The sequence below is a fragment of the Barbatula barbatula genome (genome assembly GCF_947034865.1).
Source record: "Barbatula barbatula genome assembly, chromosome: 3".
In the NCBI taxonomy this organism is placed as follows: Eukaryota; Metazoa; Chordata; class Actinopteri; order Cypriniformes; family Nemacheilidae; genus Barbatula; species Barbatula barbatula.
In genome coordinates this window covers 14,989,263-15,050,210 of record NC_136764.1, presented here as the reverse complement: position 1 = coordinate 15,050,210, position 60,948 = coordinate 14,989,263, and the positions used below count along the sequence as shown (strand labels likewise).

Sequence of the window (60,948 nt, the reverse complement as noted above, 5' to 3'; positions counted from 1 at the left end):
AATTAAAAAGTAAAATACTTTATAAAAATATTGTCCTCATATATAAATATCTTAACATGATGTCAATAATCGAGAAGTCTACATGAAAATAAATTCGTCTTTTAAAAAGCCGCACGCTACTGAAACAAGCGGTTGGACTCATATCGCTTTAAATCCTGACGTGACGTCAATTTACGCCACGAGAACTGTTTGGATCCTCAACAGTAATCCCACCTCCGTCGGCTCCAGCTCTGATTGATAATAATGGCGACGCGTTCATCTTCAGTCGCAACCCAATGAAATGTCCAACCAGAGCGCTTTTCAGCTATTTTGACATTTTTGCACATGCTTTAAGGTCACCAGTCAAGCTTTATCACGTAACGCTAGGCGACGAAGACATTTCGAGTCCTGTTTGTGGAATTTTTGGAAAAGCACTAACAAAGGTCTTCCGTGGATATGTGGCTGTTGTTTACCGACGCGTGTGTGTAACGTTATTTGTTTCAGCCGTGAGGTAATGCGATTAATTTGACATACATGGATTTATTCAAGGATTTTCTGTAATTAAAGTCGAGACGCTGCACTGGGAGATTTTGCAGAAGCTTGTAACGGAGAGCGGCTCGCGCAGTCATTATCGCGTCACGCGAAGTTGGACCATCTGTTGAGCTTCTCGAGCTATTCTGCAAAGTTACAATATTTTTGTTGCAATTTCTTAATAAACACGAGGGATGTTTCCTTGGAGAAAATAGAAGGGTTTTCGTTAACGTCTTCTGAATACTCACAACTTTAAGGAGGTTAGCTATAACGTTAGCCCAAATTAGCTAACTAGCCTCCGCTAATAGACAGGCCGTTAGAGACCGAAATGTAACGTTTAGCATGATATAATGACACTTAACAAGTTAATTCTGCTAACTTGGGTTTGTAAACGACACGTTACGAGACGTTTTACTTGATAACGTATGCAACCAACCAACTCGCTTGTTGTTGTGGCTCGACCAGGTCTTGCATTGTTTTTAATTGTTCTCTGTTAAAAGACTGTCGTGAGGCGATTCAATCCGTTAAAACGGGCCCCCTTTTTTAAGACACTATCGATATGTTATTCTTTCCTCGTCGGTCACTGACCCAGATGTAAGAAGAGGCGAGTTCATCGATTTCAAATACTTTATTAGCAGAGCTGGCTAGAGGGCTAGCTAAATTCTTTTCTTTCGCGATACTTGCTCGTAAATGACCACCGGTAGGAATAACCGAGTCATGATGGAAGGAGTCGGCGCTCGAGTTATCCGCGGGCCAGACTGGAAGTGGGGTAAACAGGACGGAGGAGAGGGGCACGTCGGCACCGTAAGGAGTTTTGAGAGCCCGGAGGAGGTGGTTGTTGTGTGGGATAACGGCACGGCTGCCAATTACCGCTGCTCCGGAGCGTATGATGTGAGGATCTTAGACAGTGCACCCACAGGTGAGACTTGCACGATACGCCACCAAATTACCAAACGTGTGTGTGTGTACACAGTATCGTCTATTCGGATTCTTCAGTCAGCCAGACATTTTACACGTATTTGTCTTAAAACGATTGCATAAGCGAATGTTGCTTGTCTGTTGGAACTGGTCACAATTTCTCAAATGTTTTAAAATGTTTTTGTAACCTTCACCAGTTTAAATTTTAAAAATGGCTCTGCTGTGTGAAAGTAGTTTCTAAAAATAAAAATGTTCTGTGTAATTATTGAAACTAGGTCTGAACACAGCATGCACAATAATGCTTTTTAATACTGTAGGGCATGGCAACTTTTCAAAACTGTTTGATGTGCCTTTTTGTGTATATTTGAATGAACACATCTTATATAAAGACCATGCTTTAATAGATATAGGAACAATGTGGTGTATAGATGGCCATTCTTGATGAAATAAGTGAAGGAAGCTGCTCATTTACAACGTTACAGGAATCAAGCATGATGGCACCATGTGTGACACCTGTCGGCAGCAGCCCATCATCGGGATCCGATGGAAATGTGCTGAGTGCACCAACTATGACCTCTGCACTACCTGTTACCATGGTGACAAGCACCACTTGCGCCACAGGTTCTATCGCATCACCACCCCTGGTAGTGAGAGGTGAGTAGGGCTGTGTATTGCCCACAACTTCACAATACGATAAGCATCCCATTAAACGGCGATGGTGCGATACATATCCTGATACAGGTGCATTTTTTTATTATATTTCTTATATGACTGATATGAAGCAGAAACTATTTCCTTTTGTTCAGATCCTTTACACCACTAATAAATGTTACACAACATTCTTTGCATAATAATTGGCTAATTTCCAAAGTGCTGCAGAATTGATACGGAGGCTGATGTATCGTTGCACGCATCGTCAGGAACTCATGACGATGTATTGCCATATCGATATTTTCAACAGCCCTAGAAGTGAGTATGTGGGCTTGAGGTAGCTTCTTTGGGAAGTTTTAGTTATTTAGGCATGCGGCATTTCCTTCATTTATGTTCTATTGTTGCTAGGAAACAGCCACTCCTTCGCTGGCTGGAGTTTAGAGAGAATACAGAATATAGTATAATGTTGCATCACCAGTCAGTGTGTGGATCGACGTGTGAGACTTGTGTTAGCACAACTCCTTTTGAGGGAAGTAAATAAAGAAATGTGGATGCTTGGGCAGGTCTGTGTTGGACTGAACTTGAGATTAAAATGTGATATTCAAGCTAGCTCACAGATCTTTATTTGGTTGCTGGTCTTTGGGAACGATGTACCCTGTTCGTCATCTACCAAGTGTCTTTTATGGACCATATGACCTATCTTAACTTTGGAGACCAGAGTTTAGAAACATATCTGAAATGGTCATAAAATGTAGGTCAGAGTTGCAAATGTAAAATTGCTTTGAGGACCAAAAAATAATGTGTTAATATTAATAATGTTATTATCTGATTAAATGATTTTGGGGGGTATAATTATAGTATTTACACTTTACAATGCCTGCAGGATAGATGTTGGCTATTTATAAAAAGAAGAATTGCCTTTAATACTAGCCTTATTTATAAAAAGAAGAATTGCCTTTAATACTAGCCTTATGCTAGCCTAGTACACACACATATATATATATATATAATATATATACACACACACATTTTTATATGAAATACCAAGCTGCTATTTTGTGTCTAGAGTTGCCATCTATTCCCTTTACCGGTTTCAGTAATATCTTTCATTGTCTCCATATGGTTAGGCTATTAAGAAGTCTCGCAGTTGTTAAGACGTCTCTCGTGGCAGCCATCCATAACTGCCCTCAACATGAGCTGAAAGAAACAATAGGTCAGCTCAACAGCTGGTCCCCTTTTAAATAAGTGTGACTCTTTCTCTGGTGAGCATGATTCCTGCGGTACAGATGACAAAGACAGTGAAGAAGTCAGGCTTTGCTTTGATGCTGCTGGGTGTTTTCTTTGGCATCTGCCGTTTTATGTTTTGGTTTCCAGTTGCTTATTCTGTCCTTTCAAACCCAAAGGTAGTACATCTGTCAGCTTTTAATGGACTCGGAGAACTGTTGTTTGTTGTCCCCCATTGAATGGATCACTAGGCTGATGGTCTAGAAAGTCTTGCATGTGAGACATGTAGTGTTTATATGTTGGCAACCTTGGTTGGCTCTTGATTCAGAGTTTGGGGCTTTTTGGTCTCAAAGCCGTTTGTGAGATGTAGCATTGCAGGAAGTTGTTCTCTGATAACTGTTTTATCCACCTCAAACTTAATTAATTAGGTCATTGTTTGTCTAATACTACTTTCAGTTCCAAAGCAGCCATTTCTCTGCTTCTGATCGCTTGATCTATTTTTAATTTTGTCTGTAGTAATGTGCTTGTATGTGTGTACACAGAGTTCTTCTGGAATCTCGTCGAAAGTCTAAGAAGATCACAGCCCGAGGCATCTTTGCAGGTGGACGGGTAGTTCGTGGAGTGGATTGGCAGTGGGAGGATCAGGATGGTGGGAATGGCAGAAGAGGGAAGGTAATTCCTCAACATGTTCAGCTTTGCTATTTTCTCATCACATGAACTGTGTTTCTCCAAAACGCTGCAGTGTCTATTGCTCTAGCATGTCCACTGGAGCAAAATGTGCAAATGCAATTCGGTTTTACTAAGATCATTTTCACACACAAATCCTTCCCCATAAGTGCTTGCTGTATTAATATAAAAATACCTTTTATTGGCTGAATGTTACTCTTCATTAATTTCTAACTTCTGAGAGAAGGTGAGTCAGTCAGAACAAATTTTGGGTATAAAACTGTTTCTAAAATTCTATTCCAATAGTAAGACTTTTTTTCATGAACTGTCCCTGATTTAAAATGTTAAAGGGATTTTCCACCCAAAATTGTTCCAAATCTGTATGAATGTATTTGTTCTGAGCATACAATGATATTTGGATAGAATGCTTGTAATCAAACAGATCTGGAGTGAGTAAATGTTTGGGTGAATTATCCCTTTAATTGCAACTTTTAACGAAGGCACATGTCTAGTTCCACAATCCATAGTCTTTAATAAGATGTTTGCGGTCCTTTGCTTGCTGAATGATCCTGAGTGTAGTTGTTACTGGAGTGTGGGATGTTCAATAACCATTGCAATTTCAAAGAGTAACAGCCTTCTGCAATTCTCACACGTGCTTTATCTTCTCTGCATCCTTTTCTCTTGCTCGTCTTTAACATCATTCTCTCTTTCAGGTGACAGAGATCCAGGACTGGAGTGCTACCAGCCCCCACAGTGCAGCCTACGTCCTCTGGGACAACGGGGCCAAGAACCTTTACAGAGTGGGATTTGAGGGCATGGTGAGCCACCCCGACCTCTACGCACACAAAAGACTGCAGTTTGTTTGGCCTTTTGTGTAGCCATCCACCCCCTCAAAACACCACACACACAGACTTTCTGTCCCGTGAAACAGACTTCTTTACAAGGAACCATGTGCAGGGCAGTCATTGTTAGGGGCAGCTGGATGAGCTATCTACATGATAAAAGACGTCTGTTCCCTCTCTGTGTCTTAACAAGAGGAGAATCATCATATAGACCAAAGGCAAAGCGATCAGGGGGTACGGCAGGCAGAAAGTGTGCCTCGGTCATTGAAGTCATGGGCTGTTCGTTCATTGGCTGAGAGACTTTCTGCAATGTCTGAATCAGCCAATCGTTATGTGGTTGGGTGGCTTTTGTCTGTTATTGCAATACATCCTGAGGGTGTGCGCAGCCATCTGCCACTGGAATTATAATTTGATCTGAAAAAAGAGGATGAAATGCAGATAACTGGATCACAGAGAGGGCTGTTTATGCTGTGTATGCTGTTTAGTTTTAGACTAACAAGATGCATTACATTTTGTTGTTATGCGGTCAAAGCGTTTGTGAACAAATGTCTCATAAATAACTGTCTTTTTCTTCTTTAGTCCGATCTAAAATGTGTGCAAGATGCCAAAGGAGGCACGTTTTACAGGGACCACTGTCCAGTGTTGGGTAAGCAATGACATTGTAATAGATTGTCAAAATGTATCAACTCCGTAGCTTCACAGTATGTTTCAGAGAGATATCAAAGTCGTATGGGTCAAGGTGAAATCCTCAATTCCACCCTCATTCAGTGAATTCTATGAAATGCGTCCACTAGATGTCAGCACTAGATGGTGTGGAGAGACAGGTTTTCAAACTTCAGTAGCATTCCTTTTTGAAAGCTCTTTTGAATCTGGTCCATAATTGACTTTTTGTAATCCCTGCCAATAACACAAGGCTTAATACAAGAATGCCAAACTTAAATGTCATCTCAAAACTCAAGATGTAATGCAAAGTTGCATTTCCTTACATATACTTTTTTAGTTGTTCTGTTAAAGAAATTCTGTTTTGATCATCTCAACTTTGCCTCTACTGTGATTTTTCTAAAGGTGAGCAAAATGGCAACAGGAACCCAGGAGGTCTGCAGATTGGAGACTTAGTCAACATTGATCTGGATCTGGAGATCGTTCAGTCACTGCAGCATGGGCACGGAGGCTGGACAGATGGCATGTTTGAAACACTCACCACCACAGGCACAGTTTGTGGCATCGATGAAGATCATGACATTGTCGTGCAGTACCCTAGTGGAAACAGGTCAGCCAGGCAGCACCTTAGCAAAGACAAATGACACGATATATCATTGGACAGTTATATTATCACCTCATTAGTTTTTTTTAGTGGAATTATTAAAAATAATAGCCATGTGAATATCTTATAGATGAAGTTTAAAGAGTACATATTACGAGATTATGCAAATTACTTTTCACGCAGTGTGTAATCTTGCCATGTGGGAATGTACGCATTAACTGTACGTAAATTTCGAAGTGGGTCAGCTGTGGCCTGGTGGTTAGAGAGTTGGGCTTGTGATCAGAAGGTTGCCGGTTTGAATCTCAGTGCCAGCAGGTCATGACTGAAGTGCCCTTGAGCAAGGCACCTTATCTGCAGTAATGCACTGTAAAAAAAAAGCGCCAGTCCACTCTGAATCACGCAAAGTGCTGTGCCCTAGTCCTATTTGCGAACTGCTACGGATTTACGTCACTACATATAGTCAACGCCTACAATTTGCTAGGACGGCCCACGAAAACATCACTCTTCTCCCCCAAACAATGAAGCTCGTGAGCCCAATTCGCGGTAGACCAATCAAAGCAGACTAGACCATCTGACCAATCAGATCTGAGTAGGCTGTCGAAAAGGAGGGGGATTCGCCGAACTGATCATTACAGTCAGTCAAGAGTATAAAAAAAACGTCTATTATAACAAATTAAGTGTTTTTATACCTTGTATGTACGTAAACTTGTTGTTGGACAGTACATAAACCAAAATAGGACCATAAAAATCGAGGAATATTTACTTTTTAAAACGCTATAGTAGATACTTCAGAAATCAAATGACCCCTCACTATGAGACATGCATGGATCTTGAAATAATTTCCTCAGTGCAAAGTGACATGTTACTTAATATTCTTTATCCTAACATAAAAATGATTAATCAGAATTACCATAAATATTCATATAAATAGATGACATAAGGCTTTAATCTTATTTATTTCTCTTTTAATCTGTCATTATCTGTTTTTTGGTCAGTCTCCATTTGTCCTGTTATATTATTATTGTTATTCATTGTCAATGTTAACCTCTCAGGAAACAGCTGAACTTGTCACCCAATGATTTTACGTTTGTCATCTATTTGACCCTCGTGTATGCCCTAGGTGGACATTTAACCCGGCGGTACTCACCAAGGCAAACGTGGTGCGCAGTGGAGAGGTGGCTGCCGGTGCTGAGGGGGGTAGCTCTCAGTTCATGGTGGGAGATCTGGTCCAGATCTGCTTTGACATTGAGCGTATCAAACTGCTCCAGAGAGGACATGGAGAGTGGGCAGAAGCTATGCTGCCTGTAAGCATCACCTGCTTTATCTGTAGTCATTACAGAGTGTTTATATTTTTACCCCTTGCAGAGTCTTTTAGATGCTTTGTATTTTCTTTTGGTAAGGCAGATAAATTCTAAACAAATCAGATCTTATGAAACAAGACTTGTCACTTGAATGAGCACCATAGCACAGTGTTAAAGCACTAGATGCTAGGATGCAAGTGATAATTTCGTTTAAAAAAAAATTTGTATTAAGAAATTTGACCCCAGTTTGAACTGAAAATGATATGCTAAATAACATCCTTTTTCAATTACATAATACACTGGAGCCCACTCCAGTGGTCATTATTCAGTAAAAGGACATTTACTCCTCCCAGACGTGTTAAATGTCTCTGTTTTGCCCACAAATAAAATGGCCAGTAAAAGCAAGCATTGATGAGAGCACATAATAATCTATAAAGACCCAGTGTGACTGGGTTTTAAAGGGTGATGAGCATTAAACTGCAGCCATTGGCAACCCTCTACCAATTGGACATTTGTTTTATTCTATCTACGGCTGTTTCAAGCAGCTCTGCCTTCAAAAGCACTGGAAAGCTACAACTGGCTTTGGCCCTGTATGTTGTTTATATTTCTTGGAACACCTCCCTTTTGTTTTCCTCGATGGACAAAGCTTAACAGAATTCCAATAGCTTCAGTTATAAGCAGTAGAGATGAGAAATAGTCCTGCAAGCATGGGAGCCTTTGGGTATTCTCTTTAAATGAGCCAATTTTCTCAATTTTTTTTCTTCTCAATCTCAATTTTAAAAACCAGACCTTACGCTTATTGATTTTCTCCCTGACTTCCACTTCCCTCTCTCTTCTTCTGTGGTGCTTAGGATGGTGCTGTCAGAGGAACGTTGTACCTGTGCACCAGCACACAAACATTCTTGTACACAAACCAGTTGTTGCATGATGAACTTTGAGAGAAACAACATAATAAATTCAAGCCAGTATCTGCATTTGTTTTAGTTGTTGTGGCTTCCTTTAATTGCAGCTAAAGTGTGCTTTTTTACTATAAACCGACTAAGAACTGCCCATGTAAGCTAATCCTTGTTCGGGAAACCACCACATAGTGTATAGTGTGATATTACTGAAAACATACTGCAAAAATAGATTAGTGTCAAAAATCTTACACTAACAGCAGGATGTACATTGTAAAATGAGTCCCCATTTGAAGCTTGTCTATAATTGGACTACTGTTAAGTTATCTGTATTTTTTGTGCAGACCCTTGGAAAGGTGGGTAGAGTGCAGCAGATCTACTCGGACAGTGACCTGAAAGTCGAAGTGTGTGGGACATCCTGGACGTACAATCCAGCTGCTGTCACTAAAGTGGCACCTTCTGGCTCTGCTGTTACCAATGCATCTGGAGGTATTACACTTGCACAAGCATGTTAACATGCATGCCAGTGGGTTGAAACAAGTCAAATTTAGGGATGCACCGGAATAAATTCTTGGCCGAAGCCGAATAAAAATTGAAACACTTTGCCGAATACTGAACACCAAACCTGGCTTTTCGTATTCTATTTATTTAGCCAATTATTCCACTATTGCATAAACTGAATGTATATTATGATTATATTTTGTCTTGCTTTTCAATATAATAGAATATGGCCTGGTTTCACAGACAAGGCTTAAAGGGCCGTTCACATTATAATGATAACTGTAACTATAACTATATTTGCGTCCACACCAGCGAACTATAACAATAACCGTATGTTTATTTTAAGTCTGCGCGCTGCAGTGTTCTCGGTCACTAAAATTAATGTAGATGACCTGCTGATGCTTTCGTTTTAATTTCCATACGTCTTTTCTCCAAAATGACAGCAAAGGCTGGATGCTCTCTGACGGCTGATGGTGCGCTCATGTCCGGCACGCAAAGCATATGTTTTGCCAGCATGATTTCTGACACAAAAGCTGCGTTGCGATCACCAGTAGTCACACATTATCTTCAAGAAACTGTCTTAACTGAATATAACTTGCCCTGAAATATCTTAAAAGTAACTGAACTAAGGCATCGTCCTGGCTTAAAGCGGCACTACGTAGGATTGTCTCAGTTTGTAATTGCTACTGCAGGTGATGTGCAGAGGTATTTTCTTCACGTGAGTTGTGAGTCGGCACTGCTCAACTGTGCGGATTAGTCTGATGTATTTTTAGTTGTGGCCTGTGACAGTGCACCGGTGAGAATCTTCACTGTACATCAGCGCATAATAAACACAGATAACATGGCAGATGATATAAAACATAAATAGAACCAAATAGCACAAATGGAGGCTGTGTTGGAATGTTTTGGTATTATTTTAGGTGCTGGGTCATTTCTATACCTGCCGTTTTGGCCGGGAGTCTCCAGTTTTGTTCTCTATTGAAACCTACCATAATGCGAACCGGACAGAAGATCCCGAACACAGGTCTTGAATGCTGACAAGTACGGTCATTGTGCATCATACAACTATATATACTATATGCAAAGCCTTGCCATAAGGCATAACGGTTTTTGAGTTATATATTGAAATGTCGTGCCTGCATCCGTTTTTAATCCTTTCAGAGTTCACGCCACCTTTGAAATGTCTTGCCAATATTAATTCTTTTTTTCGCACGAGTCCAATCACATTCACTTTTTCTCTGAAAACTGTTGTCATTTCGTATGTTTGTTTTTCACAACTGATGAATCCCCAGATGTCAACGCTGCTTGCCGTTTAAAAGTAAAAGTACTTAACGCCGCCATAAATAATACTAAAAGTTGTATAAAATCCTACCCAACAGTTGTGAGTATATGCTACAAATCACTCGTCACTCGTGCAGCCACACGCTAGCTAGCAGCTGGATCCTTGTCATTTTGTGTGACGAAATGACGCATAGACTAAAGACACCAAATAAGGATCTCCGGGAAAGTTCTGATCCAGTCTGAAGTACACAAGTTAGTAAAGACACTATCATTCAGAAATTTACTCTCGTGCGGCAAGTCCCGTGCCGTGTCTTTCTCTGACACTTTAAAATGCTCCACACACTGCTGACATGTTTGCTGCATTAATATAGCGTCCACGTCTCTCTCGCGTGGTGGTTGCAGCTTGATCATATCACATATCACATGTCATTTTCGTTTTTTTTTTTAATTTCTGACTAATATGTTCGGTTGCCAAGCATTCGGTGCATCCCTAGTCAAAATAGCATATTAAAGTCAACCAAACAGTCTATATCTGTGAGTATTGCTGCATTGTGCCTGACATGAGTCCTTCTGTGCCCACAGAGCGCCTGTCTCAACTCCTCAAAAAGCTCTTTGAGACTCAGGAGTCGGGAGACATCAATGAAGAGTTGGTGAAGGCTGCTGCTAATGGTGACCTGGCTAAAGTGGAGGACATTCTGAAGAGAGCCGATGTAGATGTAAGAGCTCTTGTTGTATTTCTTGCCAATGCCTTTAGTTACATCAAACCGATTTTAACAGTTCAAATTCCAATCTTGGAAAATAGTCAACACATAATATTGTGACTAATTTGATACTGCTTTCAGCTACCAATCATACCCAAAATAATACGTTACCATGTTTAAATCAACTAAGAGTTTTTCCCCCCATTAATGCACATTTTCATGTCGGCCTTGAAAAGTCCTTGTTTAACCAGATCAATTTAGAAAGAACTAGTTAATTGAGAATTAAGAAACATATGTAGCCATCAGGACTTTGGTTTTACTGTCATGCAGCCTGAAAGCGTTCAGACCCCAGAACTGCTTCTAATTTGTAACAAGTTTCCTTTGAACTGTAGCAGCTTTTTTGCTGGAGTCTATCATATCAGATCAAACGCACAATCAAAGAATGATGGCTGCTCTTATGTGTATGAGATTTCCCTTGCTCTGTGTGAAACTGAACAGTTTGAGAAAGGTAGTGCTACCTTAGTCTTGAGTGTGCCAGCAGCTGGGGCTCGGGTCACTTACATTCTCAAAGTATTGCTCAGATGCACGAAGGAACAAGGCAGCATCAGTTTACCTGGAACCTACTGTTTCTCAAAGTAACACTGTCTTATTAGCAAATATTGATGTGATTATTTGAAGTTAATTTCATCAGTCATTGTGTTATGTAATTTAATGAATTTAATAGATTCACAGTTCTAATTTGTATTTACATGTATACCGTATGCAATTTCTGCCAAATGAATAAGTTCCTTCCAGTTTATTTCCCCTGAGGGTCAGATTCATAATCTTGGGATCTGTAGTATCTTGCTCTACTGTTTGAGCTCTATAAATAATAAATAAATGCCCTTATAAATAACTCATGTAATAATCACTTTGTAAAGTTCACAAAAATGAAACTGTCATAATTCACTTCGCCTCATGGTTTACAAAACCATTTGACATTTTGTGTGAAAGACAAAAAGATTTGGACAAAAAGTATTTAATAGAAGGAAATCCCAAAGCTTAGGATTTCTTTTTGATGCTTTCAAAGTGCTTTTTATAAGTCTTTGCCTCTCCAGTGTTGGTGCCAGGGCTGGCCCTGTGCCCTGACACCCCTCACTGAAGTAATTGCTTAAAGCAGAGAGAGAGGAAGCGTAGTCAGATTGGCATGGATGACCAGCCAAATGATTTGCTCGGCACGACAAGACATGTCCTGCAAATACTCCAGGGACTTCAGCATTAATATTCATGTCCTTGCACACTGGTGAACTTACCGCAATGCTGCAAATCATACACAGACGCTCATGCATACTTGTGCATTCCTGATCACACACGCTTTTAAAAATGACACCATTGCAAAAGCACAATCAGAGAGACAGATGCAGTGAACCATGTATTTTGTTTCCAGGTGAACGGGCAGTGTGCAGGACACACTGCCATGCAGGCTGCCAGCCAGAATGGCCATGTGGATGTCCTCAGACTGCTGCTGAAACATAATGTAGACCTGGAGGCTGAGGTATGTACTGCATCAAATTCATCTCCTTTCACCTCAGATCAATATTGTCTGCTTCTTTTTAAGTTTATTGCACATAGAGCCAGGGAACTTATAATATTCTGTCAGTTGTCTCCGGCTGAAGTTTTTGTTATATTATATGTAAACCTTGTGAAGCTGGTTTACCAGCATGAACGAAGTTCAGTTCTGCGGCTGCCGACAAGGTAACAAAGTGGCTGTAACTCAGACAGTTTCTGCATATGTTAGTCTTGAGTATTTATAGATAAGTATCGTATCCTTCAAATATCTGTAGGGTCTTTAGTTTGTTCACATTTATAAAAGACAGATACAGCTGTATGATCATTTCCGAAAAACATATGACACATGCTGTAGCTCAGTGTTAAAGCATGGGGCTAGCAACGCCAAGGTCATGGATTCAATGCCAGGGTTTTCACATACTCAAATACAAAGTATCATGCAATGTATGTCTCTTCGGATAAGTGTCTACCAAATGTGTAAATGTAACTAAAGCACATGCAGACCCATTCCCAACAAAACACAGACCAGTGCGTAGCACTGGATTTTAAAAGACTGTGGCGCTGATGACGTCACGCACTAATCAGCATATGTGTGATGTCGTCATGTCCTGACTCGTGTTTGTGTTTGGCCTAGTTTTGCCACCTGAAATCGGTTTTGCTTTTACACTCTAATAACATTATATAGTATTTTAGCACAGCTGAATGCTATTTTCACATATTATCTGTTCTGTTGTCAGACATAAAAGTATAAAATATTGATTAAACACGACTCGATAACATCTCATGTTTAATCCAACCAGCTGTTTAACTGCCGCTAAAATCCTGATTTATAAACATGACATCGTCTGACATAATCCCCATACATTTACATTGAAGAGCTGATATGTGGGGTGATTTTGGCTATATTTGCCTACTTGTTTGTCTCATGCAGCACACAGCCTTCACTGCCTTTGTAGTGTGTTGTTGTGTTATGAGCGCTTTTCTGATTTGAATAGTTTTAATGTAGATTGCGTATAGCACAGACAATTCAGAAATATGAGAGAATACACTGTTGCTGTAACACAGTGTTAAAACTACAGCGCGCACACTGCAGTGTGTAGGCGGGCCCCCAGTCTAATTAATTAATGGGAAACGCTGCAGAAATATGACTCGGTTTCAGTTAACTTGTGCGGTTCATATCCGGCATCTTTTAGAGCTGAGACCGCTCCATCTATCAGTTTCAAACGATCTCCAAATCCAGCGTTATATCCTCATCGAAATGCTGTGAACAAACAAACACAGCGGATCTTCGTGAACGCATTGCTCTCTCGCTCTTGCTCCAGCTGGTTGACGTGTATGCAAGCCCCTTCTCCCACTCTCCTTGGTTGACAGGTGGGCGTGCTCTTCTCGCTCTGGCGGGTTGACGTGTTGGTGTGCTTTTCTGGGAGAATTGTTACGAAACCAATTTTCACGTTCTTAAAAAACTTTCCAAAACCTATAGGAATGTTGGGGGAGTGTTTCGAGCACGGTAATACTACGTCATACTTCCATGTCAAGCAAGAGAAGACGGCATGTTTAAGCTAGTTTAAAGAAGTCAGAATGCATGAAACACCATTGCACTTCCCCTTAAAGTATAATCTTTGATGTGCACATGTATTTTTAAAAAGATCGACTATTAGAAATGGTTAGTTCAATGACATTATCAAACAAACTTTACATCTACAGCACATTTTCAATACTGATCGGGCACACTGTTGAAGTAAAACACTTTTTCATGTGAGTAGCCCCTTTCCCTACAGCTCTGTGTATATCCATGTTAGTATTGTTTGGGGAGGTTTTAGGCTTGAATTACTGTAGAGAGAATAATAAACGGAACAGTTCTTTTAATGTTTGTACATCAGAGGCGTATTGACATAAAGGAGTTAGCTGAACTCCCAATTCCCGTATTATGAGGATAAAGTTAGCCTGCAGTCAGCGCCGCTACTGTTTACTTATGTACACAGAGAGGGGAAAAACAGGGATACTAGGAACACAGGCATTGTTATTCCAGCCACGTCAAGGGTTCTCTGCTCACAATCAAGCAGGAATATTTATGTCCTGTCGTCTGATGGAAGATCATACATGCTGTTGTGAATGCTGTTAGCTTTGATTGCAGCCCGTCACATATCACTTTTTCCTTTTTATTGCTTTTGCTTGGTTGTCTGTTACGAATTGTGTGTAACAGCAAAATAATTGTTAATCGCAGAGAACCGTGAAGGTGAAAAATGGTCAGGTGCGTACCATGGATGAAAATCAAATATGAAATGTTCTGATTTTAAATCTGCAAAATGTCAGAAATGTCAGTCTTTTGGAACAGAACTAGTTTATGATTGTTTTTTTTCACTCTTAATGTCAACAGTTCTGTTACAGTTTTTCTGAATTTCGGATTGGTCATGTGTATAAACTTTGCTTAATTGCGGTTGACACAGCTACTTGCCAATTTCTTTAGATTCCATGAAGTTCTTCAGCCAGAGGACAGATTACATTATGCAGTCTAATTTATGGAAGCAAATCTCTTTTAACCTCTGATTAATAAGGCAGAAGATTTCTAGCATTATAAGGCAGTTGCTTGAGTAATGGCTTTGTCCATAAACATTACTCAGCATTTAACTTTTCTAGGCCTGTTGGACTTATAAAAGCATTCAAGCTAGACACTGGAGTCAAACTGTGATTTGAATGGAGATGCTTACATTGATTGACATGTGGCTCCTGCAGGATAAAGACGGAGACAGAGCTGTCCATCACGCAGCCTTTGGGGATGAGGGTTCCGTCATCGAGGTGTTGCATCGAGGCGGGGCTGACCTGAATGCCAGAAACAAGCGCAGACAGACGCCCCTTCACATTGCTGTCAACAAGGGCCACCTACAGGTGGTGAAGACGTTGCTTGACTTTGGCTGCCACCCCAGTCTGCAGGTGAACTGTCTTAGAGTGTTTTTTTATCGATGACGTTTCGGTACTCTTAAAACACATAAAATGTGAAAAAAAGGACAGAAGTGAGAAGAGGCAAAAGTCAAATTAAAATGGGGAAGCAAAAGTTGCTTGACATATATAAAGTTGTTTGTATACCTTTATGGAGAATAATTGTGTTTTTAATAAGAGTGTTTTTATTTCTGCAGCCCTTTACTAAAATTGAATCAAATTAGTCAAACTACTGATTTGTGGCATTTTGCAATTTCTGAAACATGCAGTCCTAGAGCTAAATAAACTGCTGTAGATTAAACATCACCATGGATCTCTAGAATTTATTATCATACTTGTTGATCATTTAAATATTTCAGCATATTTCTGTCAATTCTATGATTCCAGTACATCACTTGCTCCGAAAGGAGAAACAAGAGTGACAATGAACATGCCATTTTTGGCCTTTATCATTCTGAAGTTCAGCTTCAAAATGCTGCTATGCATTTATCAACATTTCATGCTTGATAAAGGAGTGTATCATTTATTGCTGCCCCCTGCAGGACTCCGAGGGAGACACACCCCTGCATGATGCCATCAGCAAGAAGAGGGATGACATGCTCTCTGTACTGCTGGAAGCTGGTGCTGATGTCACAATTACCAACAACAACGGTTTCAACGCGCTTCACCATGCTGCTCTGCGAGGGAACCCCAGGTACGGAAAAGTTTACTTAACTGTTTTTTCGGAACAAAAAACATCTTGTCGTACGTGTCATAACTTAAGCTTCTGGGCCCATGTGTTCAGTGAGAATTTATATGTCTCTGAATTCTAAATATAAAATACATTTCACCTTCTATTTGAGGGGTTACAATTGTAGTTAGACACTGCAAGTGAGTCATTTCATCTTTACTGCTTTGTTTAACACTGTGACTTCATAAATGCTGCTGAGCAAATATCCATTATCAAAACTGAAATCTAGTGAGTTTTTGTTTTATTCTTTAGCTGGTAATTGTAGATTGCTGACCTTTGGGGATACTTCGATGCTGGTATAATATTCATTATCTCGTGACAAGGCAACACTTTTTTTATTTGTATAGTTTAGTGAGAGGACAGGAAGCAAAGTGGGTGAGCGAAATTAGATCAGGAAAGGATGGGAATCTAACCGTAGTCACCTCATGCGCAACAGCGCCACGTGTTAGAACCGATAGCCTCGTGGGCAGTGCTCCGAGGAAACAGTTCTTTAGATTATCTCAGACAATCATTTCCATAAACAGTTACATTAATAATAAAATTGATATAATGTTTTATTAGGTAATGTTCCTGTCATGCAGGCTTGCATTTATATGACTGTAATTTTAGTGCATAGTTCATCTCCAAATTTAAAATGATCAATCTTTACTTTAATCTTTCAGTGGCAACGTTAGGATCCTCTTTATTGACTTTATAGATGAAGAACTGCGCTCAGTCAGAATTTATAGCTGACTTGTACAGGAAAGCCTTGCTTTGGAGCAGAACGTTTCCCTTTACCATCAAAAAATCTTAGAGATATATCGCTCTCCTCCAGCTCACCATTTACTTGCATTTCTTGCATGAGCTCCCACTGCTTCAGTCTTCTGAACAGCACACTGGTCTGAGCCAAAGCCACCTTTAGTCCCAACACTTTAAGATAAACTAGCTCTTTGTAGTGACTTGATAGGTTTCAAGGCTTGTTCTGAGCTTTTCTCTTGTCTTTTGCTGTATAAAAACTGATTTATAATCCAGTGACGATTTGCACCTGATGCTTGGAGGTGAGCCCTGATCGGTTGCAAACCACATCTATCCGTCACTTAGTGGGGTTAGTAAAGATGTGGTCTGAGGTGTAAAGGTTTATAAGCCAGTTTATATTTTAAAACTGCTGGTTCTATTTTCTATTTGTTATATTGGTAGTTGATATGGGAGATTATCTGTAAAAACGTTTTATTAATTTTAACGTTTTTAAATTAATCATTTAATTTCTTAGAAGATTAGTAAAATAATCTGGAAGTGTTGTAGGATTTTAGAATGATTTGGATTGTAGTGTATATCACTTCAGCTACGTTTATTTATTTTATATTCATTTAAATTATTAACATAAATGTTCTCACATTTGTAGACATTTGTATTTTTATTTAGAATAGTGATTCAATTAATTTTAAGGATTTGTACCTGGCATGCAAATAAAAATCAGCACAACAAATATCTTTAATTCTTTTGACTGGGTAACTCATTAAAGTTGTAGGAACCCTTAAACCACAATGTTGTTCTTTTTTTGTGCTACAATTCAGAATTATTTCCTATGTAATCATATTTATGTACATGTCTTAATATCCCTGTAAATATTAGAAGTAGGCTTTATTTATCTCCTCGGATAATGTTCTACAGCTTGTTCAAATGGTGCAAGAAAATAGTTTTTCTATTCTCATCCCTACATGTCCTCCTAACATTCTTAACATCGTGATCTACATCTGTATTCACTGTCCCAACTGTTGCATCCCTGGTGGGCTTCAGTGCCGGCCGGGTGAAAAGTTAAACGTTAAACAGGAATTTCAAACAGTCAGACAAATCTATAGACTCACTTGGCTTTCAGCGATCTGCAGTACTCTGTTATGGTATGTGTATGCGCTCCATTCTTCACATTTTCACCACTAAGCTGGTTGTCAAAACTCACAGAAACATATTTTAAACTCAAATACACATTGACCATTTGTCTGGAGGTAAAAGTGGAACAAACTTCTTTAATCTCACATGAATGTAGCCAATTATTTTATTGATATTCTTTTACCTGTCTATATATTACGAGTTTGAATCCTCGGGATGTTGGCAGTGTTTGTCTCTTCTTGTGTGTTTATGACCGTCCCAGGCTGAGAGCAGGACTGGTTCCTCTCAGTGGCTCTCTGGATGGCTGCTGGAAGGCGGTTGTGCTCCAGAACTGTAAACAGTACGATTAATAGCCCATGACTCATAACACACTTCACAAACAGGCCCTGCAGAGGCTTCCACTGCACAGGCCCTATTACTACAGTACAAACGGGCCAACCTGTTTCTTAATCGCCTTATGGCGTCCCACCTTAAGAGTTGCTACTGTGTGCCACCACAAAACTATTATGGCTGCTGAGATGAAAGCTTAGCGAATCGGAACATCTACAGTGCATCAAAGGCAGGTACGATCGGAACGGAGATAGATTTTAATGAAAACAATTGGTTAATAAGGTGTTTTATGTGTCCGTTGAGAAATTTGAAAGGAAATTAACTGTGCAGATTATTATGAGCTGTTTGTGCCTCAGTTGATGCCAGATTGTTAGGTGCATTCATTATTTTTTGTAATTGGTGGAATGAAGTCAGAATACGTACCGACTTTTTTTGCTAATGTGTAAATCTCTCTTGATTGTGAGGACCTTGGTGTGGGTAGCTGGCATGGAACTTTAAACGATTGTCTTTACTTTATAACAGCATGAAAGCTATGTGAGGATTAAAACATAGTGGAAAAACAGCGAAGCGTTCATGGAAATGTTTATTTAATGTCAACTACCCCTGAATATAAACTGCTGTGTGATGTGGATATAGGTGCAGCATGTATTTTTCTGAGAAATTATGATGCAGCGGTGCAATCCGATAGACTGAGAGAAGGATGCTGCTGTGATGCAGAGGAGAGGGTGGTTCACAGCACATCCCTGCGCTGCGTCAGGGGGCCATAATTGGTGGAATCTCTCGGTGTGTGATTTGTGTGTACAACCCCCCCACTCTCTTATGGATCTGGCCTTCATCTATACTCCCCTGTACACCTGCAAAGGAGGGTTAACGTAAAGCAGCCGGGCTACCGATCCCACATGTGTCGCAGTGAGCTCATGCTGCAACCCCTCTCCTTCACTCTTTCTGACTTTATTGTGCGCTCTCTTTTTTCCTATAGCCAGATATGTAGATGTCAGTCCACTGTCTTTTCCCCACAGACAGTCCACTGTCTTTACACCCCCACTACATTACCACATGTTCGTTTTAGCGCTCTGTCTCCTTGCCTGCTTTCTGATGGTCGCTGCTGATATTGGTATAATACCCTGGGAATTTAACACATCTTTTCTTGCAGAAAAGTAACAATCAATGGTCCGTATTTAATCAGAATAGTTTTTTGTTACTTATAAAATTTTATTTCTAAATACAGAAAATACTTTTCAGTTAATCTTTCTATGCTTGTAAAAAAAGGCAGTCACAATGCTTTATATCAAGGTTTATTGAAAACAGCTTTGTCAAAGTGTCATGAATTACAATTTCCTGCAGAAGCAAATGAGACAAGGTTGACTAATGACTATTCATGTTGTCATCAAAGCATAGCTACAGCTGGTTGAAGGGGACCAAATCCATTGAAGAGGTGATTTGGTTCCATTTTACCAGCTTTAGCAAAGCATTGTGGTTCACCGGTAATGACACCAAGATGTAACAGCTTCTGTGACCCTGTGTCGTGACCTTTGTGAGGCATACATCATTTCATCAGATGAAATTTCCCGGTATGGCTTATAAACTACATTACATGTCAGGGTTATGAAACCTTTTGATTTCTCATTCCCTTGTTGGTCCTATCAAACAATAATAATACTGTTTCTTAAACTTCAGAAGACGTTTCCTGTTTGGTATTTCATGCTAGGGATAAAGATATTATGAAATGCTGCTTTTTGTAGATTTCACTTTTTAAGAGATTTCCTTATATTCCGCTACATTGCCGAGCTTTGCTAATTTGCATGATTTATTCCATAACATAGTGTTTTGGACAGCAGAGCTCCTCTGAGACCGCTTCTGTTGTGCTGTAGAAATAGCAAATGCAGATATGTGACAGCCTCTGATTTTGACAGTCACAATTGGAGACTTTTAGCAAGCTTTTTAGTGACGCACATTTAGCGAAACAAGCCAAGCCTTGTTTCGCAAGGTGCTGTCTGTTGGTCAGCAGAGACCCATCCAGAATGCCCTTTTAGCTCTATAGCAGGTGGCCGGCTGAGAGTTTAAGCAAAGGGGTCACTGCTGCTCAATATGGCACTCATTAAACATGGTTCAGTAAAGTGCTATTTACACCACCGATCCCCCTCCCTGCGTTTCACAGGCACTCACACAGAGAAGTCTGGACAAAGTTCGGCCCCCAAATACACTGGCCATAAGAGGGCAAAAGCCATGGACAGCAGCTGAACATTTGATAATGTCAGCATCTGCTGTGTGTGTCACTCAGGCTGGGGATGAGGACGAGAAAGAGGGAACACTATTGACAGTGGAGAACCATAGAGCAAGCAGTGCACAAAAATGGAAAGAGCACAGCCCTTCAGAGGACAAACTGGAGTGTCTGACATTCAGGAAAATGGGCCACAACCTCTCCCAGCCTCCATTCCTGACCAAAAACCTTTCTTCCCTCAAAATATGTCCTTTGCATCAGTCATCGTTTTTAAAGCAGGAGAGTGAGATATTATAAAACAGCAGTATTATGCTGCTTTAAAAAATGTATTTGATAACTCTGACCTTAGTTCACTGGTTAAATATGACTTCAACAGAGAGATTTTTGGGGTAGGTTTAAAACTGTAATTATAAATCTGTCCTTCCTTTCTCTGTCACTCTAACTGTATCACCTGTTGAACTGTTAAAAATTAAGCATAACAAATATTGACTAGTAGTATTTGTCATGTCTATAGCATTTAACGTCAAGTTGTTGTGACCTGGTGTACGTAAATAGAACAAAAGGGAACATGCTTAGATGTCCTCACCCCAAGGCCTCGTTCACCTTTTGTAGGGAACAGTTGGAATCAGCTGACAGGCAAAGCCAGTTCTGATCCTGCATTGTCACTTTTCCATGCCCTAATGTGAGTCCACTGTGGGCCACCAAAGCATTTGGCAAGCCTAGCAAACATGAACAATGGCGACAGGAATGGGTGGCAGGGTGAAACAGACAGCCATGCTATCTCGCAGTGAATCAATTGTTATTGGTTATTTTTTACATAATGGTGATTGAAGTCATCCTGTCGCCAAAAAGTGGGCCCAAACCGGCATTTTAGACCTCCATGCTCTACTATTGAGATTTCTTTCAGAATTTTAAATGTATGCTTGTTACCTGCAGCAAAGAACGATCCAGCATGCAAATTTCTGGATTAAGGGAGGGGCAGTGTGGACTGCTGGTGAAGTCACTAAAAGAGCAGCAACTTCCCTCAGAATCCACTGCTGCAGTAAGTTTCTGCACCCCGGTTACAAAATCATTATGCTGTTTCCATGTAGTTTTCAGTGACCTTGTTATTGTACAGACTATATACTGACGATTAGTACCTGACCAAGAATACATACTTCTTTACATTCCATAGCTGTCATATGTTCATATGGGCACATAAAGAAGTATGTACACCAAGTAGGCAGCCCTAGGCACAGGCGAGTATCCTTACCTTCTTCGATCTGATGACTTTTGGTTAAGCGCAGCCGTTATATAAACCAAACCGTGTGTTTAATCATCATCTGTAGATCCACTGCACCGTTTCTTTTTTTAACATCTTCCTTCAGAATGCACTGGATTAGCATTAAAAAACGTGTAATCTGTTCTCTGCAAGTCACTTGTGTATGTCCCAGAGCTAGCCGTTGTCCCAGTACGCATTGCATGAATTCAGGTTCACGCAGTGTTGTGCTTCTTGTTGACCTTGGTTGTCCTTGCTAGAGTGATCCATAGGGAAGGAAAAAAAGTGCAGTTTTTTTTCTTAATTTGGTAAAAATATATTTTCAAGAGTTAGCATAGGAGTTCAAATGAGGGTTTTCCTCAAAAAAGTTGTCCTTGCTGTTGCTTGTGGTCTGAGTTTCTTGTCTACAAAAAAGTTAAAAAATCTGCTAGTGTCCTGGCTAAAAAAATCTAATTTTCCTCCCGTTTTAACTTTGCCTTGATTTCTTTCCAGTTATCTGTTGTTTAACCGCATGCCCAGTTGTATCTCAGAGCGGTTGTTCGAATCTGAAAATGAGGTTGATCCAAGTGGAACAGGAAACTATTGTGAGCAGGATTTGTGCTTTAGCCACGCAGACCAGGCCAGAGGTCACATGCAAGAGCTAATGCCCACTCAGCTATAGTGATTTGGAAAAAGTGTGCTGATTCTCCTTTGGGTGAAAAAGAAAAGAAAAAACATTCTTCTCTCTCTCTCTCTGAGCTGAGCTGAGCTGACCTGGGTGTGTTTATTCTAGTAGCTGCTCTAGAGCTCTGATGCTATGCGCTGGAGATCAATAACTGCTTGCATGGCAGCATGAAATGTTCAGTGGCGCTCTAATGAATCTTTGCTCCAGCTCCACACATTCCACAAGTTAACACCGCCCCAGTCTCATCCCTCTCTGGTTAGGAGCCTATCCAATACCAAGCCAAAAGGAGAGGGGCAGGGGTGGAAACATAACAGAAGGACACTTACACAGGCTATTCTTGGCAGGGGTGGAAATCCTGCATGAGTTTGTGGTGCTTGACAGAGTTTGATATGATGGTGAAGTTTGACAGGAACGAGCTATGAAGGGTCTCGTGGCGCCACCAAGATCTAAGGATGAGCGTGTGAGGGGGGATGGCACTGCAGCATTATGGCCCTGCTCCTGCCTAGTGATTGGAAAGCATGCAGAGAGACATAAAGAAAGCAGGTTACTAACACGGGTGTTGTGGGTTCAGTGATACACATACCCTCCACCTACTAAACTGCCCTTCCTAGAGAATTTATATGCTACCACATCTGTTTTTCCTTCCATCAGCAGCTAGCGTACACCTGTCCCCCTACCGTGATAGAACCAGTCCTGAAACACCAAACATGGTTCCAGTAATTTGAGCTGAACATCGGAGAAATAAGTGTTGGCATTTGCAAAAGATGGGGCAACACAAGGTGTGGATCCATCCCAATAGAGTTGTATTCCTTTTGAAAGTGAAACGATCCAAGTCAAAAGAAAAAACTTGAATGCAAAAGCCCCACACAGTTCAGGGGTAGTGAGTATCTGTGATCGAGTCCATCTTTGGATATCTTCAGCACTGCAGCCACAAAGAGGTAATGAACCAGAGAGTACTGTGCTGCACCAGCCTGTTCCCTGACCAGCGCTGGAAAATCAAGGCACGGCAAGAAAGTCAGGCAGAAAAGAGAAAGATGTGTAGACATAGTTAGCTAACAGACAAGCAAATCCATGTGGATGACAGCAACTTTCCACCTTAACCTGCCCGTTCGTCTGTTTCCCCTGCGAGGCGCAATTAGGAAGGGGGACCTCTTACATTTCCCAAGGTGTTCCCACAGAAGTAGTTTTTCCTCATTATGCCGCTGCAGAGCTGTAAATTCCACTCCCTCTTCCCGACCACAGCGCACACCGCAGCTGACCGGCCACGCGCCTGACACCCCTGCCCATCCTGAAAAGAGAGAGGAGAGCGCAAGAGAAAAAAAAGCAGAGACGTCAGTGCAGAGCAGCCAGCATGGGGTGAACTCCCGTCCAGAGGTGGAGAGGCACAGGGAGCATATATTACCTGTCAGCTCAGTTTCCCCGGCTCTCTGCTCGTCCCTCTGTCTTTTCTGTGTGTGAAGAGCCATAATGACCTCCGGAGTTCTTCAGCTGCTGCAGCCAGCGCATGCCCGACTCGCTGATTCAGCTTCTCTGTCGAGGGGGGTTGGGGGGGGGGTTTAGCGAACGAGTGTTGTGGAGAAGGAATAAGATTGGTGAGGCGGGAGGGGTGGAGCTGGGCGTAGAAAGCGCACACTCGCAGCTTACGTTTAGGCACGGATAGACATCATGCTGACACGAGGAGCTGTCGCTGCTGCTCTAAAAACAGGCAGAAAAAACTGCAGCACTTTCACCCCTCCTCCTTTCCTCCCATTTCTAGAATGTACATTCTCTGGGAATTCTGTGAAGATGTGTACGACTACTGGAATTCACTATAGTTCTCGAGATTGCTCAGGAGTTTATTGCTGTGTCTTTCAGTTTTCCGACATTTTGAACAGACAGTTTTACCTCGCTCTACTCTGGTCTGTGCAAATCGATAATGTCATTTTAAGGTTTCCCTTAATCAGCAAATTTAGAAGAGAAATTAAATTAGGATTTGTAAAATGAAATCAAACGTGTTGCATATTAATCGCACTTTTAAGTTTAGTGTTGCTACTTTCTATAATGCAGTAAACCTTTTCTAATAAACCTTTTGCATGGTCATCTCTTAGAAATCCTGCGTAGGCAGTGAGTTTTTAATCTAATCTGAATGTGTTGAGAATTTCCTCCATAAGGTTTTGTCTCCTGGTTGAAAAGGTGAACAAAGACTAACTAACTACAGGCATAGCCAGCGGTTGCACTCTGCGCTTGCACCTCAAAAAGCTTAATCATTCACATTTAAAGAAAGCTTTTAAAAAAAACCCGCTCCTCTTCAGTATCTCCCTCACCTTCTTGTGACCATATTTAGTAAACCAGTGCAAAAAATAACCCCCTCCCCCCTGCACCGAGGCAGCTGTCCCCCTACGAGCTCTGGGAAGCTTCCTATCCAAAGATCCACCTATCGATTGTGCATCCAGCAAGCCAAGTAACTTGCCTGGGTTAGTGCAGCACAGGCTTGCCGGTCTGTTATTTTTAGCACCGCCAAATAAAGTGGTCTCTCTTGGTTCCACTTCTGTTTCCCCTCCTCTACTTTTCTAACACCCGTCCTCTCTATCTGAACACCCCCTTCATACTCTCGGTTCTCTTTTAAATACTGCAGGAACACACTGAATATGGTAGACCTTGCTTTCGCTAAACACTATACTTAGTAACGTACGCAGTTAGGTGTGAGAGAAGGGGGTACACTGGAAGGTTTCTTAAAAAAATCTGTAGAGTACTAGAGATTTGGAATTTGGATCAAACCTGTTACGTTGCTTGAAAGGATCTTAGTTAAAGTATTCATTACTGTCGAACTTGCATCGAGTCTGTTTTATCTCAGTTCTAGGGCACACAAGGATCTCCCCGGGGTTCAAGTTTTTTTCCTCCCACTTGAGCTTTTCATTAATTTCGAGAGCCATGTTCAGGCTTTCTGAGGCACAGCAACGGAAATGTTTAATAAGGAGGTCCCGTCGTTCACTGTGGCTGCTGATTTTAGCCAGCAATGTCCTCTGTCATCATAATGCTTTGTCCTCCACTGCTGCACCTCTCTACCTGCAGTAACAATGCAACCTCTGCAGTCCGCCCACCCCCACACAAAGATAATTACAGCGCCGAAGGCACATTCTAATCTTTCAAAGTGATGTTTTCACACCATTTAGTGTAATGTCTCTGTTAAATAACGCAAATCTCTAGTTGGAAATTGTCCTGAGGCTTCTTCTCTTCCACCTTCTTAAGCCTGCAGCAGTCCTGGGCAAACTTTTGAGGATGAAATAAATACAAAAAAGCATCGGTGGAATAATGCATTGCAAAAGCTTGCAAAACCTTTCTTTAATCAAGTCCTGTTTAAATTGTGACGTACAATTCAATTAATGCATTCTCAGTTTAATGTATTGGCAGACAAATGCTCCATATTTATGGGTCTTGCGGAAATTGAACATTTGCCAGGTGCAATGCACTCGGCTAAGTAATGCATCTGCTTGAGGCCCAAACCGCCATACAGAATGGCTGAAAGAGCTACATCATGTTACATTTTAGTGCGGATCCATAGGCATTTTAGCGACTTAGAAAACCACCCCACCACCCAAATAAAAACAATCTTTAGGCAACACTAATTTTTAACATCCATTAAAATTGTGAGAGGCTGGCAAGCTTAACAATCACAGAAATCATTTTGATGTAAAGTGAAGGGAGATGCTCATCAACTATCAAACGGCTCATTACTGAGGTGATCTATTGGTCTGGTCAGCTGTTTTTCATGTCAATACTCTCCTGAGTGAAATTCCTCTTACTATAGGATGCATGCCTTGCACAAATCCTACTAAGGTTCACCATCGAATGCCTTGCCTTTCATTAATAAATTGTTGAATGTTTAATTAAGAAGTGAAAGAAAAGCCACTAATTGATGACTTTATATTATGTCTCCTGCAGTTATTTGGCAAGCTGTTTTGAATTATACACAATAGAAAATTCTCACCTTGCTCAAGTATGGTAATGTTATCACCATATGTTTTTAAAACATCAGCTTGCTTTAGATTGTTACATACATATGTTGTATTGATTACATTTTAATAGAGGAATTAGAGAGAGTATTTGGGTCACATCCACATGAAGCCAGAGCTTTCCCTATCCAATCTATTTTTGTTCCTTTTCACGGCATCGTTTAAAGCAATATTTGCGAACACATGAACCTGCTAAACAGACTCAAAACTATGTAGTATACTACAAAATAACTATGTGGCGCTGTAATTCTGCCACAGAGATCCACTACAAATGGAGAAGGAAGATTTTGAGAATGCATACAAACGCTGGGCTGACTACATCATAGTTTCAAAATATATACGAACGGGCTGTACACTCTGGGACCCGGTTTAAAAAAATAGCGGTTTCAGTCTCCCAAAACGCCTGATCCGTGTAAATGCCGATACAATACAAAATCTTTACGGATTTAGATAAATGTGTCTCAATGTGGATGGCACCATAGTTGATTTAATTAGCTTTCTGCAAAATACGCACTGGTCAGTGGTCTTCTTGATCGCTGTATAAATTACATCTTTTAATACTACTTTCCCCAAATTGTTTGGTAAAATTTTCATTTTGATCAGTTAAATCACTTACTTTTAATGGTCACTGTGGTTATAAATTCTAATGGGTTAAATACTGAAAAACTTTAGGAATATTTAGTAACTTAAATGCATGTATAAAAGGATTGGTAAAACATACATCAGGATGATCTGAAATTTATGTCTTGCTGCTTTGATATTGTGTTGTTGTAAAAACGTGTTAATCTATAAAACTGCAGTCTGCAACTTTTGCCTCTGTATTACCATCTTTTGTTTGAAACACAGATTTGCAGGTCACTTTACATCCCTATTTATATACGGGTTGAAGTCAACTGAGATTTCCTGTGAAATTGTACCTGACATCTCACATTATAATCATTATCATAGGTTTACAGTTGCGAGTCAGGGAGAGTGAGTGGTACCATTTTGAGCATTGGTTTTTAAAGTACTTAACTAATAACTGGTATTGACCAAAATAATGATTATTTTTTATTATTAAAATCAAATGGGTAAAATCATACTTTCACATGCCCTTAAATTTGCTACCGTTCAATGCAGATGTTACACAGCTGACATTTCCACCCACGACCTGAGAAGTAGGGTACAGCTTCCTTCACACTGACAATCACCGATTTGCCTGGGTGCACCCCCCGTGGGTAATTCTCTGTAGTTTTGAAATGCTTCCTTCCAGCAAGTGCTGAGTTCAGGTACAAGAGATCTCATCAATCACATCAACACCTGACTGGAGAGGGTACAAATGGCCAAATAGTGATAAGTATTGAGTTTTAAGCAGGGCTTTTAATTACTATGTGCCTCAGGGTCTGTGGAAAAAGACAAATTACTTTTTTAATGTTATTTGTCTCCAATTAATTTTGGCACAGCTCGTAAGTCCAGGTACGATTGATTGTAAACAACAGACCTGTCTGGGGAGCAAGATTTGACTTCTTATTTTACGTGGTAAAGCAACAAGAAAGAATAGTGCTCTCAGGTTGCATTTTTCCTGTCCAGGATTACGTCTTGCGTTAATGTTAGGTTCAGCCTAAGCAAACATCATATGTGCTCTGAGTGTTAGGTTAGAAGCTTCTTCCATCCTGTTTTTGTTGCGGTTTCCCTCTTACTTATTCCCCAGTCCTTTAAGCATTCCATCACGAAGAAGGTAAAGCTGCTGAACGGCAGATGGCATAAAGGTGATTTATGGATGGGCCGTCCTGAGTGCTATCGGGGGAAGCCTTTGGCAGCCGGTCTCTCAGCTCTTGGTCATTGTTCCACTCAGCCCTGCTGCGACTGTAGCAGCGCTCCGCTCTGATCTCTAGCCCCAGCTCCCAATCCCCTTGCACACGTTCTGTAATCCCCAACAGTAGAACGACCCCTCAATGCTTTTGTAGCAGCAATTGGATCTGTTTATTTTATATGTAATTTAGTCACGCATGCAAGAGACAGATTGTTTCTCTAATAACCAAGTTGTATTGCTTCATAACTGCGTTAAAAGCAATCTTCAAATGGTGTGAAATTTTAGGTATATATATACACATACACATACACATACACATACACATACACATACACATACACATACACATACACATACACATACACATACACATACACATACACATACACATACACATACACACATATACTAGTTAATGAAGTCATTCGATTTTCTAGACTAAAACATAAAAGAATACAAACCTGTGACTGTGTACACATAAATATGAAGACTAGACTAGAGTGGTGACTCGCTGAGCTGTAGTAATAACTTAAAATATACATGTGGGTTTCCAAACATTTGAAATCTTGCTATTCCATGCTACTGCAAATCACCTACCAATGTCATTGCAGCCAAAAATGGAAAATAATTTGAACAATGCGCATTAAAGCCCTTTCTCCACATGCGTTTGTCCACCTCCACTAGGGTAAAGGACTGTAATCAATCAAACCAGTCTGTCCAAGGACAAACTGACACAGGCCAAACTCCTTTTTGCCCAATCACTGAGCTTTTACTTGTTCTAGGGGTTGGCCAAGTCACAGGTCTGAGCCAATAGTTGTTGTAGTTCGTGTCATTATGGCGAAAGACATGGCTGACCAATTCTTAAAGTAGCAGAAAGGGAAAGTTAGTGAATACTTATTTAGTCTGATTGTAAATTAGTTTGCTTGATTCACGCGTATCAAATACAAGCGTTAAAACATACAGCAGTTAAATTTGAATTCGTTTTCCTCATTATTATTTGCTTTTCATCTCATTAAATCATCTAATAGATTTTTTCCATTACTGCCATATAGTACTCTTTACAGTTCCGTTTATATTTTTTAAATGACTGTTCTGTGTATGTATATATCTGCAGAAACATGAAGGACTTACCAGAGTTCACAGAAGCTTCCAAAATCCCTCATTAGTGAATCAGCATTTAATTGAGCAGAAATTCAATACTTCACCCAAACTGTGAATCAGTTACATGTACGGTTGACATACATGATGTCCAGCTGTTGCATAATTCATTCACGGTTACCAGGGAAACTCATATGGTCATTTGGAGGTCGATGTTTCTGCCTAACACAGACTGGCAGTATGACGAAGACCGAGTGTGATGGAAAGGTTGAACTGTGATGGCCTAGTGATTTAGCTAGCATCTGCACTTCTACAAGGATCTCTTAATGCTATTTTTTTATGTTCTCGCAAATAGTTTGCCTGTACCTCATAATTCTTTTGTTAGACGTATCCATGAGGGATGTATAAACATGATTCACAATTGCATCATGATTTTTTATTATGGATTAACAAAATTAGAAGTTTAAAGGATGAGTTGTGTTTAGCGCAAATGCATAACAGGGACAACATTTACATACAGTTAAATGCCATGAGGTATGTCGCACAGCAAAATAGTGTTTGCTTTACTGGCACATCACGGTTGCGGTTTTTACACAACATTTTAAAACTGCACAGAGCCAACTTATTCCTACAGGTTAGCAATACGACCCTGTTGGTGAAAAACTTGATTCATTGAGGCTTTGGGAATCGATTTGTATTTCCCTGAAAGCCGAAAAGGTTGCCACCACTCATTCCAGGGCACTAATGCATGTTTTTGCATTTATTTTAGTTTTATTTATTCCATTTCCTTTGCAGGATGCAAACATGCATTATAAATGCACTTCACCAATCATTAAATCAAATTGTCAGCAATGAATTGTACCGCTATTAATGAGCTGTCTTCAAGTACAGTCAACCGTGTCTGTAATACACACTTATTAGAGTAGCTTTTACAGGAGTGAGCACCATTCCACCCATCTGTCTGCTGGCTTGTTTGTCTAGGTTTCCTTTTCTAGTTGTGTCTGGCGGGCATGAACATCAGCAGAGCTACTTTGGTGGATTGAATTTGCCCACCTCAGGTAAACAGTTTGGAGTGATTTAAAGGCTCAGATTTACAGCAGTGATATATATCAATGACGTGTACCATTCCCTTAAGTGAGTGAGAGTCGTCCACCAATTGAAGCACAGGAACAGAGACTGGTTCTTGCGCCACACAAATAATTATTCTCCGTTGTTGTTCAAATGATTTTGTATAATTGAATGTGCTCTTTTAACATTACAATTTCTATTGAATGGCTGCTGTTTGGCTCCTCCTGCGTGCATTCCCAGATGTGGCTGTTTTTCCTTTTGTTGCCTGATTCATTTTTAAGACATGTAAATCATGTCATTTGTTGCCATGTGAGCACAGCAATATTTCAGTTTTGAAAGAACAGAGTTTTTATCAGTATGCCTCAAGAAACGATATTAGATAATTAGGTCATGGATATTACTGTGCCGTTGGGTCCCTCGTTGACTCGGATAATTTGTATGAGAAAGATGTACTGGTGAATCAAAGCAGCTGAAGCTTTGTAAAGTGATCTGCAGTCCCTCCTTACTCTACTTCTCTGTACATTTACCTGCTTCAAAACAGCTTTCACAGCATCCTTAATTCAGAATTCTCACTAACAGCCAATGGAACCACACACTTTTTTTATGCTAAATGTTACAATTTCACATTCATATTCAACGTCATATTCATCCAATAAAGACAAAGACAGCAGAACATCACTTAAAAATTAGGCATTATTAGGCCTGACTTACATAGACTTATAGGTACAGTTCCGCAAAAAAATGCTGTAATCTTTTATTCACCCCCATGTGATTCAAAACCTGTATATGGATCTTTCTTTAGTGGAACACAAGTAGATTTTTTTCAAATGTGTCAGTGGTTTTGTGTTCATACAGTGGACTGCACAATTTGGTGACTACTGTTCTTCAAAATTTTAGAGTTCTTTAGCAAAAAGTCACAGGATTGGAATGACATGAGAGTGAAAGTCAAAAGAATATATTTTTGTGGGAACTCTCTCTTTAAGAGATGCCACAAATGTACTCTCTCGCACACCAGTGAAATTGACTTGGGAGCATACTCCTTCTCCAGCTCTCCAGGGTTGATGTGTGGTGCATGCTTTTCTGGGAGAATTGTCCAATAAGGAACTAAGAAAAGTTTTTACGTGACAATTTTTCATATTTGAAAAAAGTTTTGATACCTGTATGAACACTGGGGGAGTGTATCGAGCACAGAAACACTACGTAATAGGTCCAAGTTGACCATGTTAAGCATGAGAAGACAGCACGTTTAACATTGTAAAGAAGTCAGAATGCATGACGCATCGTTACACCGTCCCTTTAAAAAGGGTTAGGGATGGTATTAGAGATTTCTCTACAAACTCCGTATCATGTCAGCTGTTGGAGAACTAGTTAATGATCATGTCCCATCTTTACTTGGCTGATTTTAGAGAGATTGCCTGTTGAAGTGTTCTAGTACAGTATGCTAGCATTAGCCCTTCTCAGTTACAGTGACCTTCAGGCTCATGACAAATTACCATGTGGCTACAGGAGACAACAGGCCTCATTGGTGTGCTCCTTAGGGATCTTTGCATCTCACAGGGTGACCCACTTTCATTGTGCTTCTCCTTCACCTCTCTTCTCATCCTGTGTTTCTCTCTTTCTACCTACACCCCATTCTTCATTTGAGTGTTAAGACTACAGCTTCAGGCTCTCTCTCTCCCTCTGAGCCACGCTCTTACCTATTTATGGTTACCGGTTTACCCACACCTACAGCAAGTCAATATCAGGACCCAAGAAAAAGGTTGCCACCAGTGAGAAGCAATTAATCTTCCCAGTTTCCTTTTGCTTACAATCGAGTAAATCATCTTCCTGGAAGGAATTACAGGGGGTGTGTTACAGTCTCCTGCATATTTTTAGTGTTCTTTGAACTGCTCAACAAAAAAAGTTGACTGCATTGCAGTAGTGCCAGCAAGCTGCATTAATATTAATGCCTGCCCATTTCCACCGGTGTGGCAGCCCGCCTGTCAATCTACAATGCATCTGGATAGGCTCACCAATCACCATGCCACTGGCTCTAATCCATCTTACTGTTGCCAACACAAGGGGGCACCAATCCCAGGCTGTTTCCTGTCCACCATTGGCTGCTACTTTCCTGAGAGACATCTCCGCCAATGCAGTCAGTCACCAATACTTGACTTGTTCCAGGGTGTATCGGTACTTGTTTAACAGCTTGCTGCACCAAGAGAATTTTGGGTGTGAAAACCTGAGAGTGGTTAGTTTTTTGTGTGAAGATTTTCATTATTGTAATTATTTCTTGGTAAAACACAATTTGTTGAATTTGTGCATAATAATGTAATTTTGAGTTTGGAAAGGTGTTGACAGTTTATCAAACTGACTGCAAATTGCAAGACTTGGACTTGAAGCAATGGAGGTGTAAATAGGCGGTGCGATTACATGACGTGTGCACTGCAGTACAGCTGTTTGCTCCACAGATCTCCAAGTGCGTACTGAGCTGTTAAAGCTTGTATTTCTGTATACTCTCTCTCCTACCTAAGAAACCAGAGATCGGCTTTGGGTTTACCAGAATCCACCCTGCAGCAAATGCAGCACTCCAGAGTCTACCACAAATCCGCCTCATCTCTGAAATATATTCATCTTCTTTTCCTTTGCACGCCCACTATCACTGCCTTAAGAAAAAATGCAGGGTTAGTGTTTTCAAATATTACAGTTTTAAGGATGTTTTTGAGTGCTTTGATAAGCCAGCTGAGCTCTGCATTAAGGATTCTGAAACCTTATATTTTCTTGTCAAATTTGACAATATGGATAGATGAATGTTTGGATAATGTGACCCCTGTGGTGGCTTTTCTGAAGACTTTCAGACTATATCTTGCCTGTCCACTGCTGTTGTGATAAATGTTTCTTCATATCTTTTAAATGTGTATTTCTCTTTTTTATACCTTTTGTTTATATACAGTCAATATGAAGTCAGAATAATTTTGTATGCACCTTTCTGGACCTTTTGTGAATGAATGATTAAATGATTATATATATATATATATATATATATATAGTCCACTTGTGAAGTTTCTTTCAAAGAAAACAATGAGAACTCAACCGCAGTGTCCTGTTTGCATGCTCACCACGCAAGACTCCATTGCTGAAGAAAAAACATGTTAAAGCTCATTTAAAGTTCGCTCCACAAAATTAGACAAGCCTGTGAAATACTGGGAGAATATTGTCTGGTCAGATGAGACCAAATACACACCATGTTTGGAGATCAAATGGCACTGTACATCACCCCAAAAACACCATACCAACAGTGAAGTTTGGATGTGGGAACATCATGGTGTGGGGCTGTTTTTCAGCACACGGCACTGGCAAACTTTATATAATTGATGGAAGGATGAATGGACAAATGTACAGATACATTCTTGATAAAAAGCTGCTGCCATCTACCAGAATGATGATGAAACGAGGGTGGACATTTCAGCAAGACCATGATCCCAACACACAGCCAAGGAAACTCTCAGTTGGCTTCAGAGAAAGAGAATAAAGCTGCTAGAATGGCACAGGCAATCACCTGACTTGAATCCAATAAAAAAGCTATTGAAAAAACTAAAGATCAGAGTTCATACAAGAGGCCAAACCTTCAAGATTTAAAGACTGTTTGTGTGGAAGAATGGGCCAAAATCACACCTGAGCAATGTATGCGGCAAATATTTCCACACAGGAGCCGTCTTGAAGCTGCCATTGCCAACAAAGGCTTTTGTACATAGTATTTAATACATTTCAGCAACCATGTTCTATTCTTTTCCCCTGTGTTATTCTATTTGATTACATAAAACTTAATTTGTGTGCTCATTTGTTTTGTTTTCTTTGTATGTATAGATTATTTGGGATGTTTATGACATTTGGTGAACATTTCATGTCAATAGCACCTTCAGAAATATATTTACTGAGAAAAATGGTGACTTGTTCAATATTTATTTTACCCGCTGTATAATATATATATATATATATATACTCTTTTAATGTCAGTCTGTCCTGGAAATGGATTCTCCTCACCAGTTCTCTCATTTCTGGTTTGCATGTGTTCTGATTTTCAGCGCTCGTCTTTTCAGGGTAAACAGCTATCCTATTGCGGCTGCTGCATTGATTCACAATCGGCTCCCTGCTTATGGACACACTGTTTTTCAAACTGCTAATCTGAAGTCAAATCCCATGTTTTGCTCCGTGGATCAAGGCAACCACTGGAAAACTGTTTGTCGATTGCTGTTGGTTTGTTTGCTGTGAGAATTTGTACCCGTACTTAATGTTTTCTCTGATACTTTGAGCTCTGTGCTTTTGTTGAAACTAGTAACTTTGCACCTATTGTACTATTGCTCTTTTTTGACATATCACTTATTGCTCCCCGAACTCGTTGTAAATCGCTTTGGATTAAAGCGTCTGCTAAATGACTAAATGTAAATACCCAGTTGCCATATAACAACATCATCAGATGCCAATCTATTTATTGCAGTGATTTGTAAGCTCATTGGTTAATTTTGTGTTCTTTTTATTCCGCAGTGCCATGCGCGTGCTTTTGTCCAAATTGCCACGGCCATGGATAGTGGATGAGAAGAAAGATGACGGTTACACTGCGCTTCATCTCGCTGCCCTCAACAACCACGTGGAGGTGGCAGAGCTCCTAGTTCATCAGGTCAGCAGTTGTAACACAGTCTGTTCTCACAGTGCGTTACTACAGGAAGGTCCCATCCTGGTAATTTCATGATGTCATTAAGGGCCCAGTAGAGCTGAGAAAGTGCACTTTGTTGGAACCTGCTTCTCTTTTTACTAGGTTAATCACATGCACAATGAATCGTAAGGTATAGAGCCAGTCTAGAGAATTGAAGCTTTTATTAGCGGTGCTTGTTAGGGCGAGCATCACTTTTACTGTTCATAATTAGGGTTAATGTTTTTAAACCCTTATTAATACTTGTCCCACACCATTTATGCTACAGACATGACGCCTCATATTGAGCAGTTTGATTATTGAGAAGTGCACACAAATATAGCGATCACATAAAAGCCCAGGAACCCCCAAGCATCATGACATACGATTCTGCACGATAGAGAACAAGTCACATTTTTTTCAGAGTATGCAAGAGTGAATAGGGTTTTGACCGTTACTACTTTGCCTATTTAATGGTCACCATAACCCTAAAACAGCTTAAGAACTTGTCTAATATAGTTCAGGTTACATAATGAGCTTGTGAACAGTAAAAATTGACATGGCATTGATACAAAGTTTCCTGTGATGCAGGGAGAGATTTCATTCTCTCCAATGCTCGATGTGCAAATTTGGCCAAACTGGCTCAGCGCCTCCCCTCCACATGCCACTTTACAGCAGGACACTGTGGCTCGACGTGATGTCGTGGCACAGTATCCACGTTATTACAACATTCCAGCAGCGTTGTGAGAATGCAGAGCTGGCTCGGTTCATCCCTTTGTCGACTACCTGCCATGGTGAGAGAGAGACTGACAAAGAAAGGGTTCCCACTGATGACTTTACCCTCAGCCTACAAACCACAGTAGAGCTGCACTGCAGTAGTGCAGAGAAGCTATGTTGCTATGGGGTTTCAGGGAATATCTGAATACAAATCACCATTACGCCCTACTAGCTCACATTTCTTAACACAACCTATGGGAGCGGAAGGCATGCTCACAAGCAGTGATTTTTCTTCAGGAATTGAAAGGCGATATGAACAGGCTACTTACTTGACAGATAAAAGAACGAATATAATCATTTAAATATAAATATAGAAATATTCACCAGCATTTGAATAACAGATAAATTGCCAACGTGCCAATGCTTACGGTTTTAAAAGTTGTATATTAAGGTATTCCCTTGCATGAATCTATATTTAGTTTAAGTTTAATGCACTTATGCTGTTCTCCTCATTGTGTGTCAAAGGACATCAGATTGATTTGTTCTTCGTATCTCTCTCTCCACAGGGAAATGCCAATCTGGACATACAGAATGTTAACCAGCAGACAGCATTGCACCTTGCCGTCGAACGTCAGCACACCCAGATAGTGCGAGTAAGTGTTTCTACATTTATCTGTCGTCTTTCTAGCAGCGCTTGACGTCTGCAGCAGTCAGCCACTGATCTGGCTTTCTTTTTAACTCAAATACATTGTTGAAGTAATGTTGCTAAGTGCCTCAGTTTTAGATTTACATGCAGGAGTTGTGCTGCAGATTTATCCCCTCCAATTGAATTCATTTGGTCCTGAGCAATCTGCTCCGTGCCAAGAGAGGTATATAGCGAGTGGGGGTGGAATAGGGTTATCAGCAGCGGCTAAAACGCCATCTTGTGGGCATGTGCGAGCAGAACATCTATCTTCATTTCTGCAACATTAAATACATTCTGTGCTACTGCCCTTTGGCATCTGTAGTGATCTTTTGCGAAAGTAAAAACCAAACTAAAATAGCATGAAACACAAGTTAATCTTAAATCTGTCTCGCATAGTATGCCATTGGCCTCATGAAAGGGAAATAAGTTTTGATGGATTTGTAGCAACGTAAATCCTTCTTCACCATCGGGCATATAACTAATTGTTTATTCATTGTCTGCAGTTTAGTCGTAAACATGAGTGTTGAAATGCATCACCTGCTTCAGATGTGATTGCAAGCTTGTACAACTGCATCAGTGAATGACAGCATCATTAAATGTGCCAGCAATGAACAGATTGGTTGAATTCTGCCCTCTGCATTCTCGTCTAGCTGTTGGTCCGAGCCGAGGCTAAGTTGGACGTGCAAGACAAGGATGGCGACACGCCACTGCACGAGGCCCTGCGTCACCATACTCTGTCCCAACTGCGCCAACTTCAGGACATGCAGGATGTCAGCAAAGTTGAACCCTGGGAGCCCTCCAAAAACACAGTATGTACAGAGAACTATAATAAACAAACTTCAAAAATAGAATGATCTGTCTTTGCAAATAAACTCCTAATATACAGATTTATAAATGATTTATCGAATCAAGGGACAGCAAAATAATATGGTAGTGTATTCAGTAGCTGTCAGGATTGCTCTCAAACGTCTGCATGTTAACAATGATTGATTGTATTCTGGCACAGGTGCCTTTTTCATCCCGTCTCATGAGTAACCTGCCCAATGAGCCACAGTTCCACTGAAATCCAACATCCTGTACCCACAACACAATACCTTAGGTGAAACATTCCCTCTTGAAGCTCGTGGGGAGAAAAAGACAACAGCATGGCAGACAGGAGCATAATTCTGACACACTCTGCTACAATGACGGCAATTGAATTACCCGGCTCCATCAGAGCTGATTTAAAATGCAATGAATGCCATGTTTTCAGGTAAACTGTCCCAAATGTGACAGTACAGCGAATTGGAGCTTAATACAGAACAGCAGTGAGAAATGCTAGCCAAGAGAGTCATGAAGAGATCTGTTTGAGGCTGTCAACCACCAACTGTTGAGGGATGGATGCTTTATGATCTGTTTTCATTTTCATGCAGAGATAAATGGAATGATTTACTCTCCGCGCTGTGATTTGGTTTGATGCGCACAGGGTTTGATACGATGGCTACCATTTACAGCTAATCATTCGCAGTATTTAGGGCATATTATCACAACCAATTAGTTTAAATGCTTCATAAATTGCAGCGAAAAGAAAATCAGGCCAGCCTATTTCAACCATTGTCTACACATTCCCAGGATAGAGCTATTTGTGTTTTTAATGAGCAAATCTAGTATGGGCACTTTTTTGTTTGTCACTTTGAAAAGAAAGCTTCTGCCAAGAATATAAAAGAAATTGATGGAAATTACATTGAAGCCATGTTCACCTCAAAATATATACTCTGACTTTATACACGCCCTCTGGTCATCAAACCTGTATGACTTTCTTCTGCAGATGACGAAATATATTTTGTCGGTTACAGAAAACCTTTGGTCACAATTGACTTTTTTGTGGTTTTGTGTCCATACAAAAGTCGTCAATGGGGACCCCTGGTTTTTGCTTACCAACATTCTTCAAAATGTCTTCTGTGTTTTCCAGAAGAAAGTCACACAGGTTTAAAATGATTTGTTACATCGGGTTGGTAAATATTTGTAAAATCTAGCAGAGAGTGTATGACTGTTGTATTCAACAAAGAAATTCCAATCAAAATATTTACAGCAGCGTTGCTTTCCAGCACTTCCTTGTCGCATCTTAATTTTCACCCATCAGTGACGGTGTTTCTTATTCTTCCCATAATGAACACTGTTCTGTGACTTCCATCTCACACCCATCTTCTTCATTAACACATTATGCTGTCATTACACTCTGGATCAACCATCTTGCCTTAACACCTGACACAAGACAGACTGACGACGCTGGTCTCGTGCATCATAGCTCCTCTTACGCCCCACCTCAGACCTTCCCATCAACGCTTCTTCACAACTGTCGTAAATCAAGCGTTGTGTGACAGAGGGCTGCTTCCAGGCCAGCAGTCAGCCATTTATTAACACAGACAGTGTGACAAATCTCTCCCTTATCAAGCCATCACACTGTTACCACATGCAGGTGGAGAGTCAGCCCATCCATTTAAAACACTCTCCGAGCCAATCGGTATGCGGCGAGAACTGCTCTGCTTTATCAACTCAATATGGTCCATAACATTTCATCTCTTCTGATAAATGTATTATAGCAACATTACATCACGGACTCGTGCCATTTGTTGTATTAGTCACCTCTGGCGAGGACCTTCAAGGGATGAAAAAGACATTCCTTTATACAGAAGTACATTTCTTATTTTTAAATAGTGCTTGATAACAGCCACCCACAACATTATAATATTATTTAATCATCTTTTGCGCAGACAAGCACCACTACCTCTTCTTATGCTGTATGTTTTAATGTATTTGGTGAAGATAAATACTGTAGGCTTTGTGCTGTGATGATTGCACTGTATGATTAAACTACATCATGAGCAATTTTGGCTTTCTATAATCCATCTTAATGTACACAGTTTGACTTCTATTTATGTTTGGTGTTTCTTCCCAGTTAATCATGGGATTAGGCACTCAGGGAGCTGAAAAGAAGAGTGCAGCTTCTATTGCATGTTTCCTGGCTGCCAACGGTGCTGACCTTACCATCCGCAACAAGAAAGGCCAGTCTCCTTTGGACCTGTGCCCTGACCCCAGCCTCTGCAAGGCCCTGGCTAAATGCCACAAAGAAAAGACCAGGTATTATACCTCTAATAATTTTTAGACAAAAGGGGTGACTACTTTTAGAATTATGTTGCGTCTAAGAAATGTTACATTTTTAAAGTTCTGAGGAGCTCACTATTATTTTTCAAGGTGTAGAAATATGAATTGTGACCCTGTGATTTTTTTTTCCATCTCAGTGGGCAGGTGGGTTCCCGTAGCCCGTCTCTGAACAGTAATAATGAAACTCTGGAGGAATGCATGGTTTGCTCGGATATGAAGAGAGACACGCTCTTCGGCCCCTGCGGTCACATCGCCACCTGCTCTCTCTGCTCGCCCCGTGTCAAAAAATGTCTCATTTGCAAGGAACAGGTCCAGTCCAGAACTAAGGTACCAGACACCCCCTCACAACGTTTTGTAACGTGCACACAGTATACCGTGCCACTGTTAACGTTCTGTTCTCTCCACCAGATTGAGGAGTGTGTGGTGTGCTCTGATAAGAAGGCAGCAGTTCTCTTCCAGCCCTGTGGTCACATGTGTGCCTGTGAGAGTAAGTCAACTGTCACTCCTCCCCATCCTGTTCATGACACCACACCTCTTCCCTCATCACCCCATGTGATGGTCTCTCAGACAGCCAAAAAAGCTAATTCAGTCATCTGGCATAAGATATAACATTGCACATGACTGTGATTGAAGACATCTAGGAGAGCATTGGACTTACTAGATAAATACTAGAAGGATTGAGTCTTGCTAAACCTGTCTAGAATATGGCTCGGCGGAATATGATTTCAGTTCTAAACAACACTATGGAAGTAAAGATATTTTTAGGACTATGAAAGTGTTTTTTATTGTGACATCTTAGCCTAACTTCTCTTTAAATGGCCATCTCATTGTTATCACTACGTTATTTATGCATTCTGGTAGGGTTTGTTGTACTTTAAGTTTAAACTGGTGTTGGGAGAGAGCTTAAAATAGGCTTCATTTTCTGTATACAATAAAGGAAATCATTTTGCAGAGTTTCATTCTCAGCGCATACATCCATCACAGGCTTTATTTCTGCTTCTTCCTTTAACCTCAAGCTGTAACCTGCTGTTCTATGGGTATTTACTTCATTCTCCGCTGGTCACTGAGCCCGGCTCCAGAGGCTAGTTGCTTACTGCGTATTTGTGTCTCCTACAGACTGTGCAAGCCTAATGAAAAAGTGTGTGCAGTGTCGAGCCGTGGTGGATCAACGCACTCCCTTCGTTATGTGCTGTGGAGGGAAAGGTATGGAGGATGCCACTGATGATGAGGACCTTAGTGAGTGAACTTCCACACGTTCCCGTTTTTCAGTTCTCTTCTCTCTCTCTGCCTTGGTTCTCATGTTTCTCTTGTTTTATATTTATGTTGGCCTTGGTTGGTGCTTCTCTGTTTCTGTTGCCCACACACGTTTTATTTCCCATTGTTATGACTAATCTGTTTTTTTCCCAGATGTTTTGTCATAAGTCGAATCAGATACTGAGCCCCTCCTCTAAATGTATTATTACACACTGGAATGAGCTTCATAATCTCCCTGGAATGTCTTCATAATGTGTTACAAAGTTACAGGGGATTTTCGGAAAGCCATTACAATCGGACGAGTGAGAATGAATCTCTTGGAAATAATTTTTCATCAAACGCATTGAATATTTATAGAATTGGACACGTCAGAGGAGCTATCCGAGATTGAATTCAGCACCATCTTATTTATGATTTGTTATTCACCACTTTTCCTTTCTATGTACTGTATGTCATGACACTGTCCATGCTCTTTATGTTGGTTTAGTTTGAGTTCAAAGGGATACTGGTGTAAGTTCACTTTTTACAGTGTTTATTTATAGAGCAGGAGATCTGTTTCTTCTTAGCCTCGCTTAGATGTCCAACACATCCATCCATGTTGACATCTCTGCTGACCCACAGACATGCTCGCAGAGTCCAGTCAACAGAGGAATGTAGCCCTTAACTCTTATCTCGGTCTGTCTTTAGTGCCTAAGCTCTGTTTGTTGTAAGGCGCCACTTTTCCACACACACAACCGAAACGCCATCTCTAATAGAACTTACACACTCGGTCACCATAGATGGGCTTTTCTCCAGCGACGCTCAGCCGTTGTACTGTATGTGCCACATCAACTATAGTTTCCACATACAAGAGGCTTGTAACTCTAGAAAGAGAACGTGATAAACTTTACAGAGCCGTGTGCTGGCATCGGAAGCCTAGTGTCAGTCACACAGATGTATAAATATAAACCACTTAAAGGGACAGTTTACCCAAAAATAAAGATTCTATCATTTGCTCACCCTTTAGTTGTTCCAAATCTGTATGAATGTCTTTGTTCCGGTAAGGACCTGTTCTTGACCACCATTGACTACCATAGGAAAATGACAATAGTAGTCAATAGTGCCCCAGAACAGTTTCCTTTCTTGCATTCTTCAAAATATCTTGTGTTCAAATGAACACAGAAATGTATAAAGCCATTTTTATTACTATGGTGGTGGCCAAGAACTGTTTGGTTACAAGCATTCTTCCAAATATCTTTCTCTTTGTTCATCAGAGCAGAGAAATGTATACAGACTTGGAACAACTCGAGGGTGACTAAATGATGACAGAATTAAATTTTAGGTTAACTTTTCCTTTAATTGTACCTATATTATTGTTTGGAAAATAGGGAAGGAGTGGGGAATTAAGTAGTCTTGTTAGCCAACCCCTGACACCAAGAAATGCCTGGCTCAAATTTTGTTTTTTTAGTAAACAGCCGTCTGATTTATTTACTAACTTGTTGGGGCTTAAAATTATCCAGTTTGTGAACTACTACTTTTACACTTAACCATAATAAAAAATTTCTTCTTTCAGGCCCCTTTTCATCAATGGCCTCTAAACCTTTTTTCCCAATATTGTAGTGAAAATGCATCATTGCAGCAGTGCTTTGCAACCAGCATCTGCTTTCTCCATTTTTTGCTAGAAATTGTGTCTTCATGAATGAGGCCTCCAATCGTTAACAGCTGTTTTTAAGACAACCATGTTAACTTGCTCTTCCCTTTGCTCCCTCTAATCAATTTATGACTAGATTATGCCATAGACCAGACTGAGTTGGCCCCAAAACCAGCAGCAGGGGTGCTTGCATTACATAACAATGTGACTGGTTGCTTCTCAGCAGGGAGCTCTAACTCATTGGCAGGGGGGTCACAGGATCTACTCCAGCCCAACAATCTGGCAATAAGTTGGTGTAAGTATCTTATTCCTCACCCCCAGTTCTTCTTGCCTCAACTCCTTCCTGCTCCTTTGGGCTCCAAGTCCATCTTTCCGCTCAGCGTACGTCATTCTGTTTGGCAAACACTCGGCCGTCAAGTGAGCTCAGGCCTGCTTGCAGCCTGCTGCGATGCTGTGGCGAGTGTTAGCATGGCTTGATTCCCTGTCAGAACGCTCTGTATGCGCCATGTGTCAGAACAGGGACAGAAGTTGAAAGACCTCCATAATCATTCTACAAATAGTTGAAAGACATTTAGGTTAACAATAAGTAAGCAGGCTCTTGGGTCCGCTGTCGCCTTTTGCATGATTGGCTAATGACCTGGTGACATAATTCTCAAAGACCTCTGCTTTGCCTTCCAGCCAGTGGAAATATTCCAGGATTGCAAAGGGACAAAGACAACACTAATGTCAATGCAGATGTGCAGAAATTGCAGCAGCAACTGCAGGATATCAAAGAGCAGGTGAGACTTCTCGATCGATTTTCGGAGTCTTCAGCTGTTTAGCATTATGCAGCAATTACCCATTTAATATGTCTGACTTCCACTTAGACCATGTGCCCCGTCTGTCTGGATCGCCTAAAGAATATGATCTTCATGTGCGGCCATGGCACTTGTCAGCTCTGCGGTGACAGAATGAGCGAGTGTCCCATCTGCCGCAAAGCCATCGAGCGTCGGATCTTGCTTTACTAGAGTGGTGAACAGGGCTTACTCAGCTCCTAGCCTGTTTTTCATCCATCGTGTATGCAAGGCTCTGTGTCCCACGCAAGCTAAGAGTCATCAGTGTTCATCTTTTCTGCATTTTGTCTTAAGCATCTGAAATTCAGCAGTTTCAGGCTCAATATTTGCCTGGAAGACTTTATTAACTTATTTTCTGCGCTCTTGGATTGTTCACCGCAACAAGGAAGAGACTTGTTTTACTTCTCAACTCTGCTGTTTTGGTTATGCAAGTGTACACTTTTTCTAATGTGTTTTCGTGAGAAGGTCACCACCACCTAAAAGGCGACTGTAAGGCATGAACTGACACCGTCAGAGTCTGCTAACATTCCCTCTTTTATTATGGCAGTGTTTAATGCTTATATGCCCTGATCCAAATAACGGTTGTATCTACAGTATCAGTGTAGATCATGATACAACGTGCTGAAGGTCTACGACATGACTGAACACAAGACTCTGTTCCTCTGTATCTGATGATATTATGGGGCATCACAAATGGAGCAACCCATCATTCTGTTCCAAATGTGTTGACACACATTCACTTGCTGATCAAGAATTTGTCATATCCAAACAGTGAAATAAATTATGTAAACATCCAAATCCAGTTTCTAGCTGTACTGTTAGCATAGCTTTGCATGCTCCTCACTTGAATTGCCACTTTACTACAGTATAAACATTACAATACTAGAGTATTATTGTCACACCCATGATGGGGGGACTGTTACAAGAACAGTCCAAGGAGATATGCATATATTCAACATACAGCATAAATTGGTCGTCTTCGGCAATCCTACTTTATGTATCAGGTATTATTGCTAGATTTCTTTAATATAAATGTATTTGAAACTGCCGATTTTGTGCCATTGTTCCAAAATAAGTAAAAGCATTTAATTACCTTTTGGGAATAAGGTACTGTTTATCTGACTAGTTAACTTATGTATTTTCACCTTTTTTCAACTAAAATCGACTCAGCTGGAATAAACCATCTAATATAGAAACTGAATTATTAAAGGGGTCTTACCCTAAATAGGCAGCAAGAAAACCTGACCAAAAAACATTTGTAGCTGAGGACTATTCCAATCCAAATAGTCTTTCGTTTTGCAATTTGGCATCTCTCTGTGCTTTTCATTAAGATTTTGAAGACATCTGTTGCATTGCTTTTTTCCGTGTGGATGCTTTCCATGTTACAAACATGGTAAAGGTCTAAAGTTACGTCTTCAGCTTGATGGCTTGTTTCGTTTCAGTGTGACTCTCACTGCAGAAATACATACTTACTGTCAGCAAAGTTAGTACCATACTTTTTAAAGATTTTTATTATTTTCAGTGATCATTTTAACACTAAAAGCTAGATGCACTAATATACCGTATTGGTAGTATTGTATTACAGTTACTCAAGCGGTATGTTTTGTACCTTATTTTCAGTATACAAATACTGCCCTGGTTTGAAAAACAACACTGATGTTTTTTCTTTGAGTGAACGAATGTTTGATGTATGCTCTACAACATTTATCTTTATTTTTTCTTTTTGTCCTGTATTGCAGTTTTGCTTTGAAATGCATTGCCGAATAAAGGTCTAACAAAATGGATTGCTGTAAATTTGTCATTGTAGTAAGGTGGTAACACCATATTGATATTACCTTCATCTCTGACATAGATACCACTGAACCTGATTTTCCTTCCACAAAGCTCTTGATTAAGATGTCACCATAAGATCACAGTGAGCATAACTCAATTTAAACCTTTTATGTTCAACGTTGAGTTTTCTTGCATACACATTTTTGCCATTCCTAACCATGTCCCTCCACAATTTAATAGAGTAATGGCAGGTAGTCTCTGTAGCGCAGATAGCGAGAGACCGAAGCCTTGCGTATTTGGAATAATCCAATTAGACAAAACGATCCATGGAAGGTGCAGTGTGGTCATGCTCGAATACATTAGAAGATTAAACTTAACTCATCCATAGAGAAAGATATTATGGAAAAAGGCAGCATGACATATCTCTTGAGCCTTGGTAAGGTAGTCACTGAGAGCTTTTACGTCCTGCCTATCCACAGATAATTCATAACCGTGGCTTTTCTTTTGGTGACAAAGTGGCCTTTTTCAGAGGAAGATACATTAGCCAGTTAGCTAGCTCTGAGCTTTTTCCCAACAACCTGCAGGTCCTTGACTTTGACACAGTACATTAATGGTGATTTGTAACGTCTGAAAATTCACTCTTGGCTCTTATCTCCCCGCAGAAGTGTGTTTTGAGCTGTGCTGCATCAGCAAACAAGCCGTCCAAGCATTTTGGACTAAGAACAGAGCTTAATGGGCCGCCTCAAATGATGAGGCTGATTAGAGAAATTTGCCTCTGTAGGATGTGCTGACATTCAGACAGCCATCTGTCTTCCTGACTGCGGCCCTGCAGCCATGCATCACAGAGAAGTGTCTGTTAAGTTTAGACTGTGAAATTGCATTGGCACCACCAAGACGACATTTATTCAGACTATTATATAGATCGATGGATGGATGAATTGGTTTTATTGTTTCCCAAAGGGAATTCAAAGTTTGTTTGTGTCTGAGTGTGTTGCGAGATTGAAACGCAGCCGATAAATTGACCTTGAATAAATGTCGCATTGTTTTTGCTGTAACACTTGACTCATGTTGCCCTCTAGGCAAGGAGCGTTAAGATCGAGCAAAAACTAATATGCTTTTTAATTCAGGGTGCTCTTTGAAGATGCCTTTTAATTAAGAGTGTCTTTAAAAAAACATTAGATTTTTTTTCAAGTAGTGGTCTAACATAATGCCCTAGGACAATTGATATATTTTTCCTTTATTCAAATAATTTTTTTAAAGATATTTTAATGATTTGTAGCAAGGTGTAGTTGTGCTTTGAGCATAAACTGAAGCTCGGCTTTGGGAGGAATTTATGGAGGCATTTTAAAAAAAAACATGTAAAATATCTTTACAGTATATTTTTATATATTTTAAGACACATAGACGAATAAATACATTCATTAAAACAAGCTTATAACTGATCAAATCGTGCACAGTGTATTTATTTGGGGGTTAGTTTTTCTATGCAATTTACATATATCCTCGCTGTCCTTCCCAAATATCCCATCTGGACATCCTTTCCATTGGAACCTCCTATGCAGTTCATATACCACTCAAAACATTTAGTTAAAAAATAAATTGATTTGCCTTTGCTAGACATCTGGAAACATGGCACACTAATGCACAACTTCCAAGATTGAGGGTGTGAGAGAGTTCCATAGATCAGGAGATTTGGGAAGCAATTATCCTCTCAGTGGTTACCAGGGCGTGTAGTTTGTGTAAGAGTGACAGTGAATGCAGGAGGCCATCACTCTATCCCTGAGTATCAGCCACAGACAGAATGAACGCTGGGCTCCGTCACTCTGTGCTCTGATATCAGACTCATGCAGCGTCTCCCACCGAGAGTGACTGACACCAGACTGTGGGGTACGAGAGCCAGATAGATGACTAACGGCTTCAGGAAGGGAATTGGCCCTTGGGGCCGCCTCTCTTTATCTTTACAGAAATCCCACCTCTGCTCTACTGCCTGCTATAGACAGCTAACAGACGGAGGTGTCGCAGTGATTTATTGTGATCCCGAAGTGAAAGTATTGGAAGCTTCCACAAGGTGGCAGTGCCTACTCTTGCCGCTATTATCAAGCCAAAAGGGTTTTGTTGATGAAACACTGCACTTCAGATATATTGACTCCATTTTGGTTTGTTTGAACCATAAATCAGCCTTCAAGCTGAAAGTTTTTTTCCAGTCTAGCACGCATCTCAGATGCCACACCCACTTCGGGTCTGACATTAAGTGCTTAATAGTTGCATTGGAAGACATTGATCTCTGTGTCTGAAGGTCCTCACACGTCACCTTGCTCATAACAACAGGATATTTATGGCTTGGCGTTAATCGCAGGCATGAGCAAAGGGCGTTAGATCTGGACAGGCACTTCTGAGCGTGCAAAAGCGCAGAGGCCGCAGAGCTACGAGGTTCGGACCCTAGAGACACCACCCTGCCCGTCACTGTTAAGTCATAAAGAGGCCATGTTTTCTACTGACGCTGTCTTAGGTTTCTGACTCTGCAATTGTTTTATAGATACAGAGCTAAAGTGGCTTTCTCACCTCTGCTTAAGACGTGGAGAGATAAAATAGCTGGGGAGATAGGCTGAATAAACAAGCTGTACTGCTGACCTGTACCCCATTCACAGTTTGACCAATGGATTTCGCAAACACCTCGCATGAACAAACTTCTTGAACAGATGAATTCATGTCAAAGTCCCTGGAATGAAGTTTCTCGCTTTGGAACATTTTTATCCAAATCCATGCTGCATTTACACATTGAGACATTTGTGTCATTTTTGGAATCTGGTTGCTTAAGTTGCAGACTAATGCTGACAATAATACATTTTTTATATAATCTGCTAATCTGAATTTTAAATCAACTAGCTAAATATCTCAAACAGGTTGATAAAACTTGGTTTATTGCACACACGATTACTGGTAGAATTAACACCTTTGATGTAAAAAAAGTGGCATTCATCTTAATGGTGGAGCTTTTTGTTGGCCCCTTTTAGTTTTATTTCACACTTTTTTTGTGTTATTTTTGCTTTATTGGATTCATAAGTTCATAAGGCTGCGTAAATTGTGCGACTGTCTCACACATACATAAATTCAATGGGATTGTGTTACACACATTTTGGTTTTAAACGAAATATGACTATATTTTGTTTTTTGCACATTGTTTGTCTGACTTTCCCCACCATGATGCATACATTTTTTTTAGTTTGAGTTGACTGGCAACATATTTTTTGTTGAGGTGTAACATTTTCAAAACCTGAGCCACACAAACACTGCACCTGTGTCTTTTTACTGTGTTGAAAAAGATAAAGACCTATTTTAAATTATAAAGTTTTGTGTTATCACTTTGAGTGCAATGGTGCACAATGCCAGAATAAAAAAGATTGAACTCTCGACAGATGATCCCCCATGCTCTCTGAATAAACATTGTGTTATTTTTAATGTTAGCCATCCCACTAGAAATCGAGCAAAAGTTTTCTTATCAATAGTCCACGATTGGAGCTGGAGCCTCCAGGCCACATTTACAGTGCAAATGTTATCGTTCCAATGACACTTTAAACAGTTTTTATCAATATATAGTCATTCAAGGTTTATGAGCTTTGATAAAAATGCCACTAGCTTAGCAGGGTCATGCTAACCCTCCTTCAGTCACTCTGTGGTCTCCATGTGCTTCTGATGCTCACCACAAATAAAGATTTGCCCAGGAGACATAACATTTACTGATTTCATGACAGAAACAAGGAAAACAGAAGCAAAACAAGAAAAGCACATTGACTTCTGACTGAAGGGGTGAGTGATAATGCGCCTCTTGCAAAATCTTATCATTCTATTATCTTTAAAACGCTGGGTTATCATAATTGCTTACTTAATAATTCTATAAAACCCCTTCGAGCTCAACCTTTGCCTGGGCAGTAAACCGGTGGAAGAACTTTTGATTTCCAGATTGGAGATGATACTTGTTTGTTCACCCAACAGCATTGAGCGACTTCATCTCATCTCTCCACCATTTCTTTAACTCGGTGTACATATTGTAATCACACAGATGATACTTTAGCTGGTGATAAGCTGTGATATATTTAGAGTCAATCACATGCTATGTGAACTAGCAGATTCTCTAACACTGTTGTGACATCTCGCAGGTATTCATTGATTTTGTGTAGGGGGATTGTTAATAATATTGGAGAAGGATTTGTGTTGTGTATACACATGAAAACAAAACAATTTATTTATTTATTTGTCCTTTTTTTAACATATAACTGCAGAATTTCACTGAACGTGTGTAGTCCACTTTTTTTAAATGCATTTTCAAATGATATCTTTTCATTTTTTTATATATTGCTGATACTAGTATGAGTAATACATTTTATTAAAAAATTATTTTGCTCTAATGCTTTTATGCATTATTTAGGCAGGTTTCTTGAATATCTCTATCAAAAGTTTGACCTTTTGTAATAATAAGTTAACATCAGCATAGTGTTTATTCAACACTTATAATGCCCATGCTGTGTCCAATTCACACCATTTTAAAATAAGAATTTAATCATTTATTCATCCTCGTGTTATTCAAAACCTGTATATGATTCTTCTGTAGATTACTAAAATGTTTTGAGAAACGTCTCTATGGTTGTGTGTCTGTCCATATAATGGAAGTCAATGGAAGCCAATGTTGTTTGGTTACCAATGTTTTTTTAAATACAGTATCTTTTGACTTTTCAGACGAAAGCAAGTCCTACAAGTTTAAATGTTTTAGTAGTACTAGTCGAACTATAACTTTAAGGTACCTCTCAAGTCAGTTTTCCATTTAAAGACAGTGAGTGCATGGGGAATGCTGAGTGCTGGGATATTTGTGCATCATCTATTGATTTGGGGTACAACCCCAGGCTGTAAAAAAGAGATAAGACAGTTAGTTATTAACTTTTGTCAGGGGTCACACTACAAGTTTCACATAGATCCACAAAAAAACAGAAGTCATGGACTCTGGAATATTGATTTCTCCTATGGCTCTCTCATTCTCTTACCCAGAGAGTGTAGAAAATGAAAAACCTGGCTCTGAGTTTTCTTCTTCGGCTCTGAGATAATGCCCCTGCATTCCAGTCTACTCCCTTCAAGGTTGCTGGCGTTTGGCTAGCAACACCTGACAGATGCAGTCTTGTTTTTTTGTTCTTGTCTGAAGGGTCTTTGTATTCCTTCTGGACCCTCTTTTGTGTAAAGAGACCTTGCAGAATGTTCAACAAGTGATTGTTTTGTTTAGGAGAATACTATGTAGCTGAGTTTAGCATGTGTACTGTAGTCTAAATCAATATTATTTGATTATAAAATAAATGTTGTGAAGTCTAAATTAGTTGACGTATTATATAACAAATCAGAAGACGGCATTTTGCAGAGATTATTCATCACATTATTATAACATTTAAAAAAAATTGCATTCCCTTTTAAAATCAGTTACCACTGCATCCTTTCCACGCAAGTGTGTTGCTGTAAATATAGTTTATTGGTGATTCATGAGAAGTTTAGGCAACTCCGTACTAATGTCAAGGTTATTGCACTGCCTGGGAATGAAACATCTGGCCCCAGAGTGCTTCTGGTTTTGCTTGCTGGTCGGCAGTTTATGCAGAAGGACAGACAAATGGTTGAGAATCAATCTGTCACTTACGGCTGTTGCTGCTTCCAACTCTCATTACGCTTAAAATGACTGTTTTTACAATGCAGCAATAGCCACATTAAGTTTGATTTAAGTCATTTGAGTCTGCGTTCTATTTTGTTAATGTTATAGATTGGCTATATATTTGTTAGAAAACATCTAACTGTAAACGAAATGAACTGCTGAAATGCACTATAACTGTAATTCCTGACCTTACTGTGTTTGAGCTCATGCTGACTGATAAGAAAATGAAGCTACTGCAATAGACTTGTAAATGTGTGTGAAGCTACTGCTCAGATAATGTGATTATATGTGACCTAATCCAGGATAAAGACGGAGGTTTAAGAGAATTGTATCTCGGCTTACAGACAAATGCTCTTAACACTGACCAAGAGGACCTCAGTACTGTAGAGATGTCTGCATTTAATTCCATTGCAACCGTTTGTGTGACTTATGAGGTTCTAAAAACATTTCTGTATTTATCTATTTAATATAAACAAGAAAAATGTAAACAAATATTTTAGTTGGGTTAGGGTTATGTGTAGTACAGTAATACTACAATACTATTATACGAAGTAAAATAACTTTATTTTGGTAATAAAAGGACAAAAATCAAAGGAGTCATATTGCTCTATTATTGATAACCACTCTACTTGCCCTGGATTGTTTTATTTTGTTCCCGTTTTCTATAGGTCTTTTCTTTTTTTTTACTTTTCTAGGCAATAACCATATAAATTAAACCCTTATTTAATAAAAAACTACAACAATTTAAAAAATATAAGTGTATATTGTCATTATAAAAAAGTAAGTAAGAAATATTCTTCACAGTTGCAACAAATTTTTTTATTTCAGTGTTTTAATTGATTTTGTTTTATAGACTTTTCAATATTTATCCTGCAGGATCTCTGTTACCTTGAATATCTTCTCACACAATTCACCGCATTGTGATTTATTCAGGTTTAAGCAATTGTTATAATTTCATGTGACAATTACTTGACTTTGCTTCAAGTAAACTTGAATCTCTTTATCAGAATCTTTGATATTGTGCCACGCTGTTCAAACTAATCTCAATGAAATGTCAATACAGTTCTTTCTAGCTCAGCATAGTGACAGATAGCTTATTGAATCTCTAATGCTGAACAGAGCCTGTAGAAACAGTTTCTCATATTTACAACATGCAAAATTTCCCATGTTGTAGTCCTATTGTTCAGTGGTTGCATTTGTGATGCATACACATCCAAATGCTATTCCGAGGTGCCTAGCTACTTTCATTCAGAACTCCCAATCTGCTCTCATTATATCCGTATGCATTACAGCATTCACATCAGTGTATCCTCAACAAAAACATTTACTAGTGTACTTAGGCTGAATCAAGATCACAAGTCAACTGAAAGTATATGATCTCTTGTACCTTCACTTAACAAACCAATTAGCCGCCCAATAGCAGAACATCAGAGCAATTCACTGCAGCAGCGAGTGACTCATGCATTCAAATATTGATAAGGATGGTGAAGTGGCACGTTAGGCAGAGATGACCAGGTCGGGGGGAGTGAGTGAGCGTGTGTGTCACAACAGGAGACGGAGCCTGTAGGTCATCAGGAGGTTATCCTGACCCATGTTTGAGCCCCGCTGGTAGTGTTTATCAAAGCACCAAGGCAGGAGTTCGGCAGCCAGGGAAGCAGGGGGGCATTAGGCTCTTGGTGGGGGTGAGGGGGGGTGAAAGAGCTTACTGAAGGTGTCTGTCAAGGATGGCGCAGCTCTCCCTCTGCCCGGAGCCACAAGGCCATTATGGGTGAGCAGGGGAGATAAATAGTCCTTAATCATGTTCCTCTGACCCTGGACAGGGATCAGTGTGTGTGTGTGTGTGTGTGTCTGCACGTGTATGTGTGTGTGGGGCTGAGATTTGAGTGAGGGAGCTCTAGATGACAAATGTTGCGAAGTGCCATAACTTTAGCTATACGAGCAACAGTTGCAGCTAAGCTCTTGTAAAAGTCTTATTTACACCAATAAAATCTCCACTCCCTGTCTGAACGCCCATCATTGTTGAATCTTTCCACCCCCAACAGCCTCCGAGATTCACTGATCGTTTATGTGTTTGCCTATACATGCGCTATGCTTTTCTATTTGCTGGCTGATCCCCCCCACAGGCTCATGGCAGTTCCACGCTGTTGGAGGGGACGCAGATCTGGGGGTTGCGTTAACTATTAACAAGCTCATATAACCGTGTTACTGATTGAAACCTCGTGTTCTTGGACGCGCGCTGACCTGGGCCTTGTCCTCTTTGCGTGCAGGTGTTGCCTTATCCGTAGAGAATTTTTCTAACATCTTAACAGAATGTTGCCATCCGTTCTGGCTCCTTCAACCTCCTGATCTGGCGCAGGGTCGGCGCAGCCCTTCCGCAGCTGTGGTTGGGGCAGCTCCCTACACACGTTGACAGGGGGCCCCTGAGCTTTCTCTGTGCCACAAACTCATAAATGTGTCTCTCACAAAAGAGGTGTAAAATGCAATGTCACATTTCATTTTGGATACACCATAAGGATTTTTGAGTAACCCCATGATGTAACATAAAAACTGAATCAGCTAAATACATTTTTTATTATTTATTTAATTTAAAGAAAATAAATATGATGAAAATTGCCACTTCTCAGTAAAGTTTAGAAAAGATATTATAGCTTCTCTAAGGTGTAGGGTACAATAGGGAATACTGTAGAAGACTCACAGGATGTAAAGGCTGTTGGGACAAATCAGTGAACTAGACAAAGAGGATATTTGAAGAGTTTGGTTTCAAAATGTCTATAAATCAAACTTCAGTTGGTTTGTTTTGATTTAAGCCATAATAACTAAAACAATAAACACAATAACTAACACAATAAAAACACGATTTTTGAATTTAGTTGAGTTATCTCATTTTGGAACCAAATATTGGTCTTCATATATTCAACTATATATAAATATGGTTCATGAAATTAAACCAGTATATATATATATATATATACTGGTTTAAGTATTTATTTTTTGCTTGATTGGGTTGTGAAACTATTCAGGTGCTGCTCACCTGTAACTAAATTTAAATATATGTTTTAATCTTCAAACATGACCTGTTTTCTGGTCCTTAATGAAAGACCAGCAGCATCTAATATTGTTTGCCCAGGTTGCTTTAGGTGAGCTTTACATTTGCTTATCCAGTGAGCTCTTTGTCTATTGTGGGGGAAAACCTTTACATAATGTGACAACACAATGGTAAGAGGGAGAGTGAGCACTCAGAGCTCCTGCCCTTTGAATTCTGCTGTTGGCTCGGCTTGCAGACCAAAGGTAAACACAGGTACACGGAACTACCACTCGCTACAAACAGGCCAATTGTTCCGAGATATGGTGTTTAAAGTGAACAAGGTGAGAATGTCTGCTCTGTGTTTTGTTCCCAACAGCTCTTAACAATTAAGCCAGGCTTTCTCTGTTTGCTTTTAAAGGTAAAGAAGGACCATGGTCATTTGATGCATCTTGGAAATGTGGTGTACATTTAGGTTCAAAATAAATTTCTTTTTTGGTTATATATTTAACTATAGAACATAATATTTAAAATATTAAGAATTTAGAAATTTTGGCCAATGAATGTATCCATATGAAGTGAAAATTTGAAGAAATGAATATGCTGGGGCGGGCCTAATGGTTACATTGAGCAGGCCCTGACACATTGAGCCGTGGTGCTCATATGGGTTTAACAAGTTTGAATCTTCCTCAAATTTGACTTTGTTTCTGCAGATGACGTTCTACCTGGTGTGTCATACTATAGCCTACCTGACATTTCTTTTTATAATTATAATTTGAGCTCATTTTAATTAAAATTTGAACTTCATTCTTCAGGACATTTAAACCTAATAAGTAAAATATACTGGCAAGATATGTATGAGAAAACTAAAAGGTAAAAATAAACATGATAAAACATATTATACATTTTATAAATATTAAAAGTATAATTAACTCAAATTAATAATACTATAGATGCCAACTATATTTACCATGTTGTATGTATCCTAACTTAACCAGTCTAAATCATATTAAAACATTACCACTAATGATTAGATGTACAAGTTGACGTAAAAGTAAATCCTATCTTTTTTTTTAGAGATATCAGCATCTCAGTCAAATTTTTCACATTCGTTGTAGGTCACAACAATGCAGATTAGACCTCTTGCTGTCTCTAATATTCCAAGTTGTTGCATATCTTGTTTTTGGAATCTCTTGTTTGAAGGTCTGGAGAACCCCTGCTTCTCTTCACAAACTTGACATCTTGTTGTCTTCTCGTTCCCCTCAAAGACGAATCTCCAATGAAACCCAGTCTACAGTATATATCAGACTATCAAAACAAATAGACCTCATAGGTTGACGGGGGGAAAAAGGTGGGTGTTTGAAGGCAGGAGAGATGAAGACTAGGACACTATAGGGGGCCATGGACGGGGTAGGTGAAGCAGATCATGTTGGTTCTTCACTTTTTGTTAACGTCTCCGCAATGTGGGCACCAGAGCATTGTGATAGACAGGCAACAAACACATTGATTCTGTTTATTTATTGTAAAATATACAATTTAACATTTTCCAATAATTTCCAACATAATCCAATAGTTTTAAATGCTATGAACTGGATATTAATACTTCAGAAGCATGCCGTTCAATACCATCATTAATGTTAAACACAAAAAAGCGCCTTCACTTGTCTTGTAACATGAATGAGATTTAAGAGCTGTGACAGAAAACAAGATTTTTATAGGAATGCTGATTTACATATTTGTCTGTTGTCACAGCCGTTATCATAAAAAGCTATGATGGCTTAATTCATGGACTATCTTTATGGTACTTTTATGCTTTTTTGGAACCTGGTCACGTCATGCTTTGTTTTTTATGTAAAAGAGCAGATTACATAAAAATAAAGAGTTACTAAATTATTACAGATTTTCTTTATTTAGGGGTGTACTATCCCTTTCAAATAACCTGCCTTCCCCTTCTTGAGCTGCGTACACTTGCTAGAATAAAGGATCTGATTCTTAAAAACCTTGGTGGAGTTGATGGCGTTCTAAGGGTCTGCAAACGTGCTGCAGAGGCATTACATGGAAGAGCTGTAAATCTGTGTCCAGCAGAAACGTCTGATCTCCCACGCCCCTCAAGCCCTCTCACAATGTTAGCATTATACGTACAGCAGATCTGCCTGATACGACTCCCCTTCCGAAGTTCCGCTTCTTCAAGACCTTGGATGCCTTTTCAAAAACAAACACATCAAACCCGATAATAAAGCAGGCTGGCCACTTGTATTGAAATATGACGGAACAAGAGCTGAGTGAAGAAAAATTAAAAACCAATCAGTCTGGGAGAAATGAGTGACACATTGTTTTTCGATAGTATCACTCTTTTTTCTTTTTTCCTAAGGAGGGAGCGAATCCAGACTTATTCCCGCCATGAGTAAATATAGAGGCAAACAGTGAGCCCTTCTCTAACAGTGCCTGGTACAGCGCTGGTACAGAAAGAATAAGCACCGTTTGACTGTTTGATGACCTGATAAAAACATAATTGGAGAATGTCGAATTGCAATATGTATTTTCTGCCCAAACAAACTCTGGTCACGCAATAGAAACTGCAGATCCATTGTGTGCGGGTCATGGTACGTGCGACGGTTATGGTGATTACAGGTTTCTCAGATATTTCCGTGAGTACATGCAGGTCGTGAGGACAAGTTAGATTTTTATGGTTGTTAAAGGACAGAAAAACATTTTCATATCACAGTGCCGATGTTTGAGACCTCACTCCATTGGACAAGCATGAGATCTTATCATGACCAACGTGCTCAGCTTTGTTCTGCAAACAAAGAAATAGAATGTGTTCAGGGGTTACAACATTTTTGTGCAGAAATGAAGGATACTGTGACTTTTCTCAACGACATTTAATTTTTCATCTTAAATGTCATTTGAACTATGTAAAAGTATGTTATAGCTTAAATAATGACTTTAATTTCTGAACACTCTCCCCTTGACCCATTGGTCTGCTGCCCCCCCCCCCCCGAATTGATACTATTGGTCTGAAGTCATCACGCCGTGTTATTTGGCAAGTTTAAGAATCATAGTTTGTTTAGATGGTTAGGGTTAACACAATATTGCAGATAACAGTAACATCAAATAATGTGATGCTAGTGTCCCCGAAACAGAATTGTTCGATGTGGCCAGCTCTCGGGCACCCAGTGATGTAACAAGTGTCAGAATAGAGCCAGATAACATCCACTGGCACTGTAACAGCTGATTCAGGGAAAACCATAGTCTGTACCACAAAGCTGACCTTCCCCCCCAGACATAACACAGGCACAGCCCAACAGGATGGAGGCTGATTGGACGGCGTATGGAAAAAACAACAGGGCCCAAAGAACACCAGCTTCATCATGTTTTATTTTTGGACAACAGTTTCAGTAGTGGACACAGACACGTAGTGCCTGAAACTTATTGATTTCACTCTGTGTTACTCATGAAGGGTTCAAAGGTGATGTTGGGCAGTGTTCACAGCATTCATTCTAAAGGGAAATATGTCCCAGAATTCCCCAGCTTTAGTAAATATAGCTTGTGTCTATGATGATAAATCAGCTATTTATTATGTTGCGTTAAAAAATGATTGTCATTACATTTCTTTTTATTTTGTAAAAATACTTGTTATTTTAAATATGTGCAGATCTCTCTGAACACAATCACTGTATCTGCTGTATACAGAGTACAGACTATCAGAGGCTTTAATAGTTTCTTAAACACTTGAAACGTCTGATGACGGGAGCTCTTATCTGTAATCCCAGCTCATCTCTCATGGGTCATCTGATGTGCTTGACTGCTCTCCGCTCTCATTGACTAGAAGCCCATGATACAGTAAATCTATCTTGTAGATTTAGAATGTATTAGTTAAAAGAGATGTTTGTCACAGAATGTAATTTATTTGTTGTCTGTTTGTTTAACACTGTATTTTCTGTACAGCTCCTTTAAAACAATGGAAGTTAAAAGCACTATAGAAATAAACTTTTTGTTTTATTATTACAAGTTTTTTACATCTTAAATTGTTCATTGTAAGAAACAAAGTGGGTTGAACTTACAGTAAACTGTAAATGAACAACTATGCTTTTTTATTTCAAAATGATGCAATCATAATACAAAGACGACCAAGCATCACCGCGACACATCACAGGAAGTTCTATGCCTGACAGTTGCAGGGAATACAGAGAGGACTTACAAGTTCAAAGTCCAAGTATTGTAAATTTATACAATAACTAAAAATACATGCTAACACAGGGTTCAGCAAAAATACAGTATTCTTTTTTGTGCTTCCTTTACAGTTCAGCGTTTAAATAAATGTCTTCACTGAGACTAAAGCTGTAAGAGAAATCCTGAAATACATTTGTGACAGTGGTAAATTGCATGACTCCAACTGGGTGTGACCAGAGGCCTGTGAGAAGGTTGTTAACACGTTTACTATCGAAGGCCTCTCCCACACACCCACATACACACACACACACACACACACACACACACACATACAAACAAAGGTTGCTTTTACACCTTGTTTAATCATCCACTATTGCAAACAGCAACATATATTCCTCTATCCGTCTCTCTAAATACGTGTCAGTGTCTGGCTCTCACTTCAACTGGAGATGATAGAACCAGATATAAAAACGTGAGCACATCTGTCATAAACCAAGTAAATGGGTCATATTTTAATGTACAAATCGGATAGACAGTAACTTGGTATGAATCAATCTTAAATCCGAAGAAAACGTTGTCCCTATATTCGGTATGTTATGTAATTTGTAGTGACTGTTCTTCCAGTGAAAAGCCAACACCCCATCTTACAATATGTGACCAGACCTAATGAGGTTGTGATCATTTCATCATCATTCATGCGGTAATAACTATAGTGATGTACAACACAAAGCAAATGGTTAGGCTACAGGAAACATTTTTACTGAGGTCTACAATGATGAGCCATTAGCAAATATGACACTGACCACTGACCAGACACACACATTCCTCCCTTACTCTGCTCGAGCTGTCTAATTTATCTCGAAAAGAGATAAAAACCAATCTACTGGCACCATTGACATTTAAGATGATATGAGAAATAGTTCTGGATTGGTATCAAACTATTTATAATTGGATATGATTATTAATTAACAAATCGATATTTTGAGCAGTAATTCGTTTAATGTGTAAAATAGCTATATAACAAAACAATTCATATTTTAATATGCTTTTTATGCATGCGGTTTTATCTGTTTAAGAGACTTTATTGTCACAAACATTTGTTTTCCTGTTGTGTTCGTTGAATTCGTTTTTACGTTGTGGGGTCAAAGTACGCATAAGACAGTCCAATAAAGACTACAGAATGGCTTAGTAAAATAATGTAAAAATGTAATGAATATTGTGGAAAAGTTGGCTTTCCCGTAAATAGCTTAAACTGGGTTTCAATCCATGTTTTTCAACGTTTATCCACCTGCGACTTGTTTTCGGCTGGCGCTTTATTTCGTATTGATACGTTTCCATAGATGATGAGCTAATAAACAGCAGGCTGCTGTAGAGATAATCTTGATATATTTTGTGACTGTTGTAAACTGTTATTGTAATGTATAACAGCCATGCTTACAACATTTACACGTAATATTTACACGAAAAAAGAGAATATTGAACAGCCTATATCACCGCCTTTTATTTTGGTAATATTTTGTGATTTGCATCACATTGATAAATTTGTATATTCATTTATAAAAACCGTACCTTACTTTTATAATTATTTTGATAAATTGTATTTTATTAGAACAAAAAGGCTGTTTTTTCACATAAACATAGAAATAATATATTTTTGCATTTTACTTTTTAATTCAACTAGTTTAATTTAAATTATATTGTTGTTAATAATTGTAAATATAACATGTTACTATTATTATAATATTACTCTAAATTATTCTTTTGGTTTATTTATTTTAACATAGCTAAAACATTATGTAGGCTACCTGGTTATATAGGCAGCATTAGGCCTATAGATTATATCTGCGAAATGAGTTAAAATAATTAAAATATCTTAAATACCTATCTCCTAAATTTGTGATTTGGATTTTTTTCAACAAAATTATTTCAAATGATCTCTGGTTGTGAAGAGAGCAGACGATTCGATTTCTCTGTCTTTAAGTGTCCTTCGATCTCTATTACCAGACAGACACGCATCATGGTAGAAAACAGCTCATCTGTCAAATCACTACAGGACAGACAGCAGACTGACGCCCGGATCATGTATTCACACACTCCTATGGAAATTGTCTGGATAGCGCCCGTAGCCTGCTGCAAATGCTCGAATGCAAATTGCTTATGTTTTTATTTCTCGTTTACATTGCAGGCCGTTTTTCAAGCAAATAAGAAACGAGTGAATTAAATTTGTTTTTTTTATTCATGTAAAAAGGGGAAACAGTTGCACTAGGCTATGGTAAAACAATGTAAAACTTTCTTTTGTTTGTTTTGTTATCATGTAATATTTGCATGTAAAATATATAAAAACTGCGTTTTTTTGTCAGTCCATTACATTTTAGAAAATCATTGAAGAAATAATTATAGGCCTAAATTATTGTTGTTATTTTTGTTGTCGTGTTTTTTATATTTTGACGCTAGAGCATAACAATTATTTTAACCAAATTGACATAAGAGACACACAGAATACGCTTCTTCATCTGAAAACAATTCAGATCATTTTGGTGGTTTTCCAATACATTGGTAAAAGGATTCAAGAGACCTTTAGAACTTCAGAATGATTAATCCAATTGACATTTTCCAACACCTGATCGGGTCTCAATACAATGTATATTCTGCCTGAATGAATTATCACCTGTTCAAAGTGAAGCACTCAGTAATGCCTATTGCCCGCTGAGTGTTTGTGTTGTCCCTTACAATCCTAAATGATGACCCGTCGTCTTAGATGAACTAATTAGCAACGACCCTTATTAGCATAGCATTGACAATGCTCAACATCCCATAAGAATATAGGCTACGTGATTCCATCTCTCTGTTCTCGTAATACACTTTAGTATATCAGGTTTTCTTTTCACAAAATACAACTGAGAGATCAGCATTATTCACGTAGGATTATGATTTCTTAAAAATAAAAAAGCATTAAATATAAAACGCCTTCTATATATCGCAATTCAATTTCAACGAAAACATTGGACCTCGTTCTGAGTTATACTGAGCTCGGGAATAAAAATACTTTTGAAACAATGGCTATAAATGACATATATTTGTAAGTACATAGGCCTAACGCTACATT

At 39.6% G+C, this 60,948-nt stretch overlaps 2 protein-coding genes across 2 annotated transcripts in view; both read left to right on the top strand.

The window, feature by feature from the left end:
• The first annotated feature begins 217 nt into the window (after window positions 1–217).
• mib1 (MIB E3 ubiquitin protein ligase 1) lies at window positions 218–44,975 on the top strand. Its single transcript, XM_079452841.1, has 22 exons — window positions 218–1,429; window positions 1,911–2,082; window positions 3,846–3,975; window positions 4,683–4,787; window positions 5,391–5,457; window positions 5,877–6,081; window positions 7,196–7,379; window positions 8,617–8,761; window positions 10,637–10,770; window positions 12,182–12,289; window positions 15,037–15,234; window positions 15,783–15,934; window positions 34,784–34,916; window positions 36,212–36,298; window positions 36,981–37,139; window positions 39,269–39,450; window positions 39,612–39,801; window positions 39,883–39,961; window positions 40,591–40,710; window positions 42,495–42,653; window positions 43,037–43,137; window positions 43,225–44,975. The coding sequence occupies exons 1-22, from the start codon at window positions 1,201–1,203 to the stop codon at window positions 43,363–43,365; spliced, it is 3,180 nt and encodes a 1,059-aa protein (XP_079308967.1). The 5' UTR covers window positions 218–1,200; the 3' UTR covers window positions 43,366–44,975.
• Window positions 44,976–60,691: 15,716 nt separating this feature from the next.
• Window positions 60,692–60,948, top strand: part of gata6 (GATA binding protein 6) — a 6,671-nt gene continuing 6,414 nt past the window's right edge. The window contains exon 1 of the mRNA XM_079452849.1: window positions 60,692–60,948. This exon is cut by the window's right edge and continues 348 nt beyond it. The gene's annotated coding sequence lies outside the window, so the exon portion shown is untranslated.

What these genes read in the sequence shown, in the direction of transcription:
- mib1 (XM_079452841.1), top strand. Translation starts at nt 1,201, where the DNA reads ATGACCACCGGTAGGAATAACCGAGTCATGATGGAAGGAGTCGGCGCT. An exon ending in GGGCAGAAGCTATGCTGCCT is followed by an intron (nt 7,380 to 8,616) that starts GTAAGCATCACC and finishes TTTTTTGTGCAG; the next exon opens with ACCCTTGGAAAGGTGGGTAG. An exon ending in AGGTCCAGTCCAGAACTAAG is followed by an intron (nt 39,802 to 39,882) that starts GTACCAGACACC and finishes TCTCTCCACCAG; the next exon opens with ATTGAGGAGTGTGTGGTGTG.